We start from the raw sequence: 71,799 nt of genomic DNA, 5'->3' as shown, positions 1-71,799 counted from the left end.
GCTTTAGGGGCAAATTGGGCTATTGAGGAAGCATTAGAGTGAATGGCATTAATGCCAACAGCTTCACAGGCATTTATAGTAGAAGCCTTAAAGGAATTAGGATTAGGGTTGCAAAAGCATAGTCTACTCAAAATCAGGTGTTAGCTGCTCTTGCTCCTCTCCGAAGCGGCTCACTGGTGGTCACGTAAGGAGGCTCGAGGCCATTCATCAAGTGTTACCGATGCGGCAATGAGGGACAGACACAAGTTGCCACCGTGTCATCGGAGACACCAGCTGCTGCCGTAACATCACTGCTACCTCCTGTCTGCAACCCGCAACAACAGGGAGCCTCGGCTTGGACTTATCAGCAGCAGTAGACGTCACACTAATGACGAACCGGCCTGAGAGGATACCCACTGGAGTAAAGGGCCCTCTTATATTAAATGGACAAACATGTGGAGCATTATTGCTGGGACGTTCTTCTACAACTATGTTGGGATTATTTGTTTTGCCTGGTGTTATCGATGCAGACTTTACTGGGGAAATACAAATCATGGCTTACACCCTTTATCCTCCGATTAAAATTACAAAAGGACAACGCATTGCACAATTGGTACCACTGTCACAAATGACATCAGGAATACAATCATTTACTGGACAAACACGGGATGAAAAAGGTTTTGGCTCTACTGGTGTTACACTTTTAACTGTGGATTTACAAAATAGACCAAAGCAAAAGGTTGGAATTACTTACGGGCATCAAAGCATTACCCTTTATGGATTATTGGATACAGGAGCAGATACTAGCATCATTTCTCCAGAAGCATGGCCACAACACTGGCCTCTATTTCCCTCATCAAACATGCTCACAGGAGTGGGAGGATTTACACTGGCGAGCAGGTCGCCGTCTTTGTCTGTGTGTATTGAGAATCAACAAATATCTGCTGTGTTTTCAATTGTTCAATTGCCTCCTACAGTTTCTTGTTTAATTGGAAGGGACATTTTAACACAATTGGGAGTGGTGTTAACTAATCAGCACCCTTTGGGGTAATTGCCATTGCTTGGACTTTCCCCATTCCACTCACCTGGAAAACAGATACACCGGTGGTGGTTAAGCAATGGCCATTAAAAGGGGAGAGTCTTATGCATGCCCATGAATTGGTACAGGAACAATATACAAAAGGGCACCTACGACTATCTACAAGCCCTTGGAGTACACCTATTTTTGTAATCAAAAAGAAATCAGGGAAATATCGTTTGATACACGATTTGAGGGCTGTGAATGACCAAATGGAACCATTGGGAGCTTTACAGCCTGGTCTTCCAAATCCAGCTATGATTCCAGAACACTGGCCACTTTTAATTATTGACCTAAAGGATTGTTTTTTCACTATTGGCCTACATCCTGATGACATGAAGAGATTTGCTTTCACTTTACCAGCAATAAATCGTGGAGAACCGGATAAAAGATTTGAATGGACGTCTCTTCCGCAGGGCATGCGCAACTCTCCCACTTTAAGTCAGCTTTATGTTGATGCTGCTTTACAGCCACTACGTCGCAAATGGCCAGCAACTATAATATATCATTACATGGACGATATTTTGTTTGCACAGCAACAGCCACTCTCCTCTTTACAGATTGAAACCATTAAAAATACTCTTGCTGCATATTCACTTGTTATTGCTACAGAGAAAATTCAGGCTACAAAGCCCTGGAAATATTTGGGATGGACTCTGATGGATCAAATAGTAATACCACAAAAATTGGAATTACAATTGGACATTAAAACTCTACATGATGCACAGAAGTTGCTGGGAGACTTACAGTGGCTGAAGCCTATTGTGGGAATACCAAATCATTTACTAGAAGCCCTACGGCCTTTGTTGAGAGGCGTGGACCCTACTACTCCTGTACACCTGACAAAGGAGCATCATCTTGCCTTGCAGCAAATTAGTAACTGTGTACAGCTAGGGTATGTGTCTCGTCGACAACTCGACCACCCCATTGACCTTACTATCTGGAATAGCCCTTGCCATTTGCCTGGTGCTCTCTCTCAGTTGCAAAAGAAAACGGGGGAGATACGGGTGTTGGAATGGTTATCACCACCACTACAGTATAAGAAAACAATATCTTCAAAAATTGAACAATTGGCTGCATTAATCAAAAAGGGGCATCTCAGAATTCTTGAAGTGGATGGTAGAGAACCTGCTACTATTAGATTGCCTATGGAAAAAGAAACCTTGGACTGGTACTTGATTAATTCAAAGAATTTACAAGAAGCATTATTGATGTCACCTGCTAAAGTAGAGACTAGTAAATTAGTGCCTAGAGTTTTGCAATGGATGACAGAATGGAACTGGATTACTCGACCTTTGAGAGAAGAACGCCCCATAGAAGGAGCTATTACAGCTTTTACAGATGCAGGAAAGAAATCAAGGCGTGCTGCTGTTACCTGGCAAGAAAAGGGACAATGGAAGCATCAACTCCTCACAGCAGACCCTGCAGATAGCTTACAAACTTTGGAATTGTTAGCAGTAGTATGGGCGGTATCCAACTTACAGGAGCCTTTAAATGTGGTCACAGACTCTATGTATGTTGCAGGAGTAGCCAAACGAATAGAGGAAGCAGCAATTAAGGAAGTGAATAATAAACGATTGTATGAGTTACTGATACAGTTAAGGAAGGCTTTACGAGAAAGAAATGCAGCATATTCTGTGATTCATATTAGGAGTCATAAGTGGTCTGAAGGTTTAGGAGAAGGGAATGAACGTGCAGATAAATTGGTTACCCTACCCATTGATAATTCTTGTCCTATTGACAAGCACACATTGGCCAGAGAAGCACATAGTAGATATCATCAAAATGCAAGAGGTTTAGCAAAACACTTTGAGCTGAGTTTGTCAGAAGCCAAGGCCATTGTCAGAGCATGTCCAACATGTAGTTATCATAATGGTGGGATAGGTCTAGGCATCGGGGTAAATCCTCGAGGTTTAGAAATAAATGAGAAATGGCAAATGGATGTTACACACATAGCCAGATTTGGTAAAGTCAAGCATGTGCACGTCACCATAGATACATATAGTCATTACATATGGGCTACGGCTCAGGCAGGAGAGAAAGCTACACATGTTATCAGACACCTGTTAAGTTGTTTCGCTGTTATAGGAGTTCCAAAGAGTATCAAAACCGATAATGGTCCAGCTTATGTAAGTGCTAGGGTTCGGAAATTTTTGAATCAGTGGTCTGTTAAGCACGTGACAGGTATTCCACACTCTCCTACTGGACAGGCAATAGTGGAAAGAGCAAACGGTACCCTTAAGCAGTATATTGAAAAACATCAAGATTTGGCAGATCCACAAGCATGTTTGGCTAAGGTTTTGTATGTGATTAACCATTTATGCGTTTTTGGGGAAGACGATACCCCCCCTGCAATGAAACATCATCCGAGGTCAGGTCAGGAAACTACTAAGGAAACAGAGGTCTGGGTTAAGTATAAGAACCCGAGTACAGGATTATGGGAAAAACCTGCAAAAGTATTATATTGGGGTCGGGGGTATCTTTGTGTTTCCTCACCTACAGGGCCTTTGTGGGTGCCTGCTAAGTGGACTAAACCTGTTTTTGATGCAGCCTCTGGTGGATCGCCTTACGGAGGAGGACAGGGAGCGACTGGGGAAGAAACTGCTTCTAGTCCTACAACCACTACTGTTACAATTGAAGGGGTACTCGGAAGCGTTGGGCAGAGCACTGACACGTCACTATCGGACAGCCCAGGAGCTGATTGGTTTTATTGACTCATTATCAACTTTTCATTTAACGAATCCAGCGAAACTACATTGTCTTGACTGTTACAATCCACATTGTGCTGCCTGGATAGCTCTACGTTGTGGGGGTTGTGAAAGAACTTTTTGGATAGAACAATCACTATTGTGGGATTTGTGGTGTCATACTTGTGAACAAGAGCACACGTGGGGTAAAAGCTGGCAAGATGAATTAAGGAGACAAACAGGGCAAAATGCATATATAGCTTTAAATCTTTATGAGTCTCCTGAACAGAAAATTCTTGCTTATTATCGATGGGAACTACAATGTATTGTAAATAGAATTAAGGTTCAAAGTAAATCACGTATAGTTTCTATAAGGTGTAGGAAATTAGTGCCTTTAGCACAGCATTCAATTGTAGGACCCTTCAAAGGGGATCCTGATAGAGCATTAGATTGCTGCATTGACAAATTGCAAAAATTGAGTTTGCAAGTGGCAGGACCAGTGAAATCAGGAGCAGCAAGATTAAAGACAGATAAGAAAAAGAAGGCAAAAGGGGAAGGGTCTCATTTGAATAAGGGTATCAGTGATTGCTAATTAATTTTCTATGATTAGAACACTTTTACAGTTGTGGGACCCTCGGAAAGATATAGTTGTTGAGGAGGATAACGAACAAGAACTACGATTACGAAATAAGATACACCGTGTGTTAAAGAGAGACCTTGAGCTGTTAGCCTCATACAGTAAAAAGGCAGAAGAGGCTTTGCGATCACCACCATTGAATTGGTTGCTTTGGATTGAAGAACCACAATTTCATACTGGTCCTTACTTATATTCACTTCCTTGTTATGTTTGCAAAAGGGATAATGATAAATGCTATGCATGGGTAGCTTTGCATTGTGCAGATTGTAATCAGGTTTATTGGTATTCACAGAGGTCAGTAGATTATTTATGGTGTAAACCTTGTTCTGGAAAGTGGATTCGAAATTATTTCTGGGTTAGAGCTCTTGAACAAAGTACTGGCCTGCCAGGACGGACAGGATTACAGCTTTTTGAGAGTGCAGAACAAGTGATTATAGCATATCTTAGGTGGAAGTTGCAGGAAAACCTTAGAGTATTTGAAATTACTAAAGCTTCACGCATCATAGCAGCTCGCTGTAAAGCTGATTTGCCTTCAAACTTATCTCATGCTATACTTGTGAGCAAGGATGCTGATTTAGAATTAGATCAGTACATTCAAAAATTAACTCAGCCCTACAATAGACAATCTAACAAACCAGGGAAAAGACAGCGAAGAAAGGAAAAACAACGCAAGCAGAAGGAAGAAAGGGAGAAGCAAAGCAAGCAGAAAGAAAAATGAGGTTTGTTCTTGTTATACTGCTCAATGCTGTAGCAAGTGAAGCAGTAGGAATAACACACTTTAGTCAACCAAGGGAAAATTTATGGGTGACACTTGCTAATCAAACTAACCAATCATCGCTTTGTCTTAGTCTTGGAGGAGTCATTAACCCATTTCGAACATGCCTGGTGGGACTTCCGCTGTGGTCTCCTGGAGAATTTTGCAGTTTGATAAACAACCAAACCTTATGTATGTCTAACATGTCAAACATCACATTGCCAGTACAACAAGGGTATACTGCAGGTCAGAGTGATGGCTATCGTCAATGCTTACTAATCCAATCACTTAACACCTCTTTGCATTCTCCTCCTGAGGAATTGGATCTTTTTGGAAGTACAAATGCCAGCGTATCTAACACTACAGCTGGTAGATGGTTTAGCTTCAGACTTTTGGGTGCTCAGAATTTAAACCAACCTAAAGAAACATGGGCTACCCTAGATTCATCCCTGAATGTGAGTGAATTCTCTCCACAGCATTACAATCAGTGTAACGGCACAAATATCACAGCACCAATGAAATTACCCACAGGAATATTTTTGATTTGTGGAGACAGGGCGTGGAATGGCATACCAGCTAAACCACAGGGTGGACCCTGTTATTTGGGAAAATTGTCACTGTTTCACCCTAATGTGTCCTTGCTAATGCAGCTGAGTCAAAATTCAAACAGGAAAAAACATAGCATACATGACTTAGACTGCAGCAAGATAGGAGATCCACGGTTTTGGGGCACATTCAAACAGGTGGTGGTTTCAACTATCTTGCCAGGAGGATCTGCCAATAAAGCCATGAATTTAGCAAAACAATTGGATGCTGGGCAAGGGATGAGTTGAACAAGACATCACAAATTCTAGACATGTTAACTGCAGATGTGCAAAGTGTTAACCATGCTGTTTTGCAGAATAGAGCTGCTGTAGATTTTTTGCTCTTAGCACAAGGGCATGGATGTGAAGAGTTTGAGGGAATGTGTTGCATGAATCTGTCTGATCATTCGGTGTCCATTCACACTAAGATAAAAGAATTGCAACAGGGACTTCACAAACTTAAGGAAGAAGACGGTTTAGGAATTGACGAATGGCTTAAAGGCCTAGGACTTGGACCGTGGCTGAGGAACATTGTGATCTATGCTATAGGCCTGCTGGGTGTAATCTTACTGTTTTTGCTTATTTTGCCTTGTATCTTTAACTGTATTCAAAACATGGTCAGCCGTACAATAGCAAAAACATGGCAAACTAATCTCCTTGCGCAAGAAGAAAACGGGGGAAATGTGGAGAGATTTATTAATAATTGGTTAGCTGAGAAAGGCCATGCTGAAATAATGCCGCTGGTTAAGCTGAAGGAGAAAAGTCAGCAGTCAGCAAGCTAAAAGGAAAGGTCAGCAGTGACCTTGCTGCAACATGAGGATAGGGAGTTGAGATTAGTTCTGAAATATCCTAAGAATATGTAGAAAGTATCAAAAGTAGAACCATAGGAATGTAGAAGTAGGCGTAGATGCTGATATGTAAGCTGACCAATCCTGAGCTCAACTTTTGCAATATGTATGAAGCTCATTATTAACTGTATTTAACCCGCCGTACTAATCAATAAAATTGGGCCTATGATGATCAACGGATGTCTGGGTCTCCTTCCGTCGACACATACCTAAACAAAGAAACCTGAAACATTGGAGTCATCCTCCTCCTAACCCTCATAGCAACTGCTTTTGTAGGATATGTCCTACCGTGAGGCCAAATATCATTCTTAGGAGCTGCAGTAATCACAAACCTATTCTCTGCCATCCCTTACATCGGGCAAACACTAGTCAAGTGAGCCTGAGGCGGGTTCTCTGTTGACAACCCCGCACTGACCCGATTCTTTCTCTCCACTTCCTCCTTGCCTTCATCATCGTAGCCCTTACTCTTGTCCATCTCACCTTCCTCCACAAAACAGGCTCAAACAACCTGCTAGGCATTCCCTCAGACTGTGACAAGATCCCCTTCCACCCATACTACACCATCAAAGACATCCTAGGATTCGTCCTAATGCTCTCCCTACTTGTCTCACTAGCCCTATTCTCCCTCAGCCTCCTAGGTGACCCAGAAAACTTCACCCCAGCCAACCCACTAGTCACCCCTCCTCACATCAAACCCGAGTGATCTTTCCTATTTGCTTACGCCATCCTCCGATCCATCCCAAACAAACTAGGAGGCGTAGTAGCTCTAGCTGCCTCAATCCTCATCCTGTTCCTCACCCCACTACTACATACATCAAAACTATGATCAATACCCTTCCGTCCCCTATCACAAACCCTATTCTGAACCCTAGTCGCCAATGTCCTCATCCTAACCTGAGTAGGCAGCCAGCCAGTAGAACACCCCTTCATCATCAATGGCCAACTAGCATCATTCACATACTTCACAATCATTCTAGTTCTGTTCCCCCTTGCGGCCGCCCTAGAAAACAAGCTACTTAAACTTTAATTAACTCTAATAGTTTATAAAAACATTGGTCTTGTAAGCCAAAGATTGAAGACTAAACCCCTTCTTTAGAGTTACCCCACCACCCACCTCAGGAAGAAAGGACTCAAACCCTCTGCTCCAATTCCCAAACCTGGCATTTTTAACTAAACTACTTCCTGACCCTACTGCTAAAGAGCTCGAATCGCCCCCCGAGACAACCCCTGCACAAGCTCCAACATCCTAAACAAAGTCAACAACAACCTTCACCCCCCAATCAAAAGCAATCCCACCCCCTCTGAATACAACACAGCTACCCCACTGAAATCCAACCGGACCGACAACAAATCCCCACTATTCACCATCCCCTTGTCCATCAACAACCCCAACACACCCCCTATAACAAGCTCCACCATGACAACCAACCCCATCCCAAAACCATAATCAACAACACCCCAGCTACCCCAAGCCTCCGGATAAGGATCCGCTGCCAGCGACACTGAATACACAAACACTACCAACATTCCCCCTAAATAAACCATAACAAGTACCAAAGAAACAAAAGGGACCCCCAAACTCACTAGTCAGCTGCACCCTGCAACCGCTGCTACGACCAGCCCCAACACCCCATAGTAAGGAGACAGGTTAGATGCAACCGCCAACCCCCCTAGAACAAAACTCAGCCCAAAAAACAAAACAGATTCTATCATAAATTCCCACTTGGCCTCTCTCTGAGATTTACGGCCTGAAAAGCAGTCGTTACAAAATTTAACTATAAGAACACCTAAATACGTCCTTCATTCCCTCCCCCATCCCCTTACCCCCCCCCCCCTTCCCCCCCTACCCAGCACGTTTTCTTTTTGCTTTCAGGGTATGTATAATAATGCATCGCACTCTCTGCCCCATCAGACAGCTCATGAAATGTAGGATAATCCACATTACACGTCAAGCTCTTCCACCAAAAACCCAAACGGATGGTATTCGTCCAGCCTACCTACCAGGCACATTCTTGCTTCAGGTACCATACAACCCAAGTATTTCTACCCAAGTCCAAGCCGCAAGTGTCACCCAAAGACCCAGGATCTTACCTAATGTACGCAACACCCAACCTAGAGAACGAGGAATGTCCCAGTACACCTTTGAATTCCCCTAGTCTACAGGATTCGCCCACCTCCTAGGTAATATTCTCAGCCAAAAGCCTTCAAGCACTCCCAAGCCAGACATGGTTATGTTTTGATCGCGTTTCTCACGAGAACTGAGCTATCAACATCATATGTGCTTTAGTTTATTGCCGTCAAGCACATACCTCTCCTATACTTGCTCTTTTGCGCTATTGGTTGTAACTTCAGGATCATAACTTGCTTCATTCCTTCCTCCTTGCCCTTCACAGATATAAGTGGTCGGTTGAATACTCCTCCCTAACTTCATTACCTCGGCATCCGACCTCTTGCACTTGTTTTCTTTTAGCGTCTCTTCAATAAGCCCCTCAAGTGCAGAGCAGGTGTTATCTTCCTCTTGACATGTCCATCACATGACCGCCGAGCATATGAATCCCCTAACACCCAGAATGTCATGATCTAACGGATAAGGTTGTCGCAAACTTGGCACTGATGCACTTTGACCCCATTCATGGAGGGCGCGCTACCTACCTCTAGACAACAGATAGTGTAATGGTTGCCAGACATAGTAATTATTTTATCATTCACTAGGAATTAACATTTAAATTCCGTTTTATGCATCTGTTTTTTTATCTAGACTTTTTTTTTTCAAATAACTAAGCCACATATCCCTACATTGTCCAAACTACTTACCATCAATACACTTTCAATTAACTTTCCTCTATATTCCCTACTGTCAAAAATAATAACCAGCCACCATCAACACTCCCCTAACCACCCCCAAACAAACATAATATTAATCCCAAAGCTAGCCCCTCTCCAAAAACCAAAACAAACCACAAGCCATGATGACAAACCATCAACCAACTATCCACCAAATTTCACGTCCTTGTAGCTTATAGAAAGCATGACACTGAAGATGTCAAGATGGCTGCCGCACGCACCCAAGGACAAAAGACTTAGTCCTAACCTTACTGTTAGTTTTTGCTAGGTATATACATGCAAGTATCCGCGCTCCAGTGTAGATGCCCTGAACACCTCAATCAGGGAGATAGGAGCGGGCATCAGGCTCACCACAACCGTAGCCCAAGATACCTTGCAATTGCCTCACCCCCACGGGTAATCAGCAGTAGTTAATATTATGCAATGAGTGTAAACTTGACTTAGCCATAGCATATCCAGGGTTGGTAAATCCTGTGCCAGCCACCGCAGTCATACAGGAGACCCAAATTAACTTTATAACGGCATAAAGAGTGGTCACATGCTATCCAAGTAGCAAAGGTTAAAAAGCAACTGAGTTGTCACAAGCCCAAGATGCCAAAAAGGCCTCCCCATCAAAGAAGATCTTAGAACAACGATTAATTGAACTCCACGAAAGCCAGGGCCCAAACTGGGATTAGATACCCCACTATGCCTGGCCCTAAATCTTGATGCTTACACCTACTAAAGCATCCTCCTGATGCTTTAAGCACCAACGCGTAAAACTCTAAGGACTTGGCGGTGCCCCAAAGCCACCTAGAGGAGCCTGTTCTGTAATCAATGATCCACGATATGTCTGACCATTCCTTGCCAAAACAGCCTACATACTGCTGTCACCAGCCCACCTCCCCTGAAAGCTCAACAGTGAGTTCAATAGCCCCACCACGCTAACAAGACAGGTCAAGGTATAGCCTATGGAAAGGTAGCAATGTGTTACATTTTCTAAGTTAGAACATAGCGGCAAAGGGGTATGAAATAACCCCTGGAAGGTGGATTTAGCAGTAGAGTGGGACAATGGAGCCCTCTTTAAGCTGGCCCTGGGGCACCTACATACCGCCCATCACCCTCCTCGCAGGCGCCCCCCCCCCCCCCCCCCAATGAACTAATAAGCTACTTAGCCAAAGATGATGTAAGTTGTAACAAGGTCAGTGTACCAGAAGGTGCACTTAGGCTACCAAGACGTAGCTTCAGCAAAAGCATTGAACTTACACATGAAAAATGTCTGCTAACACCAGATTGTCTTGATGCCAAACTCTAGCCCAATCGACATGATCTGGAATAACAAAGCTACTCCCCCGCACCCAACTAAAGCATTCACTATTCCCAGTATAAGTGATAGAAAAGACACCATTGGCGCGATAGAGACCACGTACCGTAAGGGAAAGATGAAATAATAATAAAAACTAAGCTATAAACAGCAAAGATCAACCCTTGTACCTTTTGCATCATGGTCTAGCAAGAAAAATAATGCAAAATGAATTTAAGTTTGCGACCCCGAAACCCAAGCGAGCTACTTACGAGCAGCTATTATTGAGCGAACCCGTCTCTGTGGCAAAAGAGTGGGATGACTTGTCAGTGGAGGTGAAAAGCCAATTGAGCTGGGTGATAGCTAGTTGCCTGTGAAACGAATCTAAGTTCACTCTTAATTCTTCTCCAAGGAAAACCTACAAACCCTAATGAAGCGAATTAAGGGCCATTTAAAGGAGGTACAGCTCCTTTAAAAAAGAATACAATCTCTCTGAGCAGATAAATACTGGGTTTTCCAACTGCATTGTGGGCCCTCAAGCAGCCATCAACAAAGAGTGCGTTAAAGCTCTACATTACAAAAATATAAGAACCTTATGACTCCCTCCCCATTAACAGGCTAACCTATATTCAAATAGGAGAAATAATGCTAGAATGAGTAACCAGGGTCCTCCCTCTATGACGCAAGCTTACATCTGTACATTATGAACAAACCACCAATATACGTCAAATCAAACAAGCACAGTATTAAGTATCTTGTTAACCTGACAGAGGAGCGTCCATTAAGAAAGATTAAAACCTGTAAAAGGAACTAGGCAAACCCGTCAAGGCCCAACTGTTTACCAAAAGCATAGCCTTCAGCAAATGCAAAACAAGTTTTGAAGGTGATGCCTGCCCGGTGACTCACGTTCAACGGCCGCGGTATCCTTACCGTGCAAAGGTAGTGGAATCAATTGTCCCACAAATCGAGACTAGTATGAATGGCTAAACGAGGTCTTAACTGTCTCTTACCAGCAATCAGTGAAATTGATCTCCCTGTACAAAAGCAGGGATAAACCTGTAAGACAAGAAGACCCTGTGGAACTTCAAAACCAGCAACCACCTTAAAACACATACTCACCTACTGGCTTCTGGTCTGCGTTTTTCGGTTGGGGCGACCTTGGAGCAAAACAAAACCTCCAAAAATTAGACCACACCTCTAGACTAAGAGCAACCCCTCAACATGCTAATAGCATCCAGACCCAATACAATTGATCGATGGACCAAGCTACCCCGGGGATAACAGCACAATGTCCTCCGAGAGTCTGTATCTACGAGGAGGTTTACGACCTCGATCAGGACATCGTAGTGGTGCAGCTGCTACTAAGGGTTTGTTTGTTCAACGATTAACAGTCCTACGTGATCTGAGTTCTGGCGCAATCCAGGTCGGTTTCTATCTATGATGAACTCTTCCCAGTACGAAAGGATAGGAAAAGTGAGGCCAATACCACAAGCAAGCCTTCGCCTTAAGTAATGAAAACAAATTACAAAAGGCTATTACACCCCACCACGTCCAAGAAAAGGACCAGCTAGCGTGGCAGAGCTCGGAAAATGCAAAAGACTTCAGTCCTTTAACTCAGAGGTTCCGATCCTCTTCCTAGCTTAACCCAAACCACCCTCATTATTAACCTCATCATAGCTCGCTCCTATGCCCTCCCAAACTTAATCGCAGTAGCCTTCCTTACACTAGCAGAGCGCAAAATCCTAAGCTACATTACAACAGTAGTCCTAGTCCAACTATTCAGCCTTTCCTGAAGGTCTGCCAGTCTGCATTTTCAAAGATGTCTTGCTTGTCCCAGCAAACTGAGGAAATGACAGACTCTGCTGCCACAGACTCTCCCATGGAGCCATCGGAAGCCCTGCAGGTTCCCCTGCAAATGCTGCCCCTGTGGCTGCAGACACCCATTTTTAAGATGAACGCCTTGACAGGAGCTTTACCAAAACAGTGGTATCCTAATGCTCTTTCTGTTTCAAAACCAGAAACTCAGTCACTAAGAAAGAGAAGGAAGACATACAAAAGCCAGGTTAGGATACACCCTAACCTAAGCAGAGGGGAAACATCTACTTACGTGTGAAATATGCTACAAAATAGGCACCATAGGTAATTCCATAGGCAGTGAAAAGCAAAGGAGCAATTCCCTCAATCATTTTAACACTGTCCTGCAAGTTTGCAGGCTGTGCTCACACACTGGAAAAAGCAAGGCTCCTGTCGGTGTGCAACAGCCCACTGACAATTTCCTCAATCAGGAGGATTATCCTGAACTGAGCAAGTGCTAGGACTGCTCTGACACTCAGGCCTTCCATGCACCAGGGTAACCTTCTGATGTCACTACAACAAGGTGGCAAACATGCCCTGACATCACAAAGCAAACGCTCCATGTTGGTCTGTAAATTTATGCCAAGCAATAACCAACCTTCCCTACAGGAAACACAAAATAGCCTGGGAACTTCTTCTCTGTCACAAAGCAGGGTTTGCGGGCCAAACCCTGTCTTTCAAGGGATCCAACAGGAACTCCAGGAGTGCACAAAGCACCTACAGCCTGTACCCCAACTGGGCACTCAGATGGCACCCAAGCAAAGGAAACGAGACCAAGAAAATGGCCCAAAGCATTGCCCATCTGAGAAATTACCCTCCTTTTAACTTTTTAAAGGTTTATTAAACCTTAAGAAAAGGCTGTATAAGGAAAGATTGGAGCACTGGAAAGTCTCCATGATTAGCAGCCACATGCTCATCTACAAAAGGGATGCTCTGCTTTTCATACCCTTAACCCCTCCCAATGTTTTTTCAGTCAACTCTTTCTCTGCCGTTTAGTGGTGGAGATTACTTTCTTGCATCTTGATTGGAGGTCAGGTGTTGTTACACCCCGCCTGCTGGTCACAAACCAGCCCTCCCCAACTGCCCTGACTACCAAGGCTATTACAAGGGGGAAAAGAAAGAGGACTATGAGAGGACATATTACAATAGCAGCACTTTACATTTGAACAGAATATTTATCCACATAATATCTATCTCTTAATTGTGAGAGCCAACTATTACATTACTCACCTATAATGCACAGAAGCAAGAAAGAAGGCACTGGGTTGGCATAACAGCTGAAATCATTGCTAACAAATCTCCCCACATATTTGCACCTTTATTGGACATGGCCAGGACTCCTGTGGATGTACATCTCTGCCTTTCTTGCCCTTTGGAAGCAGTCAACCTGGCAACTTGTGGGGAAACCAAGGGCTTTGTGGGGGCTGCATTGCTCTGCACACACCCAGGCCCCCCGTGGCACAGAGCTTTGGTGCCTAAAAAGATCAACCAGAGGAAAACAGCTGGAGAAGGTTTCATTTGGACCTTTCTTCCCTGCTAACAGAAGTTGTCAAAATGAAAGTGACCAAGCAGGGCCTGATCCCTGCTGCCAGCTCAGGGTTAGAAAGGAGGCATTACTTGATTTCATTGCTGGGTGCACAGGGAGTAACTTCCCTAAGTCAAGCACACCCAGCAATCTCACCTAGTAGTTTGTATCCATGGAACTAAGACATATTCAATACTTTGCTGAAACTCACAGGTTAAACATTACATCCAATTTATCGACATATTTCAGTCACTTCTCAGAATTTATTGACATCAGAGTAGGAGTGCCCTGTAGATCCCTGCTGGTCATTGTCACTGGTTCAGGTGACCCATGCACAAAATAACCCAGGACAAAACTGGGCTTGCAAAGCAAATTCATTCCATTACTTGCAATAGCATATAATACATACTGACCTCTGGATTCCCAAAAATCAACTGGAGAAGGAGTTGGAGCTTGGTGCTCAGCAGCAGGGGCAGGTAGGCAGTGCACTTGCAGGACATCCCCTTGATCAAAACGCTATGCATCTCGTCCTTCTCAAATCTCCAGCCCAGAACTAGGTCTTGTATCTCCTGCTCAGGAGCGGAATTTCCCCAGTTACAGCATCAGCTCACACATGCCTGGCGTGTGAGATGATGGCTCAGGATGACTCCATGACTCCCTGCCACCAAGGGCTCTATTGTGCATTGCTCTCCTTTCAAAGCTTGACTGCCGCCCATTGACCAATCCATTGTTTCTCTTTCAAGGCTCAAGGTCCCAGCTCTTAAACAAGACACTTTTCTTCATTGTCTTGTCAACCTGCTCAAACATGGATCAAATATGGCAGGGCCTGGGACACAACTCCAGTTCCTGACACAGTCCTTTGGGAAATATTCCCATTCCTCAAATTCTCCTTTGGTGGTCAAGAGCCTCCTAAAAACACTTTCTTCCCCCTGAATGCATTCCAGCTACCTTCTTAGCAGGACCACTCTCCTTATTCTCAAGGCCAAGATAGCCACTTGCACACAGTAAGCACTGCAGTGGGGGAATACGTGGTTCAGCACTCCTGTTAAAGCTAAAGGAATTGAAAAGACTATGCCCTGTTTGTTGGACTTAATGCCTCTCCATCCTATTCTGGGAATCAAACACAAGTGTTTCATCAATACACCCTGCAAGTGCTCTTGCTGAGTGAAGCCACATTGCTGTGTCAATAAAGCAGCCAGGACTCAGTTTCTTCATGCAGGGAAAGCCAATTCTTTAGTCAAATAACTCATTTTTATACTGTTTTCACAGACCTCGTGTTCAACTCCAACTGGCTGGTAGTTTCCTTGCCACACAATTTATTGCTTAGAAGGTGTATTAGTGTGTACATGCTAAGACTCACACTTTCTAAGACTCACTCTTACTCAGGTGATTACATTTTTTTTCGTGCACGCTCATGGACAGGTTTCTTGTTTATTACAGATGCAAACAGTTTTCTCAGCACAATAGCTTGTTGTGCTAACTGCACTCATGACTATTCCCATGGGAAGTTAGCTGGCTGCATGTAGAAGATGCAACAGGACAGTTGGGAATTTACCATAGTGTGGTAAATAGGTATGATTCATGCTGATAAAAATTGAAACAAGAATCAATATTGATACAGTAATTAATATTTAGAAATATTAAAACAGTAAAAAGTTGTAATGCCAAAGAAAAAGGGAGAGGCGGGGCTCTACCTTCCCCTCCCTCCCCGCAGATGTTCAGGAACAGGAGGAAAGCAAGAGATAATGGTTGCTAAAAACTAACAAAGAAGGGACACTCTGGTTGTGTCCCAGGAAAATGCTAATTATAAGGGATTTATTGCCTTGATGCCTAAATGCAGTAATTTTGTTAGTTTTGGCTTACATTGTATTGGCTTGGTGGGCATGTGTAACGCAAAGCTGAATTAAAGGACAAAGAGGAAGACTACAAAATCTTCCTCAGATGACCCCCAAAGACTTGTGCGACCACCAAACTGAGTGGTGGCACATGCGTGGTAAAGATGATAATGAGGGCGGAGGTAGAAGTGTGCTGAATCGAAAATGGGAGGAGATGGCATTGACAGATGGCATATAAGGAAGAATCTTCACTTGGCAAGCTCGTACGTGATTTGGCAAGGGTCCCAGAGCCCTGCACTCCACACCCCGTGGTTATCTTTTGCTTATGTGCTATTATTGGAACCAAATTCTCCCTTATTTTAATCAAATATAATATAACCAATTTTTAATTTTTTTTATTTTAAATAATAAATTAAAATTGCTACTACTTTTAATATTGTTTGGGGGTTTTTTTATGATGGGACAACTGAGCAAACATAGCAATAGGAAGGCCTGATTTTATAAGGTCTTTCTTTTTTAATAACCCTACCTGTGTGCAGCACATTATGACTTTCTTTCAGAAATTAATGAAGAAAACACAAATTGCCTACTGAAACCCTTCTGCCCCCTGCCAAATCAGTTCACTCCTCAAGCACAAGCCTCAGGCAAATCCCTGATGTGCCTCTCTCCCAGGAGCTCAGAGCTGCATTGCACAGCCCTTGCTGTGCGCCAGAGAGCACAAAGCAGGCTGGCCTGGTGGGCCTGCATATTTCTGCCAAACACTCTGCATGTCACACCTTTGCTCTGGCTCAGTGCAGAACTGCAGGGTTGCAGGCGCTTCCTCCCAGAGCTGCGTGAGGCGCTGGCTCCTGCAGATGGGCCCTGCCAAGCTGTCCCTGCCTCACGCTGGTCTCGCTTCCCCTGGCACAAGTGCCGGGCCTGAAGGAGGCTGCCCTGTGCTCCAGCCTGCCGAGCAGCCCGGCTCCCTGCCCTGGTGCCCAGAGTGCTGCACACACTGCTGGCCTTTGCCAGGAGTTGCAGGGCAGCCAGCAGAAGAGGAGGAATCCTCCGCCAGCCCAGCGGCCCTCGGCTGCCCTCGACCTTTCTCTGCTCCTGGGCACACTGCAGATGGCCAATGCCTCCAGGCTGGGCTGTGCCCAGCACGGCTGCGCTTCCCCTTGGCAGCAGCCAGCTGCCACCTGGGCTCTGAGGGCAGAGGATTCGCCTGCTCCCAGGAAGAGGCACCCAGGGCCCGGCTGCTGCCTCTTGCAGCTCCAAGGGCCTCTTTCCACCCTGTCTCGGCCGCGGCTCAGCTGGGGCTCCAGCCCGGGCAAGGCCGGGCCCGCTCTCACCTCACAGGCGCTGACAGCTCTGCACCACAGGAGACCTTCCCGAGCACCCTCTCTGATCTTTCTGCTTTCTCACTTGATCAAGGCTTTCCTCCAGCCAAAGAGATTATTGCATTTAGGGATCCAAGTCCAAGTGGCAGGAGCTCCAATGCTCTCCAGTCACAGCTGAAGGCCTGCATCTGCATAAGATGTTTGGGCTGCCCCATTCTTCCTTTGCTTTTGCCTGCAAATGCCATTGTCCTTTCTGCCTCAAATAGAAGTACCAAAGATGGCCAAAAACTGACCAGTGGGCCATATTCCAAAGGCAGTCTGGTCTGGAGAGGATGACTGAAGAAGATCCTTCCCCACTTTGACACCATACCAAAGACACCGTTTCACTTTCCTCCTTTAAGAAACAACAGACAGTTCAGATGGAATTCTGGAGTTCATTCGCAGAGTGAGAAGGAAGGGGATCTTCAAGGTGAGTTGTGGTTTCAGAAACTTTATTGATTTTCAATTCTATTCTGCAGTCCTATTAGACAATCCTACTCTAACCCTAACCCTTACCTTAACCCTAATCCTTATCCTTATCCTTATCCTTATCCTTATCCTTATCCTTATCCTTATCCTTATCCTTATCCTTATCCTTATCCTTGTCTTTGTCCTTGTCCTTGTCCTTATCCTTATCCTTATCCTTATCCTTATCCTTATCCTTATCTTTATCCTTATCCTTATCCTTGTCCTTATCCTTATCCTTATCCATATGTTTATCCTTATCCTTATCTATATGTTTATCCATATGTTTATCCTTATGTTTATCCTTATGCCTATGCTTATCCTTATCCTTATGCCTATGCTTATCCTTATCCTTATCCTTATCCATATGTTTATCCTTATGTTTATCCTTATGCCTATGCTTATCCTTATCCTTATGCTTATCCTTATCCTTATCCTTATCCTTATCCTTATCCTTATCCTTATCCTTATCCTTATCCTTATCCTTATCCTTATCCTTATCCTTATTCTTATCCTAATCCTTAATCTAATCCTAATCCTAGTCCTAACCTACAATCCTACTCTAAACCTGTTAAGGAATAAATAAATGGTCCTGATGTGATTGTCACATTTTTGTCTCCTTCCTCTTCACTGCAACAATCAGTGGCACCAGGCTGGACGCAGGCTCAGCATATCTTACAAATGGATGCTGCCCAAAGGGAAAAAAACCAAATCAACAAAATACAATGAACCATGACTTTCCGAGCTCAGTGCTTCACAGGATTGCTCCTGCCCCTAGAAGGATGCAGGAAGAGGAACAATGGGACCGTCTACACCTCCATCTTGATGTGCAGGATTTTGCCATCACAGGCAAACCTGGCCCAGAATCTCACTCACCCATTTATACAGGTGTCTTCATCTTGCTGAGATTTTAGCCCTGCCAGTGCTCTAGAAATGGTGCTTTCTGTCCTTGGAGTTTCTTCTTTTCAGGAAACTCCAAAGCCTCTCATTGGTCCCTCTCTTTGTAAGACAGGCACTGTGCTGATTTCCGCAGGGAGACAGAGCAGTGTCTACCTTTCCATGCCCTGCCCCTTGTGTGCTGGTCGGCACCTTCCTTCCCAGCAGGGCCAGCCCAGGGGCACTGGGCCCTGCAGTTCCCACTCTGCCACACAACCTGGCAGCAACCCTGGCACAGTTCCCGTCTGCTTGAGGGTGCCAGGCAGCAGATGGGGCTGGGACAAGTCCCTCCTGGCTGTCTCTGTTTGTGGCAGAAACCTCTAAGGGTGGGCTGGGGGGCACAAACCAGGGCCCCTCAGAGGCTCAGAGTGAACCCCCACAGCCCCTCCTGCCCACAGCCAAATCTCTGACTGCTCAGCTGGGACTGGCTTCCTTGGGTTCCTGCACCTCCATTTCATGTCTCTGTACCCTGCATTGCTCTACTTCAATTCTTTTGACATTAGGTAAAACTGAACACAGCACCAAATTAAAAAACTAAGAGCGTGACAGAAACAGAAAACAGAGCACCTCTCCTCTCAGGAAATGTAGAGAGAGGTGGAGTTATTCAGCTTTGTGAAGAACAGGCCCCAGGGAGACTTTATTGCCACTTTCCAAGACTTCAGAGTGGCTTTGAAGAACGTGGGGGACATCTTTTTTAACTAGGCCAATTACAATAGGATGTGGGTGAATATTTTTAAACAAAATGGGGATCAAGTCAGAGTAGGTCTAAGGAAGAACTTGTTTACTCGGAGCATGGTGCCACCCTGGCACAGGTTGCCCCAAGAGCTTGTAGGTGCCCCGTCCCTGCAACCATTTCAAGTCAGGTGGGAAAGGGCTCTGAGCTACCTGCTCTCTTTCAAGATGTCCCTGCTCATTGCAGGACACTTGCACCAGAGGACCTTTAGAGGGCCCTGCCAGCCCAGCCCAGTCTAGGATTCCTCACCATTTTCATTTGAAGAGCCCCAAGAGTGGAAGTGAGGAAGAAGAGGGCTCATCTGATGTCTTGGACTTGAGTGGAGGAGGAGCCCATCCCTCAGAGCCTGTTTCACCTGCAGCCCCTTCACATTTTACCTGCAGGAGCTCCTTGGCAGACCAGCGCTGCTCCTCATCTCTCTGCAGGCAGCAGCTCAGGAAGTCACGCAGCAAAGCTGAGAGGAGCTTGGGATGCTGCAGTTTTGGGGTCCCTACTTTGGCTATCAGGCGTCGAGCCTGGAGAAAAAAACCCATGAGGCTCCACCTGCTGCTTTCACATCTCTAAGGCTCTCCCAGATCCCTTTGTTTAGCCTCTGTTCCTCAGTGGCAGTTACTGCCCTGACAGAGACCCAGAGATGACTTTTCTTTCCCAACCAAAAATCCAAACCCTGATGCGGCCACAGCTTTTCCACCATCCCACAGATCTTGCCTTGGCAGCTGATTTCATTGACTGACCTAGTTAGTGGGAACTACATCAGCAAAAGCATGTTTACTTCTCTGAGGATTCATACCAGTTTTAGAGGCTTTATGGAAGAGGGACTGTGCTATACTAACTAATTTCAAGGGTTAGTTCATGAAAGGCATCTCTGCACTGCTTGTTGGTCCTTTAAGCACACGTGCCTTAGAACAAAACTCATCAAGCTTTTTGTGCTGTTCTTGAAAACAATGGGAATTGGAAGAAAAGAAAGAAAATCCATCAGGTAATCCCCAGGTAAGGAAATAAAGATTTACAAACTCATCTTCAACACAGCCACATTAAGATGCCTGCTGCGGTGTATTGGGATGGAAATGCTTGCTTGGGCACACAGGTGCCACCTGCAGCTCTGTCTCTCAGCAGTCTGAAAATTGCAGCTTCCCATTTTGCAGCAAAAGACAAAATTGTCATGGTCAGAAGAAGGAGAGGTGCCATCCCTATGGTCACCCTCTGCTCATTTGGCTACTCAAGTCAATGCATTAGTGGTAGGCCCATCTCAGAAAGTGCCAGGAAACAAACGGGAGGTTTTGGCAGGCTCTCCACATCACCAGGCTCTGGCTTGGTGACACAGAGAACGTGCCTTGGGCTGTGAAAAAACATGGTCACTAAATGCAGTACAGCAGCACTGCACAAGAAGCAGAAGAGACTCAGTGGCCTTTACACACTCATGCCCAGGTTGCAGGCATGTTTCCCAGTGAGAAGAAACTGCACACTGGGTTAGGTTCCCCTCTAAAGACTACAGTTTTAGAAACTTTGTTGGGTTTGGGTTTCCTTCCTTCATTTATGGAAAGATAACAGAAGTTCTAAGATGCTTGTTTCCTTTTTCTGGGGCCATCTCCACAGACAAAAGAACTGGAACCACTTATAACCCAAAGGAAAGTGTTTCCTGAGAATGGAGTTTGTTTGCATGTGGTAAGGCTTGAGTTCGATGTATCCAAATCTACAGCAGATGCTGATGTGTTGCAGGGACATTTTTAGAGGGGACCTTGGTGGAAGTAGTTCCAGCAGATGGCAATGGGATTTTGTCCAATGGCATGCAGGGAATGGGAGAGGTGAGAAAGACAGTGGGATCGGTGAGTATTTGCTGCTTACCGAGGCATGACTTTGGTCCCAGTAAGGAGGTTCTTTTTCTAACATTTCAATCCCCACAATTCCAAAAGACCATATGTCCACTTTGGGGCCATATGGTTGACCTGTCGCCACTTCAGGCGCCATCCACCAAGGAGTCCCGGCTACCAAGCACGGTCTGCTCTGCTCAGAGTTGAGCTGAGTAGAGAGGCCAAAATCAGCTGAGGAGAAAGAAAAATACTGGTTTTATTTTAATTCTGTGCAATTAGGAAAAGCAAGCAAAAGAATTCCCCAGTAGAGGTTTGAAAATGTGCTGTTGAATCTCCTGGCAATGGCAACTTAAAAAATCCCCCGATTTTGTACACTGCCTCCAGCAGTGGCTTTTGTTCTTTGGAAACTTTAGACTTGTAGCTCCTCCCTCTTCCTGGACACACACAGGATAACACTACTCTTGACTTCTTGTTCCTTGTCCTATCTCTGTGCACATGGCAACTGCGCCCTCAGCTCACAGTGGGTGTCCCTGCGCTGCCACCAGCACCATTTTTGGGGAGCTGGCTGTCACTCCAAGCAGCCCCACACCCACATCCCTGGAACGCTGCACCTGACCAAGAATCTACTGACTCAGCTTGACAGAGCCATCGGTTCTGAGAAGGATGTTGTCACTCTTCACATCTCGATGGATCACATTGTTTGAATGAAGAAAATCCAGTCCTTGCAGGCACTGCGAGAGGAAAGAGAAAGAGGAGGGCAAAAATGAGTGATGTGATTTCATCACACGAGAAAGAAACAAAGAATCTAAAAGATTCCCGCTCCAGGGGAATGGGGAGTAATGGCAGAACACAGTGCCACTGAGAGGAAGAGCTTGCTGCTCCAACACTTGCCGAGCAGGACCTTTCTGAGGAAAGGCATGTCAGCTTTGGAAAGAGCAACAGCACCTGCTCTTTTAGACTTTCCCCTGCAAACCAGCCAGGATGACTCCTGCTGCAGTGGATGTGCTCAGAAGCAAAGAGCATTTTGGCTGCACTTCTATCCTTCTTAGCTAAGGACTGAGAGAATCGAGTCTAACTTTTTTCTTTGCTGTTTGTTTCAAATCCTGCCACCAGCACCTTTGCTTTAACAGGCAAGGAATGCAGTGAGGACAGAAAAAAGTTTAGCGAGGCAAGATGGGGAACAGCAAATACAAGAGGCGGAGCGAGAGTACAACAGTAGGAGATAAGAGTACTGGCACTGAGTACAGTGAGTGCAGGGCCACTGGCAGGCCTTTCACTTGAGATGCTTTTACTTGCCCATAGCATACCAGCCACACAGAAACAAAGCTTGGCACATGAAATCACTCCTGTTCTGAGCCCCTGTTCCCAGACAATCCTGCCCAAGGCCTCAGAAGCACAGATGGGATTGCTGACCTCCCGACTGATGGCTGCAATGTGGTCTTCAGACAGGAAGGTCTTGCGGATGACATCACTCAGGGTGCCTCCATCCATGTACTCCATTACCAGCCAGAGTTCCTCACCCAGAAGGTAGCTGAAAGAAGGAAACAAGGCCGGGGAAATAAACATGCATGGCTACCTTGATGTTTTGCTTCCGAGTTTCTTGTTTCCAGGTGCCTTTGTGACTAGGACAGAATCAAAGGAATAGACAATCTGCAGTCTGTGCAGTCTGGAGGAGAAAGGCACAGCAGTGAAAAAGGAGATGTCTTAGAGATGTCTTAGATGGCCAGCAGGTGAAAAATGCAGTTTAGTAACAGCCCAGGTAAAAACCTGTCAGGCATGGTGGTTCTGGAAATAAGCACCAAGTCTTCCTGGCATGCCCAGCAATGACAAAGAGGGGCAACGATCTAAGAGAAATCCACTTTAGGATGGTTCATCAGCATTTAAGAAACTTTAAAAAATCAATCCCGAAAAAATGTGGAGGCAATGTACTCTGAGGGTGTTGACTTAGTAAGATACAGCTGACCCAGGTTTCAATAATTTTGGAATAATTTTCAAACGACAAGTGGCAGGGAAAACTCATGCAGACAAGATGCACTCTCCTCACATCCATTGGAGATGAGTAAAGAAATATGAATAAATAAAAATTAACAGGTCTACTTTCTGCCACTGACCAAAGTGGATTTTTAACCTCTCATGTTTGCTGTATGTAAATGCCCCTTGATGGGATAAGACCATGACCTCTCACCTGTCTAAATAATTCACAACACTGGGACTCCTACACTTCTTCATGATCATGATTTCATTAACAGTTAGTTCCTTCGTTCTCAGTCCTTGAAGATGTATTTTCTTTATGGCCACCTAAAATGACATTAAAAATCAGTAACTCGAGAAGTTGGTGGCACGAGACAACAACGCACATGGAGCAAGTGATTTTGCAATGACACAGCTGAGCTGTGCCAAACTGCCTTGTGATTAGGCACTGCAGTAATTAGGAACTGACATTCCAACAGCCCATTTCTCTGCTCCCTTGGGGGACAGTTACAGGACATGTGGGGCCACTGACGTTTTGCCTTGTCCACTTGGTAACAGTGGTGTCTCAGCTATCACCCACAAACCTCTGACCACACTCTCTGCTGCTTTGTTTGGGATTCAGAAGAAGTAATCCATGCCCTAATACTCTGTGCATACATCTTGGGCTATGGGCATGGCTTAGGGCTTTTAGGGACACCTTGCAGATCTCTCCCTACGTGCAGTTCCCAAGTGAAGCACTGCAGGTGGCTAAGGAACTACCAGTAGCTTTCAGATGGATTTGCTGACAGTCAGAAATAAGAATTCAGGACTCTGAAGCTGTAGCCCCAAAGAGCAGTGAGGTGCTCTAAGGCACCACCTTTGTTTTAGCAATGGAGAGTGAGTGAGCACGTCCTTCTGTGAAAGGAACTGCTGCCTCCGTGCCTTCCTTCTGGCAGCTGAGGAGGACAAAGTCCCAAATGTATTGTGCAGGCTGGCACCAGTCTGTGCTTCTTGAGCCTTTTCAGCACAGCTCTGCCCAGGGCTCCAGCCACAGCTCACACCAGAGGGGAAAGCCCTCATGTGCAGCAGAGTCTGTGGGGCTTGTTGACATTTACCTCTCCTCCTGTGGCATTGTTGAGTGCTCTGACCACTTGTCCAAAACCCCTAGAAACAAAACAGAAGCAGAGAACGGAGAAGCTGTTTAGCTCCTAGAGTGAAAGCCAGCCCACACAGGAGATGTCTGCTGGAAGTGTCAAAAACCTGCGGGAGGCAGGAGGGCTCTGTCATAGGCAGATGATGCATTTTCCTCTCAAGTGCATGGGCACTGGGCCTGTTTCTGAAGCACTGGGATTCAACTTCTAAAGGGAGTTTAGTCATTCCTCTTGGGTTTCACTTTCTAAACTGTGTGGTTCCTATCCTGACCACAGAGTATTTCCTTCTGCAAAGCAGGGGAAAGAAATGTTCTTGGGAACTGTTATCTCACACAGCTTTGATAGAGGCTAGGTTGCTCTTTCAGGCAAGCAAGTTTCTTCTTTTCTCATTAATGGGGCAGTATGATTTGGAGACATACAAAAATGCTAAGGAAATTAACACAGAGCTGTCCCACACTTGAGACACAAGGAGATCTTCCACGTCCTGTTCCTTGATGCAGGCAAGACCTTGGCAGCACGGAGATGTCACTGACAATGCCTTCTGAGCACACTCACAAATTCTGAGCAGCACTGAGAGATGGGGTCATCTTATCCCCAGTGTGTGAACATGTTTGCAGCTGGCCTGACTTCACACTGGATAGACATTCCACCAGAAAAACACCTGGGCCATGGCTGTGCAGGAGTAACTGTGGTTGGACTCACCCGCTGCCAATGTGTTCCATTTCGGTGTATATCCTAAAGGGATTTTCCTGGTTCACCATTCTCTCTGAGGGAAACAAAATGCGGGATGGTGACTTTAAAGCAGAGATCCCAGCTTCCAGGAGATACAAAAGGCAGCCCCACTGTCTGGGGCTCTGAGCCCTTTGTGGTCAGCTGGGTAACAACAACCACAACCACAACAGCAACAGGACAGGCAGCCCTGCAGTGCAGATGGCTGGCACAGAGACTGATTTTGTACAGTCCTTTGAAGAGTTCTCTTGACAGGAAACAAAGCATGGGGAGATGCATTCCCAGGAGAGAAGGATATCTTCCCCACCCTTTCAGCAGTTGGCCAAAGGAATTTATTTCCATTTGTAAACCAGAGCAGCTCATGCTGTAACTGATCCCAAAGGGGCTTTCAGCATCAGGAGCCTGACCTGTTTATGAGCAGGCTGAGCTCAAAGATGCCCCTCTCCCAGCTAAGGAAGGCTGCAGCCTCTGCAGTCCCTCCAGCCCTCAGGGGCAGGGCAGCTAGCACATCAAGGCTGGCAAAGCCCAAGCATGAGCACTGGCAAGCAGTGGGAAGAAGCCACAGCAAGCCTGAGCCTCTTACAAGCTGTTGCCCCCATTGAGGACACGACAGGATGGGCTTTGAGATCAGCCACACCGAGGGGTGGAACAGTGCCCTTTTTGTCCCAACAGGTGATGGCAGACACAGAATCCACTGGGCTCTGGTCTCAGCCCCACCAGGTCTTATCTGAGAGCACAGCACTGGCAGCTGTTACAGGCAAGAAGCAGATTCATTGGGTTGTGCTGCAGAATCACAAAGGACTTGATGTGTTTTCCTGGAGACTGATCTGAGCAGGGCTTGGGCCAATGGGTAGGATTCTAACAGTCATGGGAAAGAGTGGGAATCGGGTATGGAAAAGTGCCATGGATCTGAGGAATATACCATGGCTGGGCTGGAGGCTCTCTCCTGAGAAATGCCTGTAGTACAGTTTTATCTGATCATGCCACTTGGATGCGTCTCTTGGACTCATCTTGATAAGCATAAAACTAGAAGATTAAATAAAGGTTGCTACAAAAGTATCGCTTTTTTCTTTGGGGGCACATGGAAAACATCTCTTGCTCTCTATTTGTCCTGTAACCTGTTGTCCTTCCAAAATAGTTCTTATTGACAAAAAGATAGCATTCTTGTCAAAATAAACTGCAGATGTAGTAGTGGTAACAGTAGCAGTCATAAAAATGCCATCAGTAAGACATGGGGCAGAAGGGTGCTTTCAGGATGGAGAAAAACCAACTCCACTAAAAAAGCCCCACAAACCATAAACCGAAAAAACCCAAAACACAAAAAAAACCCGCCACAGAAAAAAAAAAAAGGCCTCCACAAAAAATAAACAACACAAAAACATGGCCCCACTCCCAAAAAAAAAAGTCCCCAACCAAAAAGACAAAACTCCAAAACCAGTCCATTTCTGTGAAGTTTTTTGCTCTGATTACTGGTTCGAAGTCAGGAGTCTAAGGAGAATTTAGGAAAGTAAAAATTCTGTTCAGTTTGGCACTAGCACACAAGACTTGTCTAGATCATTTGCAAGGTCACAGCCTTCTGTTGATCCCAGAACATCCCCTGCTTCAACCTTTAGCAGAGAGAGAAGCTCAGGCAAACCCAAGCCAGTCCAAGGTGCCCTCAGAGGCAGCAGGAACACCCAGAGCTCTCTCTCGCTACCTCGGAGCACAGCACTTCCTCTGGGGAGTCCTAAATGGCCCTGTGACACCAAACTCAGGAGGAGCATTTGGTAAAGCTCTGCTGACACCTGCCCACAACACACTGTCCCTCAGACAAGAAACACCCCAGACGTACCCAGCATCTCCAGGTGCTTCTTCTCAGTCTCCTCTTTCAGGGAGATGAAGTAACTGCCCGAGCTTGAGCTCCGAGCTTCGACAGAAAGGCTTCCTTGGGATGATGCTGCTGCGGCAGCAGGATCAGAGCCCATGATGTGCTGGACCTGGAGCACTTCTGGTGGGCACTGTTCCTGTGCCTCACTCCAAACTTGGGGCCCTTCATTGCCAGACATTGGCTGGAATTCTTTGCAGGCTGCCCGGTGAGATGTCAACACTTGCACCTCAAGTCAAACAGAACAAAGCAGTCAGACACTACAGCTTGTCCCTGTCAGCCAGGAGTCGTTGACTGTGAGGAAAGGCAAAGAAGAGATTGACAAGGGATACAGACAGCTTGTTTCAGTCCTCCATCTGGGTCACCACGTTCCACTGTACAAACACTTGAAGGAATAAGGACAGCAGGAATAGGCCAGAAGAACAGAGCAGCAGTGGAGATTGAGCACACCAGGAAATGTCCTTCAGAGTGACTGTGATACACACTAGAGCAGGATCGCACTCAGAGGCATGGCCCCACTCCCTGCTGCTCTGAGTGGAAAGGCAAGAAGGGCAGAAACCACCAGTTTGGTGACTGCAGTGACTGCATCCCACTTTCACTCATTCTAGAGCCTGAGGGAGGCGATTAAGTTTCTCTCTGACAATTTTCATTTCTTCCTCCAGCCTCTTCTCCCTTGCCCTGTTGCTAGCCTCAGAGTCCTGCAGCTCTGCCTGCACATGTCCTTTGATAGACTGTAAAGGAGAAGGGAAAGGACACTTCATGAGTGGAGTGGCTGCCACTCTTTCACTCACCTGGTTTTGTTGATGGCTCCTGTGCTGATGGAGATTCTCCTCTTGAATTCTTCCCATGTCTTCCCTGTTCTTTCTCTTCACATCCATGATGGCACTCTGAGCTTCGGGCAGCTCTGCTTGTGGCTCTGCCTTGATCTTCTGTGCACACAAATGCAGAGCAAGTGACTGGGAGCTGCCATCAAGCTCAGCTTTTTCCTCTTGCAGCCTCAAAATCACATTTATTCAGCCACTTCTTTCTGCTTCCCTCCCCACATCTGCTTCCATTGCAAACCTCCTGTCCCAGGGCTGATCTCTGCAAATTCCAAGGCCCTGTGCTTTCAGTGCCTGTGGGACTTCCTGGCCTCCCCAGTCCCAAGAGCTCTGGTTTATGCCCCTCTTCCTGCCCTTCCCTCTGTCTCCTGGCCAGTCAGGCTCACCTGGCCATTCTCCTGTGGCTCTTCCACCTGCTGCCTGATCTGCTCTTCCTGCTCTCGGGCTGGGAACAGCTCTCCCTGAGTCTGGCATGGCATCTCTGATGAAGCACTCTGCTCCTGCTCTTTCTCTAGAAGCACCTGCACAGAAAGCAAGAGAAGATGGGTTTCAACTTCCCACATGACCTTTGTGGGTCAAGACTCAAAGACTGCTGGGCTCACACGTTCCAAAAGCACTGTGCTGCTGCTCTGCTGGGTCATTCTCTGCCCGAGAGGAGGCACAGATTCCAAAGTGACCCTGGCCTTATAATCAGGGGCCATCTGGGATTGAAGCTTAAACAGCCTCTCAGGCAGCTGACAGGGAAGGTGAGGCATTTCTCAAGGGTCTGGTGAGGGCCTCCCTCTGCTTCTGCCATGTCCTGTTTGTCTTTCAGTAGTGACTGACACCCCACCATGTCCCACAGCTCCATCCTGGCTCTGCAGGTGGCATCCTGGGTGAGCTCAGCCCTTGTGAGAGACACTCCTGGAGTTCATGTTCTCTTCAGGCCTGCACCAGCATTTCTGCCTTTCTGACATCCACTCTCTTGCTAGAAAACCTGGTCATTCAGGAGATGAGGATGCATGCAAAGATCTCTGATGGAGGTCACAGAGCCTCTATGGCCACCTGAGTACATGGAGGAAGACCAAAGTGTTTCTTCTCCCTCTTTTGTCAACTGAGAATTCTGACCAGCAGAAAAAGACACTCTCCTAAGGTCCCATGAACGAATGCACTTACAGCCCTGAGGAAGCCAGTGAAGGAAACCATGTGTCATGTAATGCATGGCATGTATGACCAGAGTCACCAAACACCACCTAAACATGGAATTGTTGCACCTCTCTAGGACAGGCAGAAATTGAAAGAATTAATAGGAGACATCAGGACACAAAAAGCCTAAGGAGGAAAACAATTCTGAATGGAAAAACCATCATATCTGGAGGGGGAAACATCTCTGCCTGCTCAGAATTGGTCGAGGGAACATGTCTCTAATCCTCTCCAGAAGGGATGCTTTTGGTGATCTTTGCATCCCCAACTGCCTTGGGCCAGAGCCAGGAAGATTCAGTTATGTAAATGTTACATAGATAGATAGGTAGGAAGATAGACAGATAGATCTCACTACTATAATCTCCAGTTACTGCCCTCTCTGTTGCTGCACACATCAAACCTGGTAGCCAGTGTGCCGATCAGCAGCAATCCTGAAATTGTTCTCCTGTTCCTCACAAAAGCACATTCTTGGGGAATGTGGAGATTGTAGGTCCTTATGGAAAGGAGTCAGACCCAGAGCATTGCAGTGGGAACTGCACTCTTTGTGCATCTGTGCTCGGGCAAGTTCTCTTGGACTCAACCACACTGACAGTGCTAAAGTGGCTGGAATAGAAATGCAGATCAGCCCCTTCCAGTTTCTGTGATCTCTAAGGAGCAGATGGAATGCAAGGATATTGACCTCCTGCTAAATTTCCAAACACGTCACACAGTGATTCTCAGGGCTGTTGAAAAACAGAGACAGTGTTAAACCCAAAGTGATCTTTAAGGCCATGCATGAAGGCTTGGAAACACAAATGCTCCATCTGCATCAAGGTAAAAAAAGGGTGCGAAATGCCTTCCAGAGCCTGATAAGGGCAGAAAAGAGGGCGCAGCAGCATCCTTGCTTGCTGGAAAAAGAGAAAATGAACAGGGCTTTTCCTCCTAGGAAACCCACAAACCACAAGATGGAAGTGTCAACCACTCCATATCTTAAGCCCTTGGATGCAGGGATGGCAAGTTTGGCACTGAAACAGCCCTTGTGCTGAGCACTGTCCTGCAGGGATTGATGGAAGTCTGCCTGGAGGTGCCTCAAGAGCCTCCCATTGTCCAGGCTGAAGCTTCCTCAGCACCTCCTCACTGGCCTTGTGCTCCACCCCCTTGCCCAGCTCCCCTGTCCTTCTGTGCACACGCTGCAGCCCCTCAATGACTCTCTGCTTCCCAGGGGCCCACAACTGCACACAGCACTCCAGCTGTGGCCGCGGCGCTGCCCAGCACAGGGCCACGCTCACTGCCCTGCTCCTGCTGCCCCACTGCTGCTGACACAGGCCACCATGCCCTTGGCCTTCTTGGCCCCCTGGCCACACGCTGACTCATCTGCAGCTACTCAAGGCCGGCAGCAACCCCGCGTCCTTTAGGCCCATGCAGCTCCGCAGCCACAAAGGTGCCCATTTCACCTCAGATACAGCAGGAACAACTGCAGGTTGGCCTTCCTGTTCTGAGCAACACAAGACAGCAGTCAAGGACTTGCAGCATCACCCCCACTCTTGGCTCCAATGCACTTGCCAAAGCTTCATTCTTCACCACTAAACAGATCAGCCGAAAGTTTCCCCATCTGGTGTTTGAACCTTCCCAAAAGCCAAAACACAGCTGGGCCAACAGTGTCTCTACAAGTGAAGAATGACTCAAGAAAACTGCAGAACACTCCCACAAGCCAAAGACACCTTTCCAAAAAGGGAAAAGAAGCAAACAAAGCCTTTTGACCTCCAGCACTACCATGTGTGCCCTTGGCCATGACATCGCAGAAGCCCAGAGATGGAGCTTCCCTGAACCAAGCAGACAGAAGCTCAGCTGAAGCCCCCAACTCTGCACTGCCCCAACAGGACAGGTCAAAGGCCAATTTCTCGCTGTCACTCCCTGCAGGAAATGGCTACGTCCTGCAGGATTCCGGTACTCAGCATTCTCGGCCAGACACAGCAAGTGCTGGCTGCTCAGAAACTTGCATCTCTGCCTTGCACTAAAGACAGCGCCCCCCACAACGGGCACTTACTCTCTTGAAATGATGAGCAGGCCGTGGTCTGACCATGGCTGGACAAAGGCAGTGGTCGTCTTTCTCATTATCCTTCTCTCTGGCTTCTTCTTCAATAGCAGAGAGAGCCAGGGGGAAGACGGCTCTTGCTTTCCTCACCTGTGGCAAGAGAGAATCATAAGGACACGACGTTACCTGATGCCTATAACCTTGTTTCTCCTCATACCCACCGCCACCTCTTCTAAGGAGAAATCATCAACTTTGTTAGCAATGGCATTCTAAGTCACTCCAACCAGATTAAAATGGGCACATTCAAAAAAACAGCACATGGCTATGACTTCGATATTCCTCCCTGGCTATTTGCAGGAAAATTTATCTCTGCAAAAGGCAGCTTTTGGTTCTTGAAAGCTCTGAAATGGAAAAGTAGGAAAGAGCCAGCAAGGTCTTTGCAACTGCTTAGCAGATATGGAAAAGTAAAAAGGGCTCAGAATCCCTTCCAGTGCCTATAAGGACAGGAAAGTTTTTGCGGAAGCATCCCTACTTGCTGGAAAAAGAGAAAATGAATAGGGCTTCTCCTCCTAGGAAACTCACAAACCACAAGATGGAAGTGGCACCCACTCCAGTGTCTAAAGCCCTTGGATGCCGTGATGGCATGTTTGGCACTGAAACAGCCCTTGTGCTGAGCACTGTCATGCAGGGATTGATGGAAGTCTGCCTGGAGGTGCCTCAAGAGCCTCCCATTGTCCAGGCTGAAGCTCCCTCAGCACCTCCTCACTGGCCTTGTGCTCCACCCCCTTGCCCAGCTCCCCTGTCCTTCTGTGCACACGCTGCAGCCCCTCCATGACTCTCTGCTTCCCAGGGGCCCACAGTGCACACAGCACTCCAGCTGTGGCCGCGGCGCTGCCCAGCACAGGGCCACGCTCACTGGCCTGCTCCTGCTGCCCCACTGCTGCTGACACAGGCCACCATGCCCTTGGCCTTCTTGGCCACCTGGCCACACGCTGCCTCATCTTCAGCTACTCAAGGCCACCAGCCCTGCGTCCTTTTGGGCCACGCAGCTCCCCAGACACAATGGTGCCCATTTCACTTCAGATACAGCAGGCACCATTGCAAGATGGTCTACCTCTTCCGAGAAACACAAGACAGCAGGCAAGGACTTGCAGCTTAACCCGCACTCATGGCTCCAAGGCACTTGCCGAAGCTGCGGACTACACCAAAATATGCCCCAACAGAAACTGGCCGCTTCTGCTTTTGGCCTGACAAGGCGGCGTCGCAACTCCGCACTTTGTTCCTTTTCCACATGGGACAAGAATGGGCCCCCACAGCTGCATGGACAACACAATCCTCCCTTTGCAGCTTATCAAAAGCCAAAAGACAGTGTGCCCAAATTAGACTTTACCAGTGAAGAACTGCTCAAGGAAAGTGCAGACCACTTTCACAAGCCAAACACACCTTGCCATAAAGGGAAAACAAACAAACCAAGCCCTGGCACCTCCAGCACCTCCTCCTTTGCTCTTGGCCATAGCACTGCAGAAGCCAAGCGATAGAGCTTCCCTGAGCCAAGCAGCCAGATGCTCTCCCAGAGGCACCAGCCCTTTGCGGCCTCAACATGACAGGTCAAAGGCCAAGTTGTGCGGTGGCTGCCTGGTGGAAATCCCTAGCTCCTGGCAGGACTCCAGCACCCAGCATCCTCAGCCTGCAACAGCAAAGTGCTGGCTGCTCCAAAACTTGCAGCTCTGCCTTGCACTAAAGACAGCACCACACACAACTGGCACTTACAGGTCGGGAATAGGGCGGTGAGAACAACGTTGGAGGGTTGTTGTCATCCACCTCATTTTGCTCCTCTTTGGCTTCTTCTCCAGGAGCAGCGGGAGCCAGGGGAGAGACGGCTCTTGCTTCTGTCATCTGTGGCAAGAGAGAAGCATGAGGGACAGCCCGGTACCTATCATGTAGAACCTCATTTCTTTTAACAGCTACCACCACATCTTCTAAGGAAAAAGTCGTAACATTTCATGGCGACAGAGGGGTTCTAAGTCACAGCCACCAAATTAAAAAGAGACAATTCAACAGCACTCTAGATGGATATGAAGTTGATTCTCCTGCCTGGCTGCTATCAGCAAGCAAGGTTATCTCAGAAAAACAGAGCTTTTAGTTCTTGAAAGCACTGAAATGGTAAACAAGGAAAGCAACAGCAATGCCTTTGCTACTGCTGCTGCAGATGTGGAAACCTAAAACTGGATCAGAATCCCATCCAGGGCAGGAAAAAGCAGAAAACGCTGTGCAGAAGCATCTTGGCTTGCTGGATAAACAGGAAAATGAACAGCCTATCTCGTGCTTGCAAACCAAGGAGCCAACAAACCACAAGATGGAAGTGTCACCCACTCCAGTGTCTAAAGCCCTTGGATACAGTCATGGCATGTTTGGCACTGAAACAGCCCTTGTGCTGAGCACTGTCATGCAGGGATTGATGGAAGTCTGCCTGGAGGTGCCTCAAGAGCCTCCCATTGTCCAGGCTGAAGCTCCCTCAGCACCTCCTCACGGGCCTTGTGCTCCACCCCCTTGCCCAGCTCCCCTGTCCTTCTGTGCACACGCTGCAGCCCCTCCATGACTCTCTGCTTCCCAGGGGCCCACAGTGCACACAGCACTCCAGCTGTGGCCGCGGCGCTGCCCAGCACAGGGCCACGCTCACTGTCCTGCTCCTGCTGCCCCACTGCTGCTGACACAGGCCACCATGCCCTTCGCCTTCTTGGCCACCTGGCCACACTCTGCCTCATCTTCAGCTACTCAAGGCCACCAGCCCTGCGTCCTTTTGGGCCACGCAGCTCCCCAGACACAATGGTGCCCATTTCACTTCAGATACAGCAGGCACCATTGCAAGATGGTCTACCTCTTCCGAGAAACACAAGACAGCAGGCAAGGACTTGCAGCTTAACCCGCACTCATGGCTCCAAGGCACTTGCTAAAGCTGCGGACTACACCAAAATATGCCCCAACAGAAACTGGCCGCTTCTGCTTTTGGCCTGACAAGGCGGCGTCGCAACTCCGCACTTTGTTCCTTTTCCACATGGGACAAGAATGGCCCCCCACAGCTGCATGGACAACACAATCCTCCCTTTGCAGCTTATCAAAAGCCAAAAGACAGTGTGCCCAAATTAGACTCTACCAGTGAAAAACTGCTCAAGGAAAGTGCAGACCACTTTCACAAGCCAAACACACCTTGCCATAAAGGGAAAACAAACAAACCAAGCCCTGGCACCTCCAGCACCTCCTCCTTTGCTCTTGGCCATAGCACTGCAGAAGCCAAGCGATAGAGCTTCCCTGAGCCAAGCAGCCAGATGCTCTCCCAGAGGCACCAGCCCTTTGCGGCCTCAACATGACAGGTCAAAGGCCAAGTTGTGCGGTGGCTGCCTGGTGGAAATCCCTAGCTCCTGGCAGGACTCCAGCACCCAGCATCCTCAGCCTGCAACAGCAAAGTGCTGGCTGCTCCAAAACTTGCAGCTCTGCCTTGCACTAAAGACAGCACCACACACAACTGGCACTTACAGGTCGGGAATAGGGCGGTGAGAACAACGTTGGAGGGTTGTTGTCATCCACCTCATTTTGCTCCTCTTTGGCTTCTTCTCCAGGAGCAGCGGGAGCCAGGGGAGAGACGGCTCTTGCTTCTGTCATCTGTGGCAAGAGAGAAGCATGAGGGACAGCCCGGTACCTATCATGTAGAACCTCATTTCTTTTAACAGCTACCACCACATCTTCTAAGGAAAAAGTCGTAACATTTCATGGCGACAGAGGGGTTCTAAGTCACAGCCACCAAATTAAAAAGAGACAATTCAACAGCACTCTAGATGGATATGAAGTTGATTCTCCTGCCTGGCTGCTATCAGCAAGCAAGGTTATCTCAGAAAAACAGAGCTTTTAGTTCTTGAAAGCACTGAAATGGTAAACAAGGAAAGCAACAGCAATGCCTTTGCTACTGCTGCTGCAGATGTGGAAACCTAAAACTGGATCAGAATCCCATCCAGGGCAGGAAAAAGCAGAAAACGCTGTGCAGAAGCATCTTGGCTTGCTGGATGAACAGGAAAATGAACAGCCTATCTCGTGCTTGCAAACCTAGGAGCCAACAAACCACCAGATGGAAGTGTCGCCCACTCCAGTGTCTAAAGCCCTTGGATGCAGTGATGGCATGTTTGGCACTGAAACAGCCCTTGTGCTGAGCACTGTCATGCAGGGATTGATGGAAGTCTGCCTGGAGGTGCCTCAAGAGCCTCCCATTGTCCAGGCTGAAGCTCCCTCAGCACCTCCTCACGGGCCTTGTGCTCCACCCCCTTGCCCAGCTCCCCTGTCCCTCTGTGCACACGCTGCAGCCCCTCAATGACTCTCTGTTTTCCAGGGGCCCACAGTGCACACAGCACTCCAGCTGTGGCCGCGGCACTGCCCAGCACAGGGCCACGCTCACTGCCCTGCTCCTGCTGCCCCACTGCTGCTGACACAGGCCACCATGCCCTTGGCCTTCTTGGCCACCTGGCCACACGCTGCCTCATCTTCAGCTACTCAAGACCACCAGCCCTGCGTCCTTTTGGGCCACGCAGGTCCCCAGACACAATGGTGCCCATTTCACTTCAGATACAGCAGGCACCATTGCAAGATGTCCTTCCTTTTCTACAACGACATCTTCTAAGTAGATATCATAAAGTTTGATAAGAATAGAATTTTAAGGCACTCTGACTAATTCAAAATGGTCTAATTCAACTGTACAGGAATTTGCTCTTAAGTAAATATTCCACCCTATCTGCCGTCAGCAAGCAAGGTTCTCTCTGCAAAACTGGATTTGTAGTTCTTCCAAGCTCTGAGATGGAAATTTTAAAATATCCACTCATGCCTTTGTTATTTTTGTTGTAGGCATTAATATGTATTTTCTTTCAGCCTTCCTAGCTGGCCCTCTACACTCTACTGCTACTGGCCAAGCTCACATCTTCCTCTACAATTCTTAATCACCAGGAACATGAAATGCTCCTTTCTCACTCACCTCCGGATCTTCAGCACTGCTGAATACACGCTTCAGGTGTCCTGTATTTGGAAGGGAAAATGAACCAGATGCTCTCATAAAACTGCTGGGCTGCTGAATCCCACAGAGCAAGTCAACCCAAACAGAGATGATTTCCCGTTTCACAACATCCCTCCAGGAGACACATTTCATTCACACAGCCAGCAAGAGATCAGGACAATCTTCTTGCTTGTGCCTACACTGCAGCCAGTTTAGCCAGTAAATGAATATAACTTTGATCTAGAAAATGCAAATTGATCTTTAACACTCAATGCTCCTGTTCTACCAAACACATGACAGCTTCTGAAATCCTCTCTTTCAGGTACTCCTTCTTTTTTCAATCAGTGTCATGCACTAATTCTGATTAACTTTCAGGAAACAGTGTCCCAGAAAAGGTTCCCCAAAATCCCCCTGAGCTATGTCAGTTCTATTGTGGAAGAGCACAGCAGCACCTCTGAGGTTCAGGAGCAGACACTCACTGCTTTAGAGTTTGCACTTGCTTTCCAAGGGAACAACTATTTTAGCACTCAGTAAAAGGTCAAGTTAGTCAAATCCTTTCATGACAAAATTTAAAAAGAAAGAAGCTTTCTCTGAATTCTGGGAACAACTGCAGAGATTTTAAAAGGCATTCCAAGAAGGTCTGCCAGTCTACATTTTCCAAGGTGTCTTGCTTGTCCCAGCAAACTGAGGAAATGACAGACTCTGCTGCCACAGACTCTCCTGTGGAGGGAATGGAAGCCCTGCAGGTTCCCTTGCAAATGCTGCCCCTGTGGCTACAGACACTCCCTTTTTAGATGAATGCCTTGACAGGAGCTTTACCAAAGCAGTGGCACCCTAATGCTCTTTCTGTTTCAAAATCAGACACTCAGTCACTAAGTAAGAGAAGGAAGACATAGAAAACCCAGGTTAGGTTACACCATAACCTAAACGGAAGGGAAACCTCTACTTACGTGCGAAATTCGTAAAATAATAAATGGAATAAGCAATGCCATATGCAGCAAAAGCTGCAGTGGCGAGATGGTTCATTATTGGCATTTCTGCAACTTCTCTAAAAGCTAAATAAACAAGCCTCTTGTCAGTAGGCAGCTGCCTACTGACACATGCTTTGACCAGGAAGGTTCTCCTGATCTGAGCAGGCCTAGGGCTGCTCTGACACTCAGGCCTTCTGTGCACCAAGGCAACCTTCTGATGTCACTATGACGACGTGGCAACCATGCCCTGACATCACAAAGGAACAGCTCTGTGTTGGTCTGTGAGTTTATGCAAAGCAATACCCAACCTTCCCTACAGCAAACACAAAAGAGCCTGGGAAGTTCTCCTCTGTCACAAAGCAGCACAAATTCCCCTCATGGGCCAAACCCTGTCTTTCAAGGGATCCAAGAGGAACTCCAGGAGTGCCCCAAGCACGTACAGTCTGTACCCCAACTGAGCACTCAGATGGCACCCAAGCAAAGGAAATCAGACCAAGACAATGGCCCACAGCATTGCAAGTGCGAGAAATGACTCTCACTTTTAACATTTTAAAGGTATATTAAACATTAACAAAGGAATGAATAAGGAATGATTGCAGCATTGAGAGCCTCCATGACTAGCAGACATGTGCTCATCTACAAAGAGGATGCTCTGCCTTTTATACCCTTAGCCCCTCCAAAAGTTTTGTCAGTCAACTTTTTCTCTGCTGTCCATTGGTGGAGATTACTTTCTTGCACCTTGACTGCAGGACAGATGTTGTTTCCCCCTGCCTGCTGGTCACAAGCCAGCCCTCCCCAAATGCCCTGACTACCAAGGCTATTACAAAGGGGAGGAGAAAGAGGACTATGGGAGGATATATAACAATATCATCACTACACATTTGAACATCCACATAACATCTGCTTCTTAATTGTCAGAGCCAACCATTGCATTACTTGTCTAGAACACACAGAACCAGGAGAGAAGGCACTGTTGGCATCACAACTGAAATCCTTCCTAACAAATCTCTCCAAATATTTGCACCTTTCTTGGACATGCCCAGAGCTCTGGTGCATGTACATCTCTGCCTTTCTTGCCCTTTGGCAGCAGTCGAACCGGCAGCATCTGCCCGCCAGCAGCAGCTGCTCCAAGCTGGGAACGCTGCTGGCGGTGCTGATTTCCAGAGGCTTCTGTGTGCCAGGGGAAGCCAAGGCAGGAGCGGGTTGAACGGTGCTGGCGCTGCTGCTGCTCTGTGCCAGAGAGCCCCGGCTGGGCAGGGCACGGTGCCCACTGCGCTGCGGGCTCCTTCTCCTGCCACAGCTGGGCACACCTGGCAGCAAGGCATGACAACTGGTGGGCAAGCCAAGGGGTTTCTGGGGCTGCTCTGCTCTGCACACACCCAGGACACCTGCAGCACAGAATTTTAACCCTCAAACAGGTGAACCAAAGGGAAACAGCTGGAAAAGATTTAATTTGGACCATTCTTACCTGCTCAACAGAAGTCTTCAAAATGAATGTTACCAAGCAGGGCCTGATCCCTGCTGCCAGCTCAGGGTTAGAAGAGAGGCAATACTTGATCTCAGCACTGGGTGTGTGGGGAATCACTTCCCTGATACGTGCACATCCAGCAATCTCACTTACTTCTTTGTACCCATGGATCTAAGACATTTTCAATACTTTGCTAAAACTCACAGGCTAAATATTCCGCCAAATTATTTGATTTACTGATTGATACCTTTTGACTTATTGATACTTAAAGCACTTCTCAGAATTTCCTGACATGAGTATAGGAGTGTCCTGTAGGTCCCTGCTGGCCTTTGTCACAGGTTCAGGAGGAGCCCCATGCACAAAAGAGCCCAGGACAAAACAGGGCTTGCAAAGCAAATTCATTCTATTAGTTGCAATAGCAAATAATACACAGCAACCCCTGGATTCCTAAAAATCTGTGGAGCAGGAGAAGGAGGTGGAGCATGGTGCTCGGCTGCAGGGGAAGGTAGGCAGTGCACTTTCAGGACATCCCCTGGATGAAAATGGTGTGCATCTCATCCTTCTCACCCTTCCAGCTCAGAACCGGGCCCTATATCTCCTGCTCAGGAGTGGAATTTCCCAGTTACGTCATTGGCTCACACATGGCTGGCGAGATGAGGCCAATGAATCAAGGATTTAAAAGAACTGGAAGAGTTAAAATTTCAGCAAGATTTAGTTAGGGGGAAGGAGTATAGCAAGAAGAGTAGAAATAATAAGGGATAGTTAATGTTTTGCAGGTAAGGTAGTTAAGGCTAGGGTAATATATCCCTTGCCTGTCTTTACTATGTTTAAAGAAGCAGGATGGGATGCGGATTTCTTTGTGACAAAGAAGAGGACCAGAGCCTGCACCTGGGCCCCGAAACTTCAGCTATAGCCAAGAAGTGCAAAAGCCTGCCAACAGGTCATAAGGAAAGAGGTCAAATTGAGGAAGACGTCTTGGCCTTCATCAGAAGGACACCATTCCCCACTTTAAAACCCACCAACCCATTTGAAGTGAAAGACTGCAGAAATGTGAAGGAACTTTGGACTCAATTATAATACATTTTAATACAAAGGAGGGTAGGCAGTGTTACCTAATGAATATGTGTTGGGTTTTTTGGGAATTATATGAATGTGTAAGATATTTTAGATAAGTAGAGAGCCAGTGATTCTTCACACATGTCTTTAGGAGACAACTCCTCCTGTGCCTGGTGCTGTAATAAACACACCACCTTCTAACTTCAGCTGTGGTGAGTTCTATTCCACACCTCATTTGGTGACCGCGCCAGGAACGCTTCTCTGCTCCAGCGAGAACAGCCGCGCTGTGGACGTCTCTGGGCACTGCCAGGACATTCCTTTCCTGGAGGCACCTCCGCTCTTGGCTGTCCCTCATGGAGGACAGACAAGACTGCTGGGACTGTGGAGAAAGGGAATGTTTAACTCTGTATAAAGTAACCCGTACGGCGAACGCAGAGGAAGGGCTGTTCCTAAGTCACACAGAGATGTCCTGCGCACAACGTACGCCTGTACAGTTTGGGTTTGGGTCTGGCCGCCAGCAGAAAGGATTTGCTGTGTCAATAAGGACCTGCTAGCAATTCTGGGGGTGAATTGAGCAAATCCTGTTTTATTGCTGCAATTTTTCCTGTGTGTTGTAATTGTGGTTGTGTTTTCAGTGTGTGAATGTTTGAGGAAGATGATGTGGGTGGATGCTGTTGTGATTTATGGTGTGTGTTGTGTTGAGAAAAGCGAGCACTCTGTCCCCTCATAAAGAGATACTCCTTTCCCGGTGAGCTTGTGTGTATGGACTTTGTAGTTGCAGGGGTTGGTACTCCCTGTGACACCGGGTGCCTGGGTATACAGGGGGGTTGAGTGGTTTTTCTCCCTCATTGTGAGCATTTGGGACTGAATGGTTGTATTTGGGGAGATTTTAGGATTTTGTTTGCAACAAGTGCAGCAATTTATGCAGAAAACTACAGTGTGGTGATTTACGTATGTTGACCTATGGTAGTTCCTTTCTACCACCCCCCCTCCTCCAGGGTTAAAAATCTCCTGCCACCAGGTGGACGCTCTCTTTCCTCTCCTGGACATCCTCTTTCCTCTCCTAGATGCTCCCTTTCTCCCCTTTCTCTCCTGGAGTTGTTCTCCATTAAAGCAGTGGGACTTTGGTCCCGAGAAGAAAGACCGCCTCTCGTCTTTTGCTTTTGTCCTTGTCAGTGTCACTGGAGTCCAGAGCTCGCCAAACTGATCCCCCACGAGGCAAAAACTGACAAATGGCCCCACATGCAGAGCTCAAAAATTGGCAACATTTCTGATGGACTGGAGTGTTTGCCACACTTTTGGAATTCCCTATTCCCACACAGGTCAGGCAATTGTTGAAAGGACGCACCACACTGTAAAACCCATTCTAGGTCAACAAAAGGGGGATCCAAGCAACACCTCTGATAAGGTGTTGAGCATAGCTTTAGATGTCTTTATGCTTTGAATAGCTCATTTGCAGGACATAATCCTCCAATTTTTAGGCACTTTTCAAACAGCACACAGGCAAAATTGTAAGAAAATTTTGATCAGAAACCTTGAGTTAGGACAAATTGAAGGACCATTTGCACTAATCACTTGGGGCAAAGGGTATGCTTGTATTTATTTGCACAGGTGCCAGACCTAAGTGGGTCCCTGCGAAGGACATGAAACCGTCTCATACACAAGAGCGCACCGACAATTCCACCAGCAGGGAACTGAGCACGCAGACGTGAGCCGCACCGAGAAACTATAGTTCATGCCAGACCTTCCCTGTTCAACCTGTGAAAGCTACAAATCTTGAGTCTGATTGTTGATTCTTGGACTGTGAAAATTGTTTGTATCATAGAGCTCTTTCAGCAAAAGCATGGTGCCCATTTTGTTCAAAAGAATTCTAAGATATCCACATTTGTAAAAATTGGAGTTCAGAGGGACAGTTTAGTGCCCTATAGTTGGCCAGTCCCTGAACAAGTGCTAAAAGATTTGCTTGAGAACTGAAAGAGATGGGGAAGCTTTTGCCAAAAAGCAGCTGCACAGGAACATGGAGCTTGATCAAATGATATACTGGCATTTGTTGGTTTTGCTTGCTTGCTTTTGCAGTGCATATATGCCTGTAGATCAACCAAAAATGAACGTTTACCTTGCTTTAGCCAAGTCACCAGGCTCAGACACCATATGTTTGACCAATTTGAGGCCAGACAAACCCTTTGTGACCTGTTTGGTCGGTGTGCCAGTGCCAGCCAAGGAATGGCCAATACCCAATCGTGACAAATATTGGTGTGAGGCTGCCAACGAGACCAATCCCATAAGCAGCTGGCATCATTGAGCCCCTGATCTTCTTAGAGCACCTTCTGAACCTCAAGAATTGGAATTCTTGGTTCATTTCTAATGGAATTCTGTGCTGCCTTTCAGTACCAGGGAGATCCACAGTTAAATGTTACTCCCCATCATCCTGTGGACAGATACTCAAGTTTGTGGTGCAATTGTACTACCCCAGTGTCCCCTAAGGGTGAAACTGCTGACAAGCAGATGACCTAGATGAGTCCCCACAACAATTAGTAACAGAATATTGGCTCATTTGTGGAGGTAGAGCCTGAATTCCTCAAAAATTAAAGGTGGCCCATGTAGCATCAGACAACTCACTGTGAAAGCACCTATCGTTAAAAAAGCCATCAAGAGAAAACACAGAGAAAAAAGATTTGTCCATCATTACAAAGAAAAGTGTTATAGCAATTTCAGACCCTAGGGCCCTGCAAAATGAGTTACATCAAATTTATTTCTGCATCCACTTGCCTCGGGTGAGGCACTGAAACCATTATAGCGATTGGGGTGTTGGCTGAAGAAAGAAGACAGTGCTACTTGCATTGCAATTAGTGACATGATGAATGATGTTAGTGTTGTCAGACATGCAACCTTACGGAACAGAGCAGCACTTGATTTTCTTTTACTGGCACAAGGACATGGTTGTGAGGAATTTGAAGGACTGCGTTGCATGAACCTGTCTGATCACTCTGAATCCATCCTCAAAAGCATACAAAAGCTGAAAGATTTGACAGCTCCAATTAAAGAAGATGGTGGGTCATGGTTAGATGATTTGTTCCAAGGATGGAGCTTTGCATCTTGGCTAAGGGGACCTTGTAGCATAGGTCTCTATGGATTGGGTGTTTTGGTAGTGGTACTAGTAGTAATACCTTGCATACATTGGTGTGTGTGACAAATGATGGGCAAAACTATCAAAGAAGTTTCTCTCACACAAGAGAGAGAGGTAGGAAATGGTTTCACAGGGAGTTCTTGAAATCTCACACAGATGGTGAAGGAAGGTATAGACATGGAGGAAGGTTTTGAATAAGACCTTGGAACAGACGAGACTTTTTTGGAACAATGACTTGTAATTGTTATCAGACATGACTTTTGCCCTTTGAACTGACTGGACTTTCACAGCATTAAAATTGCTGTGTTGGAATATAGCAAGGCTTAATGCGAGCAAAAAGGATGCTTGAAGCAAGTAATAAGCAGGTATACTATAGTAAAGCTATGAAATGCAAGGTAGTTAATAAACTACACGGATACAAAGGTTTCTTTTTAGTTGTACCGTGAGGGGGAATTGTGGGAATCCTTCAAATCAGAGAGTTTTGGGAAAGCTGCAAAAGGCAGACCTCAGAAACAGCAGACCTGCAATTAGAGCTAAGCAGCAGCCATAAGATTTGTCAGCAGAAAAGTTATAGAAGAAGTAGAAAAGTAAGGACAAAAAGAACAATGGTCTGTGTATTAATGCTTGGTTAGGACAACTCCCTAACCTTCAAAAAAGTATCTCTAGCAAGATATTAGGAACTTCTCAGCTTAATACTGGAGCTCAGTGCATTGTGTTTTAAGGCTTACAAGCAGGTATTTTATTCAAAAGAAGCAAGCACTGTTTTAACAAAAGGTACGTGTGCGTATAGTGGTTGGATAGAACTACTGTCAATATGCTTCTGCTTTGTGTGATTGGTCAAAAAACTTTTCAAGGAAGCTGTACCATTAAGTTCTTTGCCTGCTGCCACAGATGTGAGCTGCTGGTATCTTCCCATAGTCATACCCAAGTCATGAGACTGATGCTGGAAAACAAACAGCTCAAGGCGCGCTCCTCAGCAGTCCCGTCCCGTTCGTGATTCGTACAGAGACCCCCAGCCGGCAATAGTATATAGATGTTAAATTACATCTATGAGAAATTAATAGGTATTATTTCATTCATTTTGATATTTTTTCATTTCATATAGATTTATATATTTTCATTTCATATAGATTTGGTTTCTTCCTCCAGCTTGGGAGAGTGAAGAATTACAACAGTGCAAAACCTTCTGCCCGCACAGCAATCAGCCCCTGGGCATGTGCATGCACACCCACCCACTGTGCTTGCTCTTCTCAGCATCTCGGGGCTGCTGTTTGCACAGAATTGGGATGAATTTAACTCAACAGAGGCACGACTGGGGTGTCCAGCTTGTCATGAACACTCATGGGGCAACAAACAACACAGAGCTCTCAAATCACATGATCACAGGTAATTTCATTCCTGCTGGGAACTGAGGAAATCTCAAAAGAACCAAAGACACAGACAACGGGGTGGAAAACATTGGCATCATGGTACTGCTGGTATCCTCATGGAGGAAAATCTCTTGGATTTCTTAAGGTGGGAGCTTTCCAAAATCTAGGAAAATTGCCCAGCACTGGCTGCCCAATTGTGAATGGTTTTCTTGACTTGGCAAAGCTGGGGTGTTAACAATGGGCTCCGTCCTTGGTTCAAATCTCCTGCCCTCACCTGCAGGCAAAAGCACCACCAGCAGCAGCAGAAGCTACTTCAGTCAATTTTCTCAAAAAGCTCTAGTAAAGTTGGGAGAGGAAAAGAAAACACATCAGACACTGTGGATTATTGACAAGACTCTGAGGAACAGTTCCAAAGCAAAGGGCAGCAGCTTCTCTCTGGGCCACTCCTTGTGCTCCAAGGCAGCCGGGCTGCCCTGGCTGCCCAGGACCCTGCGCCCCACGGGCTCTGCAGAGCTGCACAGCGGGGAGGCAGCTTCGGGCACCTCAGGCCCTGGGCAGGAGTGGCTGCTTGCTCTGCAGGGCTGCCTCTGGGCAAAAGCAGGGTGCTGGTCTTCTGCTCTTGGCCCTAGCCTGGCCTTGAAGGGCTAATCCTGTTCCCTGTCTCAAATGTGCTAAAGACAGACTTGTTTGTTTCCAGCTCTGCACAGCTTTGATTTGCACCACAAAATACCAAAGGACTAAGGCCTGAACAACAGACCCTGACTGAAGCCTCAACAACAGGACCTGAGCCAAAGCTGCCCTCTAGATGATCTTTCCAACCCAATGTTCTATGTATCTGCTCCTTAACCAAGTATTACTGTCAAAAATATTGTTGCAGCCATTCACTGGTGAAATACGTCTGCATCTTTCTGCATGAGGAAAACGGACATGGCCACACCTGGCCTTGGTTGCTTCTCGAGCCCTGGGCAGGCTCGAGGAGCAAGAGGAGAATGAAACCAGCTGTGCCCCCAGCAGAAGCTCTGGCACATTGCTCGTCCAGCACTATCAGAGCCGGGCTACTCTCACAGTGCACTTGGGAGCCTCATGGCCAGCAAAGGTGGAGGCACCACAGGATTTCCCGGTTCCCGGCCGTGGCTCTGCAGGGCTTGGCTGGGACAGCTTCCCCCAGCTGATGTGCAGCACTGGATGAAGGGAAAAGCATTGGGGTACCTGGCGATGTATCTTCCTTAATAACCAGAGACACCCTTTTGTAATAATGCTGAGGTTCATTGCTTAGCTTATCCTTTTCTGAATCTTTTTTGCACTTTTGCATTACAGTAAATTACACCGTTCCTTCAGCTGGTGTCTATGTCTGCATCTCTGACCCTCCCCACCATCAAAACAAACACACAGCCAGTTTAGCAGGAGACCTGCCTCTCTGCCAGCCCATCTCTTGGTAAACACCCCTGGTGGCCATCTCCACAAATGAAATTCCCACTTTGCAACTTCCTTTTCTGCAGGCAGGTGAGAAAAGGAGCCACTCCTAATTCTGGACACCTCTAAAAACCAGCTGCTTTCAGCAGGCACAACCCTGAAATATCAACCTCCTTCCTTAAGCTGCCACAGGGAGCTCCCACCAAGAGGCCTTTTGTCCAACGATACCCACAGAAGAGCTCGAGAAGGGAGCAGTTCGAAACACAACTGCTTCAGAGTTTAAACCTGCCTTTATCAAATGAGCACACACCAACCTGTCCCAAAGGGAAAGCAGGCAGGAACGAGAAGCTCCTCTCCCACAACAGCAAACTCTGTGCTTTCTTTCTGTTCCGGCTGGAGAGTGGAGGCCACGGGCTACACCTCACTTTGGGAAGGAGCCCTGGGAATTGGGCTTATCTGGGAGGGCAGAAAAAGGAATTCTCCAAAAAGTAGAAAGAGATTCTCTGGAAGGAATAGATGATGACAATATTTCTGCAGAAAAGTGAAAAAAAGGATAATTGAAGCATTTCAAGAAGTGCCCAGACTGAAATTGGTTTGCCAATATGACAACCCCAAAGTCTCTGTGGTGTGTCAAGAAACTCTGGAATGAACTGCAAGGCTTGGATAAACATCATTGGTGTCCGTCCCCCAGAGCACAAGCAGCTCCCCAACACGACTTCAAGACTAACGGACAAAGTTTCCCCCTTCAGCTCTCCACAGCAGCTCTAGGGAGTCTCTCTCCATTGCAAGATCTCCTTTGTCAGTCTACAGTGACAGGAGTTGGCTGCAGGAGGCATTTGCATTGGAGATCTCCCCAGATGGGGGGAAGAAAAGGAAAAGGTGATTCCTGAGGAAAGAAAATAGCAACGCTGTTTGGGAAGACACCAGTGTGAGTTCACTACAACTCTAGGCCAGAAATGCTTTGAGGAAAGCAACATCCATCCACAGGGCAGCACTTTGACTTTGATATCCATGCTGACAAAATTGCTGCCCCTTCCTGCTGCTCTAGCTGACTCCAAATCACGAGAAATGCGCCAACTCTGCCAGGAGGACATGCTGAGATAAAACCAGCTAGTCCGCTAAAAAGGAGTCCACATTAATGTTTTCCAAGTCCCGCTTTTCATCCTTTCCTAGCCAAGCCAGAGCAATGTCCTTCCTCTCTGTCCCCGATGGTTACCCAGGCATGGGATGCAGCATGGGGACAGAGCCTGTCACTGCTCCCAGTGCCCTGCCCTGCCCTTCCCTGCTGGCCTTGCCCTTCCCTGTCCTGCTGGAACCTGCTGTGCTGTGCCGTGCCGAGCCGAGCCCGGCCAGCGGTCACACATTTCAGGAATGACCCTCCCCTGTGCCAGCCGTCAGCGTAATGAACATACCACTTTCTAACTTTGACTAGTTAGAGAGTCTTTGTCCGTGATTTTCAGTTTTAACAATTCAGGGAGCTTTTGTTTTCCCTGACAGAAGTACAGTTGCCGCCAAGGGAAGCACACCCAAAGACCAATAGTGACCCAGCCTTCCCTTTGCTTCCCTTTTCCTTCCCTCACTGCTACACAGCTCTCATACCAGGACCTCAGTGCTGCCTCACCTGAGCATTTAGAGCTGCCTCCACGCCATTCCAGGCTAAGTGCAGGTGCTCAGGATTCGGAGGTTTTCCTAGCTTCTTGGGAGAAGGTGTTTGCTTCATCTGGACTTCTTGGCGTTTCACCAGAGGAGCCAAGAACAGGCAAATTTCATCTCCACTGTGAGCTCTTCATTCTGCTTGTTCCCATGGAGCTTAAATGCCAACCTGAGCTCATCGTTCCTCGGGTACCCATAGACCATCACAACCCTTCCATGGCCTTGAGAGAGAGGAGCAGCTGCACATCCTCAGAGCAGCAGTTGCCAGCCCGCAGCCCATTAGGGAGGGAAAGAGCTTCTACCCTTGCTTTCCAAGCAGCTCCTGGTTAATGACCCTTTTCAAGAGTTTTCCTGCAGTGCTCTATCATGGGTAGATCTAAAGTGAGAAGCAGGTAGAAAGTGTCAAGTCATCTAGGAAGGGGGACCTTGAAAACAGAAAGATTCTCTGCCTCATTTTCCTGTCCTCGCTGCAGATTTGGAGGGTGTTCTGGGCATTTTGTAGACTGACTCTCTGTAAGGGTACAAGGGCACTGTGAAAGATATTGCCTAACAAGTGGCCAGTGTTAGGTGCACTCTCCTCTTTCTTTGAATGAAGCCAAACTGGGACTCTGACAGGACATTGCAGATGTTTAAGACTGCCTGCCCTGCAAATCAAGCCATGCCATTGAAATGAGCTCCGTGTGCCCCACAACAGCTGCAGCTGAAGAATATGGCCTCACCCTCAAGGCTGTTTCTAGGATAAACTCAAAGTACAAGTTTAGCATGCATGTCTACAGATCTGGGCTCTTCCTGGGTGAATCCATTTTCTGTGGTCTTTTGTGACGAGAAACCAAATGTAGCCAAATCCCAAAGCTGCTGGGAAGATGCAAAAAACTGTGATTATAGGGTCTTTGTGTGTGTCTGTGTCTCTGTGTGTGTCTATATCAGATTTCCAGTCCATGCTTTAATCTATGTACATGTCAATTTGGATAAATATTTTTAAGAGGAAGAACTCACTCCTTCAATCCCCTTGGAAGTCTGAACACATTTCTGGAACGGAGGTTGCTGTGAGCTTCCTGTGATGTTTGATCCAAGGCAGCACTAGAGCTCTGTGTCCCAAAGACACATTGTGGAGCCTGACCAATGTGTTTGGATTCTTGCAGCCAGGCCAGACACTTCAGCCCCCAGCACTCCAGCTGCCAGTGCAGGTTCTGCAGCATGGACAGCCACAGCTGGCTGTGGAATACTCCTGGGAAAGAGGAATTGCCACCGCCGGATCTGGACATGGTGCTTGAGACACTGGAGATGTTTTCTCCCTCTGCTTGGGCAACTGCATTGGACTGGGAAGAAAGGGGCTGGACTGAGAACTTGTGAATGCTGTTGCATGGCTGAGAAGGAAAGGCTTCTGGAGTTCAGCTGTGAATGGACGAGGCAGGTTTTGCCTGGTAAAGCATGACTTCCTAAAGAAGAGGGAATGAAAATGTCATCCTGGACTAAGGATGAAAAGGTGTGAGCTTGTGTTGGCCAGGTTTGGGTGCTCCTTTTCATGGGAAGAACCCCTGATGCAGGAGCATTTGTGGTGAGGAATTGGAAGCTTTGTAGGTTCTAAGAGGCTTTGTTTGATGGGAAAGAAGAGAAGAGTGTTTGGAGAAGTGGCACTGAAGGCCAAGTGTCCCATGCGGGGAGGGGCATGCCAGAGGTGCCTCTGTTGCAGCTGCAGCAGATGTGGGCTGTGCCTCTTTTGGGTGGGAAGGCCAAGGCAAAGCAAGGGCTGGGCTGCAGCTGCTGCTGCTGTGTGAGCCCTGTCGTGTGTGTAGGCGCTCCCAGAGCCGTGGCTGGGGCTGGGCTGCAGCTGCAGCTTTCTTGTCCTCTCAGTAAGCTACTGCCTGCAGTCCAGTTTCCATCTGGGAAATCCTCAGCTGGGCAAACTGGCCAGTTTTGCTGTCCATGTTGCAGAGCTCATTCCTGTTGCTCTTGGGCATCTCTGTGGGAAGAGATGTGTGTTCCCATGCTGTCCCTCCCAAGCTGCAGCCTGGACGAGACTGCTGTGCTCAGGGCTGTGGAGGAAGGAGCACATCCCTGTGCCAGGAGCTGGCAGGACTCCTTCTTAGCAGCCATTCCACGTGTTCAGTGTCAGCCCCATGTTCAACTGTCAGCTCTGACAGCTTTTGGACTGTGTTTGAGAAGTCAATTTTTCTGACTGTTGAATGGCTTTGGGGCCCCGAGTTGTTGTTAGGAAGAAGGGATTAAGTGTCTGAGCCATGGAGTTGGTGGACCAGGTGTTTTTTGTAGGTGGTGAGAAGGGTTTCTTCATTTCTGTTTCTCTTTCAAGGGGAGTATTAATGTTGCCCCTGAGTCTTTAGGAGGGGAGCCTGTGGACAGAGCTGCAGCAGAGGGAGCTTTGCCTAGCACGGAGAGCTGCAGCAACAATTCCCAGGAGCCCAAGGAGCTTGGTAAGGACAGAGGCCCCACTGGTTTAGAGAGGGGTGAGATGGCTGCTCTGAGCCTGCCTCTGGCAGGAAGGGAGATGAGAAGGGTTGAGTTCCTGTCTGCAGGCTTGGTGCTTCCTGCTGCCTTGAGTTCAAATCCTGCACGGGCACAACCTGCCTGAGCCCTGCCCTCCACGCTTCTCCAGAGGCTCTGACACTGAGTCCTGTGCTGGGGCAAGAGAGCAGGGAGTAAACCTGACCTTGTGGCAGTTGTGTCACCAAGCCAGGTGTCCCAGTTTTGTGCTTATGTCCGTGGATAAGTTTGCTGCAGGATGTCAGTGCTCTGGAGGCAACGCTGAGTGACTCTTGAAGCAAGAGAGGAAAAGCCCAGAAAAAGGTCAGTGTAGAAATCTGAGCTTTTTGTCTCCAAGCATTAAATCAATGTAATGCCACTCTGCTGTTAGCTGTAGTGAGATACATTAAAAATACAAGCAGGAGAAGCTCTGAGGCCAAGGAAATCATTAGTCACAAATCCAGGAGCTCAAGGAAAAACTGAAATTACCCCTTTAAATTAGTGAGAACTAAAGTAGAGAGAGAGCACTTTGGGTCTGCATCCTTGAGCAAAGCTGGTGCTGCCTGCAGTCCTGTTAGGGAGCTCTTTCCTTCGCAGCTGTGAAAAACAGAACTCACTTCTTAGAATTGTTAAAAGTTTAATACTAATAGGATAAGAAAAGACAATATTTGCAGCACTGTGGTGCTCGGGGCTAACACCCAAACAACACCTGGTGTGTAGCCACAGTGTTATTTTTATGGTGTTACGTTGCTGAGATGCAAGCATATTCATGTGTTTCATGAATTATTCAAGCATTCTTGGGAATTTTCCGATGTTTTGGCAACTCCTTTGTTTGACTTCTGCACACTCAGGTTTACTGCATGACATCCTGTTTGTCAGGTCAACATATTTTACTTCTTCTTGATTCTCTTTCCTGCTGTTTCACATCCTCTGATAAGGCATTAGTATGTTCTCCCTAAATTTCACATGGTATTCTCTAATTGTCCTCTGGTGCTCTGGTTTGTGTCAGGGTTATTTTATCACTTGGACAGGTTGGTCAGTGGACAGCCTTACACTGTTTTTAGTTACACACAAGCCTTTTTTCCCCTTATGTTTTGCTACGCTCTGTAACACAATCCATTCATCACACAATTGTTTCCATAAGTGATCCATAGATGATATATTCATTACACTAATGTTTCTATGAGCAACACTGTGCAAGCTTAAGCTGATGGATTCTGTTCTATTACAAGCAGCTAAAAGAGTTCTAACTGATGTTATTTCTAAATACTTATAATCACTAACAACGTCCATAAGCTAATACCTAAATTCCAAATCAATATTACCTGGTCATTTGTCACAGAGCTGTTCATCCCAGAGCTAGTGGTTGTTTTGGAGGAGCTGTGGCTCACTGCAGAGGGCAGGTTGCAGATGGCAGGGAACGGTGCTAGTTCATAACTCAGCTCCCAGCACCTTCAGCTTCAGCCATTTCAGGGATGACTGAGATCTCTCTGTCAGCACAGAGAAAGAACCAGGCTGGGCTTCTTTGTGGCAGCTGGCACTGTCTGTGTTTCAAGCTCTCATGGGGGCCCTCTGCACTGCGAGGGCTTTCAGTGTATTGGGATACTTCAAAACTTCAGAAGTTATAAACTCTTGGAAGGAGTCTGGCTCTTTGAAAAGCAGGCTTCAAATTGCCAAGTGAGATTTTGCCTTTCGGCCCATCTTTTACAGACTTTGATAGAAGGACAGTTACTTCCAAAAGGACAAATGATGCACAAAGGCCAATATTGACCCAGTGTTCCCTTTGCTTCCCAGACTTCCAGCTGATCTGCCTTGCCAGGAGGGCTGCCCTGCATGGGAAGAAGGATCAGAGGGAGAGCCCTGTGAGCATGAGACAACTGGAATCCCTTCGTGTACACATAGATTTATAGATTTCCACAATTCTAATTCTATATCCATATAGTTGTATTTATAGATTTACAGAGGTGTGTTTATATGTGCATATATATACATCTATATAGTAAAACTGATCTATGTTGTTATAGATGGGATAGAATTAGTTACATTTCTAGATTTTGAGATTTACATTTATACATTAATGGAGTTACATTTAGAGGTCTACATTTAGATGCCTACATTTAGATACCTAAATTTAGATGCTTAGATATAGATCTAGAAATATGCATAGTTATTTAGTTAGAGGTATGTGGAAGTTTAGATGCATAGATCGAGCTGTGTAAGCCTAGGCTGCATTTTTACCTCTTTCCCCCCTCGGCTGCCATTTCACCTCTTGCTTTTCCCCCGGTGCCCCCTGTGTCCCCTGTCCCTGTGCTGGGTCTGAGCTGGTGGCCGGGCCGGGTGGAGCAGCACTTCCAGCCCCGGCTGTCCCTGGAGCGGTGGGAGCTGCAGCTGGCCACAGGCACTGTCCCCTGAGGAACTGCTGAAGGACGGTGAGACTGAGGGGGCTGAGGGGGCGGTGGCGTCGAAGGGACGGTGACCCTGAGCTGCTGCTGGGGCTGAGGGCTGTGGGGCAGCCGAGGGCCATGGTGGCACTGAGGTTACACGGAAGTGGCACAGGCTGATGGGGTGGCGGGTCTCAGGTGACGGGATGGCTCAGAAGGGACTGAGGGGGGTGAGAGGACTGTGAGGGGCTGAAGAAACTGAAAGGGGCTGGGGCTTCACCCAGAGCACGGCGGGGCTGAGCGGGTGGACGGGGCCAGCAGGGAGCGCAGAGGGCTCTGGGACTGCAGCTCTGCCAAGCCTTGGAAGCAATTCCAGAGCCTCCACTTTTGCCACAGCTGCAGAGGACAGCCAGAGACTGACGGGAGGCAGCAGGGAGGAGCTGAAGGCCAGCAGCAAGAGCAGTGAACGGGGAGCTGCTGCTGCCAGCCTGCAGAGAGCCCGGCTGAGGCCACAGGCCCGGGGAGGCAGGCTGGGACTGAGGCTGCCGTGGGCTGTGGCCGTGGGCACTGCCCGGCGGGGCAGCAGCGGGCCCTGCCCGTTCTGGGACTCCTCAGCGCAACTGCCCCGGCTGGCACACGGGCTGTCCTTGGGCAAGGCAGCTGTGCCAGCAGGGATCGGGAGCTGTGCCGGCTCTGCCGGGCTGCCGGGGCGGCGGGACAGTCCCGCCGCGGCTGCGCTCACCACAGTCTGGGCCGCTCGTCTGCTTTCTCTTTCCGACCCTCTTGGGGAGGCTCTGACATTTCCTCTTCCCTGATGGAAGTGCAGCTGCTGCCAAGAGAAACGTCCCCTTACTCACTCAGTGTTCCCTTTGCTTGCCGGATGCCCCATCTGCTGTCGCTGTCCAGGAGAGCTGCTCTGTACGGGAGGAGGAGCCCGAGGGAGAGGCTTTGAAGATGGGGCAGCTGGGATCCCTCTGCTTGGAGCTCTGTTTAAAGATACACGGACTTGCATGTGAACAGGCATAATTATATGGACTTGTGCATATGTAGCCTGCTATTTGTACAAGCCTATTTCCATACATATTATATTATAATATAGTTATTAATATATATTATATTTATGAATGTTATATGTATATATATGGACGCATATACATACATAGAGGTTTGCAGTTACATATTTGTGTGTATATGTATCTAGTTCTTTATGTATGTTTTAATATCTGTGTTTAGATTTCCATAAGTATACAGTTGTATAAGTATCTATTTGTATTGATGTAGTTTTTGGTATATCTCTTTTTAAATAGGTATACTGGTATTTGTATCGGCATATATGTCTGGTTTTGTAGTTTTAGCTGTATATTGATCTATTTCTATATCTGCTATATTTACATATATATCCAGATGTATAGCTGTATATTTCTATTGATGCAGTTGTACAGGTTTTTAGATTGGTAGTTGTTGATGGAAGGAGACCCAGACACCAATTGGTTCATCACAGGTCCGATTTATTGATCGATACAGCGGGTTAAATACAGTTCATAATAAGCTTCATACATATTGCAAAAGCTGAGCTCAGGATTGGTTAGTTACATATCATCAACTATGCCTACTTCTGCATCTTTGTGGTTATTCTTTTGATACTTTCTGCATATTTTCAGCAAGAATCTCTCTTCCCTATCCTCATGTTGCGGCAAGGGCATCATGTCCTTGCCTGTCAATGGTCACTGACTGCTGACTTCCCTTTCAAGCTTAACCAGCGACATTATGTCAGCATGGCCTTTCTCAGCTAACCAACTGTTAACAAAACTCTCCACATTTCCCCCGTTTTCTTCTTGAGCAAGAAGACTAGTGTGCCAGGTTTTTGCTATCATACGGCTGACCATGTTTTGAATACAACTAAAGACACAAGGCAAAATAAGCAAAAACATTAAAATTACACCCAGTAGTCCTATAGCATATGTCACAAGGTTCCTCAGCCATGGTCCAAGTCCTAAGCTTTTAAGCCATTCGTCAATTCCTAAACCTTCTTCTTCCTTGAGATTGTGAAGTCCCTGTTGCAGTTCTTTTATCTTAGTGGGAATGGACACCGAATGATCAGACAAATTCATGCAACACATTCCCTCAAACTCTTCACATCCATGCCCTTGTGCTAAGAGCAAAAAATCTACAGCAACTTTATTCTGCAAAACAGCATGGTTAACACTCTGCACATCTGCGGTTAGCATGTCTAGAATTTGTGATGTCTTGTCCTTTGCCCAGCACCCTAATTGCTTTGCTAAATTCATAGCTTTATTGGCAGATCCTCCTGGCAAGATAGTTGAAACTAACCCTTGTTTGAATGTACCCCAAAACTGTGGATCTCCTATCTGGCTGCAGTCTAAGTCATGTATGCTACGTCTCTTCCTGTTTGAATTTTGACTCAGCTGCATTAGCAAGGACACGTTAGGGTGAAACAATGACAATTTTCCCAAATAACAGGGTCCACCCTGTGGTTTAGCTGGTATACCATTCCACGCCCTGTCTCCACAAATCAAAAATATTCCTGTGGGTAATTTCATTGGTGCCGTGATATTTGTGTCGTTACATTGACTGTAATGCTGTGGAGAGAATTTACTCAAATTCAGGGATGAATCTAGGGTGGCCCATGTTTCTTTAGGTTGATTTAAATTCTAGGCACCCAAGGGTTTGCAGCTAAACCATCCGCCAGCTGTAGTGTTAGACATACTGGCGTTTGTACTTCCAAAAAGATCCAATTCCTCAGGAGGAGAATGCAAAGAAGTGTTAAGTGATTGGATTAGTAAGCATTCACGATAGCCATCACTCTGACTTGCAGTATACCCTTGTTGTGCTGGCAATTTAATGTTTGACATGTTATGCATGCATAAGGTTCAATTATTTATTAAACTGCAAAATTCTCCAGGAGACCACACCGGAAGTCCCACCAGGCATGTTCGAAATGGGTTATTAACCCCTCCAAGACTAAGACAAAGCGATGATTGGTTAATTTGATTAGCAAGTGTTACCCATAGATTTTCTCTTGGCTGACTAAAATGTGTTATTCCTACTGCTTCACATGTTACCGCATTGAGCAGAATAATATAAACAAACCTCATTTTTCTCTCTTCTTTCCCTGTTTTTCCTTTCTTCGCTGTCTTTTCCCTGGTTTGCTAGAACGGCTAATGGGGTCCTGAGTCAGTCTTTGAATACACTGATCTAATTCCAAATCAGCATCCTTGCTCACAGGTATAGCGTCAGGTAGGTTTAAAGGCAAATTAGCTTTACAGCAAGCTGCTATGATGCGTGAGGCTGTAGTAATTTCAAATTCTCTAAGTACTTGCTGCAACTTCCACCTAATATATGCTATAGCTACTTGTTCTGCACTCTCATAAAGTTGTAATCCTGACCTTCCTGGTAGGCCAGTACTTTGCTCAAGAGCTCTATACCAGGAGGAGTCTCGAATCCACTTCCCAAAACAAGGTCTACACCATAAATATCCTATTGCCCTTTGTGAGTACCAATAAACCTTATTGCAATCTGCACAATGCAAAGCTACCCATGCATAGCACTTGTCATTATCCTTTTTACAAACATAGCAAGGAAGTGAACATAAGAAAAGATCAGTATTAAATCTCATCTCTATAACCCAATCCAACCAGTTCAATGGTGGTGATTGCAAAGCCTCTTCACCTTTCTTACTATATTAGGCTAACAATTCAAGCTCTTTCTTTAACACAAGGCGTATCTTATTTTGTAATCGCTGTTCTTTGTCTTCTTCAACAACTACACCCTCCCACCAGGCAGGGTCCCATATATGTGCAATTGCCCTAATCATAGAAAACTAATTAGCAATCACTAATAGCCTTACTCAGATGAGGTCGTTCCCTTTCTTGCCTTCTTTTTCTTATCTGTCTTCAGTTTTGCTGCTCCTAATTTCACTGGTCCTGTCACTTGCAAACTCAATTTTTGCAACTTTTCAATGCAGCAGTCTAATGCTCTTTTGGGATCCCCCCTGATGGGTCCTATAATTGAACGCTGCGTTACATACTAATTTTCTACACCTTGCAGAGACTAAGCGTGATTTACTTTGAACCTTGATTCTATTCACAATACATTGTAAGTCCCATCGGTAATAAGTAAGAATTTTCTGTTCAGGAGACTCATAAAGATTTAAAGCTGCATATGCATTTTGCCCCGTTTGTCTCCTTAATTCATCCTGCCAGTTTTCACCCCACGTGTACTCGTGCCAGCAAGTATTACACCACAAACCCAATAATAACGATTGTTCTATCCAAAAAGTTCTACCACAACCCCCACAACGTAGGGCTATCCAAGCAGCACAATGTGGATTGTGACAGTCAAAGCAATTTTCATTTGCTGGACCTGTTAAACGAAAGGTTGATAATGAGTCAATAAAACCAATCAGCTCCTGAGCTGTCCGGTAGTGATGCGTCAGTGCTCTGTCCACCGCTTTCGAGTATCCCTTCAGCTGTAGCAGTAGCGGTCGTAGGACTAGAGGCAGTTTTTTCCCCAGTCGCTCCTTGTCCTCCTCTGTGAGGTTGATCACCAGATGCTGCATCAAAAACAGGTTTAGTCCACTTAGCAGGCACCCACAAAGGCCCTGTAGGTGAGGAAACACAAAGATACCCCCGACCCCAGTATAACACTTTTGCAGGTTTTTCCCATAATCCTGTACTCGGGTTCTTATACTTAACCCAGACCTCCGTTTCCTTAGTAGTTTCCTGACTTGACCTCCGGTGATGTTTAATTGCAGGGGGGATATCGTCTTCCCCAAAAATACATAAATGGTTGATCACATACAGAACCTTAGCCAAACATGCTTGTGGGTCTCTTAAATCTTGATGCTTTTCAATATACTGCTTAAGGGTGCCGTTTGCTCTTTCCATTATTGCCTGTTCAGTAGGGGAGTATGGAATACCTGTCACATGCTTAACAGACCACTGATTCAAAAATTCTGGACCCTAGCACTTACATAAGCTGGACCATTAACCGTTTTGATACTCTTTGGGACTCCCATGACAGCAAAACAACTTAACAGGTGCCTGATAACATGTATAGCTTTCTCTCCTGCCTGAGCCGTAGCCCATATGTAATGACGATATGTATCTATAGTGACATGCACATACTTGTCTCTACCAAATATAGCTACATGCGTAACATCCATTTGCCATTTCTCATTTATTTCTAAACCTTGAGGATTAACTCCGACGCCTAAGCCTATTCCACCATTATGAAAACTACATGTTGGACATGCTCTAACAATGGCCTTGGCTTCTGACAAACTCAGCTCAAAGTGCCTTGCTAATTAATCCTTTTGCATTTTGATGATATCTACTATGTGCTTCTCTTGCCAATGTATGCTTATCAACAGGACAAGAGTTATCAATGGGTAAGGTAACCAATTTGTCTGCACGTTCATTCCCTTCTCCTAAACCTTCAGACCATTTATGGGTCCTAATATGAATCACAGAATACGCTGCTTTTCTCTCCCGTAAAGCTTTTCTTAATTGTACCAGTAACTCATACAATCGTTTATTATTCACTTCCTTAATTGATGCTTCCTCTATTTGTCTGACTACTCCTGTGACATACATAGAGTCTGTGACCACATTTAAAGGCTCCTGTAAGTTGGATACTGCCCATACTACTGCTAACAATTCCAAGGTTTGTGAGCTATCTGCAGGGTCTGCTGTGAGGAGCTGATGCTTCCATTGTCCTTTTTCTTGCCAGGTGACAGCAGCACGCCTTGATATCTTTCCTGCATCTGTAAAAGCTGTAATAGCTCCTTCTATGGGGTGTTCTTCTCTCAATGGTCGGGTAATCCAGTTCCATTCTGTCATCCATTGCAAAACTCTGGGCACTAATTTGCTGGTCTCTGCTTTAGCAGATGATGTCAATAATGCTTCCTGTAGATCCTTTGAATTAATCAAGTACCAGTCCAGGGTTTCTTTTTCCATAGGCAATCTAATGGTAGCGGGTTCTCGACCATCCACTTCAGTAATTCTGAGACGCCCCTTTTTGATTAACGCAGCCAATTGTTCGATTTTTGAAAATATTGTTTTCTTATGCTGTAGTGGTGGTGACAACCATTCCAACACCCGTATCTCCCCCGTTTTCTTTTGTTGTTGAGAGAGAGCACCAAGCAAATGGCAAGGGCTATTCCAGATGGTAAGGTCAATGGGGTGATCGAGTTGTCGACGAGACACATACCCTTGTTGTACACAGTTACTAATTTGCTGCAAGGCAAGATTGTGCTCCTTTGTCAGGTATACAGGAGTAGTGGGGTCAACGCCCTTTAACAAAGGCCGTAAGGATTCTAACAAATGATTTGGTATTCCCACAATGGGCTTCAACCACTGTAAGTCTCCCAGCAACTTCTGTGCATCATGCAGAGTCTTAATATCTAATTGTAATTCCAGTTTTTGAGGTATTACTATTTGATCAGTTAAAGTCCATCCCAAATATTTCCATGGCTTTGTGGTCTGAATTTTCTCTGTAGCAATAACAAGCAAATATGCTGCAAGAGTATCTCTAATGCTGTCAATCTGCAAAGAGGAAAATGGTTGTTGCTGTGCAAACAAAATATCATCCATATAATGATATATTATAGTTGCAGGCCATTTGCGACGTAGTGGCTGTAATGCAGCATCAACATAAAGCTGACAAACGTGGGCAAATTGCGCATGCCCTGTGGTAATGCCATCCATTCAAATCTTTTGTCTGGTTCTCCATGATATATTGCCAGTAAAGTAAAAGCAAATCTCTTCATGTCATCAGGATGCAGCCCAGTAGTGAAAAAACAATCCTTTAGGTCAATAATTAAAAGTGGCCAATGTTCTGGAATCATAGCTGGATTTGGAAGACCAAGCTGTAAGGCCCCCATTAGTTCCATCTGGTCATTTACAGCTTGTAAATCATGTAACAAACGGTATTTCCCTGATTTCTTTTTGATTACAAAAATAGGTGTATTCCAAGGGCTCGTAGAGAGTCGTAGGTGTCCCTGTGTGTATTTTTCCTTTACCAATTCATGGGCGTGCATAAGACTCTCCCCTTTTAATGGCCATTGCTTAACCACCACCGGTGTATCCGTTTTCCAGGTGAGTGGAATGGGGAAAGTCCAAGCAATGGCAATTACCCCAAAGGGTGCTGATTAGTTAACACCACTCCCAATTGTGTTAAAATGTCCCTTCCAATTAAACAGGAAACTGTAGGAGGCAATTGAACAATTGAAAACACAGCAGATACTTGTTGATTATCAATGTACACCGACAAAGGCGGCGATCTGCTGGCTAACGTAAATCCTCCTACTCCTGTGAGCATGTTTGATGATGGGAATAGGGGCCAATGTTGTGGCCACGCTTCTGGAGAAATGATGCTGGTATCTGCTCCTGTATCCAAAAATCCATAAAGGGTTATGCTTTGATGTCCATGGGTAATCTCAACTTTTTGCTTTGGTCTATTTTGTAAATCCACAGTCAAAAGTGTAACACCAGTAGAGCCAAAACCCTTCTCATTCCGTGTTTGCCCAGTAAATGATGGTATACCTGATGTCATTTGTGATAGCGGTACCAATTGTGCAATGCGTTGTCCTTTTGTAATTTTAATCGGGGGATAAAGGGTGTAAACCATGATTTGTATTTCCCCTGTATAGTCCGCATCAATAACACTAGTCATTACAAATAATCCCAGCATGGTTGTTGAGGAACGTCCTAGTAACAATGCTCCACATCTTTGTCCATTTAATATAAGAGGACCCTTTACTCCAGTGGGTATCCTCTCAGGCCGGTTCGTCATTAGTGTGACGTCTACTGCTGCTGTTAAGTCCAAACCGAGGCTCCCTGTTGTTGCTAGTTGCAGACAGGAGGTGGCAGTGATGTTATGGCAGCAGCTGGTGTCTCCGATGTCACGGCAGCAACTTGTGTCTGGGCGCCGCCCCCTTTGCGCTCCTCCAATCGTTTCCCGACCAGTGCTTACAAGCCGTAGAATTGTGGGAGCTGGACTGGCAGTTTTGACACCATATGCCAGTTGCTCGACATCCTCGGCGCGTATGTCCCTCATTGCTGCATCGGTAACACTTGATGAATGGTCTTGAGCCTCCTTGCGTGACTGCCAGTGAGCCGCTTCGGAGAGGAGCAAGAGCAGCTAACACCTGATTCTGAGTAGACTCTGCTTGCTTTTGCAACCCTAATCCTAATTCCTTTAAAGCTTCTGCTATAAATGCCTGTGAAGCTGTTGGCATTAATGCCATTCGCTCTAATGCCTCCTCAATGGTCCAATTTGCCCCTAAAGTAGCTAACACTCTTTGTGTTGCTGGATTGCTATTTTGCAAGGCCCACTGCTTTAATAGCGCCCCTTTCACGTAGTCCGCAACACCAGCCCGATCTATGGCAGCAGCTGCCCTATTGATAAAACTTCCAAATGATTCTTCTCTACCCTGTTTAATACCCATATAAGCCGGTAACCCTCCTGGCTCTTTAACCATGTCTATTGCATCACGCACTAATCGCATAGACTCTCTAAGTTTATCTGCTCCTGATATCATCTGTGCCTCTGTACGCAAATATGCCCCTAAGCCCATAAGCTCCTCTACTGTTACTCCATGTAATGGATCTCCCTGAACTCATTGTACAGCAACCGACTCATTAACCAGAGCTTGCCAATGTGCATTAAACAATAACTGCTGGTGCTGAGTGAATATTAAATGCATTATTCCTCTTAAATCATTAGGGCATAAAACCTGAGTATTAAAAAGGTTATCTAGCATTTGCCTAACAGGTTCACTTTTTACTCCAAACTGACTAACCGTAGAATGTAACTGAGCTAACAACTTCCAATCTAAGGGAGCATATTCCGCTATATTATGCGTAAGATTCTCCTGTGCATCATACTGTGGTGTGTATGTGACCGGACATGCAAGACTAGAAGCTACGCTTCCCTCCTCTGTTTAGCCATCTCCCCCCATAGGTCACTGTGTGCCCCTGGGACAGGGTCTGACTTTTTAAGGGTGCTATGCTGCTGGTGCTTCGGTACAGACACCAAGCTTTCCGGGGGGGGGGGGGGAAGTGGAACTGGAGCCGGCTCGCGCAGGGGAAGCGGCCCCCCCGCCGGAGCTGGCTCGCTCGGGGGAAGCGGTGGAGGCAAAGCTGGCGGCGGAGGCAAAGCTGGCGGCGGAGGCAAAGCTGGCTTGCTCCCACCCCCACCATCCAACCCGCCTGAAGCTGGCGGCAGAGGCAAAGCTGGCTTGCTCTTACCTCCATCATCCAACTCGCCCTCCCCCCCTAACAGGAAGGGTACAGACAGTTCCACTGTGTCTATAGGAAAATCTTCCACACCACTTTGCTGGGGACTCTTAGTCATAAGTATCTTAGTTAAAGAAGGTGCCAGGGGATCATCCTCAGGACCATACCCTATATTCCTCTTATGAGCTTCTGTCACCCTTTCTGCTGCCTTTCTCTCAGATACCTGCTGAAGCAACGTGTTATACACCACCCACCATAGCTTGCCTAATTTCTTTGCTGGCTTATCATCGTCTAACACTATCCCACAGGATATCCCCAAACTTTTTCCACTCTGCTAGCTCATGAACTGTATGTGGGTTAGCGAAAATTCCTTTAGCATGGCCGTAAGCCAGTAACCCTGGTAATTCCTTTTTTGAATCTATCCCCTTTACTCCTCGCCGTTCTAAATAAGATCATATGCTGTTCGCCTATCCATACTATTCATCAGCGCGCCCTGTTGCAGCTCTCCAGGCTTCCAGCAGCACGTATTGGCTCGATTCACCGTTGTGAACCTCGAGGGTGCTTCCAATTCCGGCACCGTCCTGGCTGCAAAGACCCAAACCCAACTTCCTCGACCGTGGCGCGTTCCCCGCTTTTTCTTTTAATCCGAGATGAGAGGGCAAACGTTCGGGGTCACCATTTGTCGATGGAAGGAGACCTGGACACCAATTGGTTCATCACAGGTCCAATTTTATTGATCGATACAGCGGGTTAAATACAGTTCATAATAAGCTTCATACATATTGCAAAAGCTGAGCTCAGGATTGGTTAGTTACATATCATCAACTACGCCTACTTCTGCATCTTTGTAGTTATTCTTTTGGTACTTTCTGCATATTTTCAGCAAGAATTTCTCTTCCCTATCCTCATGTTGCGGCAAGGGCATCATGTCCTTGCCTGTCATTGGTCACCGACTGCTGACTTCCCTTTCAAGCTTAACCAGCGGCATTATGTTGGCATGGCCTTGCTCAGCTAAGCAACTGTTAACAAAACTCTCCACAGGTAGTGCTGTGTGTCTCTTTATAAATAGGGTTTTTTTTGTATCTGAATCTTGAATGTAATATGTAACATTTAATCAATATTCACATGTGTATATTGTGGTGGTTATATATGTATATAGTTCTATTTAAATTTGTTTGGGGTTGTATAGTGGAGGAATTCTATTTATCGAGTTCTTGGTATTACGTGGAGATACTGATAGTTTTGTATCTCTATATGGGCTGTACACTTGTAATATGCAATAAATTCAGTTGATAATTTCCATTGATCTTTTTGTGTGTAGTAGAGGTTTGCAGAGTAGTTTTTATTAAAAGAAGTTTATATTTGTATATTTCTAAATAGTATGGTGAAACAATCAAAAAAATTACTTTTTTAAAATTTAACAAAGATCTCTATAGTTATATGCTGTCAGTGCTGGTGTAGCAATTTATAACAAATGCCATTTGTCAAGTGAGATGAATGTGTTGTAATTTGTGCTAGTCAAAGCCATGGGCAGATGTAAATGCAGGAGGATTTTGGCCATGCAAATCTCCAGCCATGCCCAGCACATGCCCCACTTGCACACAGGCTGGGCAAAGGAAGTGCAGATTTGGGCTGGCAGCATAGCCCTACGTTAGCTCAGTACTTGCTGGTAAGGCCTGCTGGCGGAGAAAAAGATCATACGTAACTGCAAACCTCTACGTGCCCCTGTGGACGTGCCCGCAGACAGGATGGAAGAGGGGCTGGGGCTGCCCCCGCTGGCAAAGCTCTGTCCCCTGGGCACCTGGGGGCTGTCCCTGCCTGGGCCGTGCAGGGCTGGGCCGTGTTCTCCGGCCTCTCCCGCAGCCCCTCAGCTCTGGCTGCACTCGCTCTTTGCCAGATGCGGGCAAGGATGGGACACAAGAGCAGGACCCCACTCGCGGCCGCTTCCACAGAGCAGCGCAGGTACCTGCAGACATCCCCACCTGGGCTGGGCCTGCTGGCACTGCTCGGCCCAGCGCCACGCTTGAAGCAGGCCACAGAATGTCCCTCTCTTCCCGCCCTTCCTTCTGTTGCAGATACTGCGGAGGTTCCTGGGCCTTGGGCGCAGAAACACCAGCGCCGCAACAACCGAGGGTACGGCTGAGCTGTGGGCAGAGGCTGATGTCACCTCAGCCTCCCCTGAGCATGCAGCAGACTCTGTCAGGGCAGTGGCTGAGGGAAGACTGGAGGCTGTCACGGCCCTGCAGGGTGTGCACTTGACCAAGCAAAGTAGCAGTGCCCTGTTGGTTGTGTTCAGGCACCTGCCAAGTGAGTGCAGGGACAGGCTGCACCCGGAGCTCAGAGGCCTCATGGTGCTCAGCAAGGAGCACTCGCTGGTGAGAAGGGGCAGTGGCTGAAGACACGCTGACAGCGTGGGGCTGGCCAACACAGACCTTTGGCCTTGGCTGGCCTTTGGCAGCAGAGGCAGCTGCTCCCAGCTCTCCTGCCTCCCCCTTCAGCTGCCCGAGTGCCCCAAACAGCTGTTGGTGCTGCGGCTGTCCTCAGCCTCACAGCATGGCCTGCCCTTGCACACAGGGTGGAGGAATACGCGGCCTCTGTCAACACCTGCTGGAGCAGCTGGCACATGCAGATGTAGCAACGGTCGCCATCATCCTCCCTGTGCTCACACACATGCTCCACATGGAAGACCTCAAGATACCCAGCGCCACCGCCCTGAAGCTGGCTGAGCACCTCCTGCCATATCTGGAGAATGTAAGGCTCTGTACCCCCAGCCATGGGCACTGGACGCTGCCCAGAAATGTTGTGCCTGTGCACATTTGGGCCTCTGCCCCGATGGGCCTGGAGTAGTTGGTGCTGAGGTCTTTTCCTTTCCTCCAGGAGGACAGCCAGGTGCAGCTGCTCTCCATTCGGCTCTTCTGCAAAGTGATGGAGCTGGCAGAGGAAGAGGGGGAAAAGCCTCACATGAGAATTGTGAGCCAGAGCCTGCTCCCTCTCTCCTTGCTCTGGCACGATGACATCCGGGGTGTGGCAAAGGTCAGGTTTTGTGTGACGCTGCTGCATCCCTGGCAAGGAGCTGGGCTGCCTCCTGCCCTGGCAGCTTGCAGGCTCCGGCCTTCCCTGGCCTTGGCACAGGCATGCGGGTCCTGTGCCCTGGGCTGTGGTGCCACCTGCGGCTCTCTGCTGCTCTCCAGGCCTCTTTCCAAGCCCTGCTTTGTGCAGCCCGCTTCCAGAGGAAGAGGGACCTGGAGGAGCTGCTGACAAAGCAGCAGCGGATGAAGTTCGCCAAGCGCCTAGTAAGAACAGCCCAGGAGGCCCAGACAAAGGCTGGAGAAGCCCCCTGCCCCCCGTGCTGGGGCTGGCAGCTGTGCCCCCGCCTGGCGCCGCAGCCGGGCCCGCCAGCCTGCGCCCCACACGTCGCTACCTGCCCTGGCCCATGCGGGCCTGCTCGGCCGCGGCTGGGCGAAGAGAGCGCCTGGCCGAGGGGCAGAGCCCGCGCCAAGCCTTCCCTGTCGGTGCTCCCCGCAGCTGCTGGAGGACAAGAGCCGAGCGGCCGAGCACCTGCGCTGGGCCCTGCTCTTCCTGCAGAGCCCACAGAGGCGCCTGCGACAGGCGGCCGTCAGGTTGATCGATGAGCCATCAGCCCCACGCCCCTCCTTGCCCCCAGCCCAGCTGCTGCCCCGGCAGCGGGAGCCGCGCCCGGGCCGCTGCAGCCCCGCCCGCCCTCGGCACTGCCACCGCCCTCCTGCAGCCATGCCCTGGGGCGACAGCGGGAGGCAGGGACCCGGCAGGAGCCCTGCAGGGGCAGGAGGGCGTGCGGCCGCAGGGCTGGCATTGCCCGTGTCGGGCAGCTGTGCCACCCGGGGCCGCCACGGGCTCTGTCTTGCCAGGGGTCACCGGAGTGCTCATGATGGGGCAGAAGGAATAGCTCCAGATCCTCAGTCAGGGTGAATGAGGGCAGCCACACGGGTGCCAGTGCGGGCCGCCGGGGGCAGCTGCAAATCCCGGCTCCGGAGCTACAATCCCTGCCCAGGCTGCCGAGGGCTCTGCTCCCTGTGCAGACAAGGGGCAGCGGGGGCAGAGCCCGGAGAGCTTTCAGGCACATGTGAGGGAGCCGAGGCCAGCACCTTTTGGCCCAAGCCCTTGTCTCTGCCTCCCTTCTGGCCATAGCAGGAGATGGTTGGAATGGCCCTGGCAGGAGTGTTTCCCTGGATTCCTGCAATCCGGCCTCTAACCGTGGCTCTGTGCTTCTTTTCTCTAGCTCTTCAAGCCCTGAGGGAATACGAGTGCCCCTCCTTGATCACCCAATTTATCCAGGTGAACTTCGAGGCAAGAGCTGCCAAACTTGGTCTGCAGGACCAGAAGAACCCGTGTCCTTCGGTAACCCCCAGTTCCCAATGACGATGAGACCACCTGCAGAGCACAGGGTTCCAACTGGAACTCCAGGCACAGCTCTTGTTGGTCACAGCTGTGGGAAGCTCCAGTAGCTCCTGTCATCTCCCTCCCTGTTGGCAGCTCCCTCCCTCCCTCTCTCCAACCCCCAGGCCCTGCCCATCCCCTTTTTTGCCTCCCAGTTCACCCCTTTGCTTTGCCTTCCCTTAACAAACAGTTTGGCTTTGTCACTTTTTACACACCTGTGCTGAAGTGGCACAAATCCTGAGCCCGGGGACATGCAGGGCCCTGCTGCCGTTCTCTTCCACGCTGTGTTATGTGCACAGGCAGAGAGCAACAAGGGCTGCTCAGGCTGCAAAGGTCCCTCTCCTGTTGCTTCAGTTGCACAGCACCATGGAGTTCAAAGTCATGCTGAGCATGCTGAAGGGAACAAGGACCCTGGGTTTTAGAAGAGCCAGCTTGAGGATGCTCTGAAGGCAGCTGTCAGGGATTCCACAGCATGCATCTATGGAGGGCGCAGAGGAGCTTGCAATGCTGAAGTTTTTCCTAGAGAGCTTCCTGAAAGCATAGCAATGCTCCATCCCTACACAGGGACAGGAAGAGGGCAAAAGCAGAGACCGTCGTGGCCTAACAGTGAGCTTTGCGTGTGCCTAAAAGCAGCAGCAGCAGCAGCAGGGAGTGGCTGAGCCTCAGAGGCGCGACCATCCCAGTGGCTGCAGCGCTGTCAGGCAGTGCCTGCAGGCTCAGTGTGGTTCTGGCAGCTCCAGTCTCCCCACAAGTGAGGAATGGCAGCCCCTGCCTCAGGCCCAGTCAGAAATGACGCCAGTCAGGGGTTTATTTACAGACGCGAACAGGACAGGGCTGCTGGGAAAGTGCCTTGAGCTACTTATTTTTTCAGTATCAGTCTCATTACATGATTATGAAAATGGGAAGATGCTAACAGCTCACAATCCAGGCAGCAGGCCAAAAAATGTAAGGTTACAACTTACTTTATAAGCTTCTTGACCAATCACACAAAGCAAAAGCATATTGACAGTAGTTCTATCCAATCACCAGAAGCACACGTAGCTTTGGTTAAAACAATGCTTGCTTATTTTGAATACAGTACCTGTTTGTAAGACACAATGCAAAGAGCTCTATTTTTAAGCTTTAACCTTCCTAATATCTTCCTAGATAAACTTTCTGCATTTTAGAGAGCTATTCAGACAAGCATTAATACACAGGCTTATTGTTCGATTTGCCCTTGTCTTTTCTACAGTTTAAATACTTTTTCTGCTGACCTATCTCATGACTGTTGCTTTAGCACTGTTCACAAATCTGATGTATCTGAGGTGCCTGCCTTCTGCAGCTTTTCTGAAACCCTCTAATTTTAAGGATTCCCAAAGTTCCCCCTCTCTGTTCACTTAAAAAATATTACACAATCGTGTAATTTATTACTTGCCTTTTGTAGCCTTACTCTAATATTTTTCCTTATTCTCTGCTTAAAGCATGTTTTTGTTGGCACTAAGCATTGCTGTATTACAACACAGCAATTTAATGCTGTGAAGGTCCAGTCAGTGGAAAGGGCATAAATTATGCCTGACAATAGTTACAAGTCATTGTTCAAAAATCTCTTGTCGATTCCAGGGTCTTAACTCAAAACCTTCTTCAATTTCTATTCCTTCATCCACCATCTTTGTGAGATTTTGAGCACTTTCTGTGAATCTACTTCCTACTTCTCTCTCTTGTATGATAAAAACTTATTGGAAAGTTTTGTTCATCTCTCGTCGCACACACTGAAGTGTTCAAGGTATTACTATTAATATCACTACCAAAACACCCAAAACATGAGACTTATCTTGAAAAGTTCCCTTAGCCGAGGTGCAAAGCTCTATTCTTGGAACAAATCATCTAACCAGGACCCACTATCTTCTTTAATTTGGGCTGTCAAATCATTCAGTTTTTGTATGCTTTTGTGGGTGGATTCAGAGTGATCAGACAGGTTCATACAACACAATCCTTCAAATTCTTCACAACCATGTCCTTGTGCCAGTCAAAGAAAATCAATTGCTGCTCTATTTGGAAGGGTAGCATGTCTAACACTATTAACATCGGTCAACATGTCACTGATTGCAGTGGATGTGGCATTAGTTTGTTTACTCAGCCAACATCCAACCTGATCTAATTGTTTCAATGCCATTGCTGAAGTCAGTTGGGGTAAAAACAAACCTGCTGATACCCTTTTTGCAGCCTTTTAAGGCCTGAAATAACTTCTACAGTTTTCACGATAATGACGACCAGATCTTGTTCCCCTTTGCTTCTTCTTAATGACCACTTTGGCAGTAGGCGCAACTACAGTGAGCATCCCATTGCTACATGGGCCACCTTCAGGGCATGATGGGATGCCCTGCCAGGGCCTATCTACACAGGTGAACCAACATCCTTTTGGTAATTGTCGTGGATATTGGTCAGCCTTAGAAAGCACATCCCAACATTCTTAATAATTACACCAAAACCTTGAATTTCTATATGCACTATAATGAGGAGTAACATTGTACTTTGGAGGATCACTTTCTCACTAATCATTAGCTGTAAACGTAAGGCAAAAATCCATTGTTAAAGGACCAAGGATTTCCGATTCTTGGGGTTCAGGTACTGCTTTGGGAAGTTCTTTTTCCCAAATGTTACAAGCCTATACAGGGCTGCTCCCATTGTCAATTTCACCAGGCTTACTATTGAATTGCTTTTTAACCAAGGGCATATTCTTTACTGGCACACTGACTAGTCAGGTTGAGAAAGGCTTTTCTGTTCCGAATTAGACAAACACATGGTATCCGAGCCTGCTGTCTTGGCTAAGGTCACCCAGACATTTGGTTTTGGTTGTTCCACAGACAAATCTACACTACAAATCGACCAAAACTCCGCACTATAAGAAGCAATCAAAACTAGCACCATAGTAACATTTGATTTTGCATCATCCTTTTTGTGAGCTAATTGTTGGTTAAAGCTCCTCCCATATTCTTCTCAATTCAAAAACATTACTTTTGACCTTTAATAAAAATTAACCAAACAAAACCTACACTTTCTCCAATAGAGCTCTATGAAACCAACAAGTGACACATTTATAAACCACATAAAATTAGTGTTTGCAGGTTCCACCGATGCACAAGGAACGTCAGGTGTGACCCGTGATCCCTCTGTTTGGCTCACGTCTGCGTACTTGCTTCTACGGTCTTGAACTCGTCAACTTTCCTGGGGTGCGATATGGTTTGACGTTTTTTGCTGGGACCCACTTAATTCCTGCACCTGTAGAGACAGAAGCATACCCTTTGTCCCAAGGGATTAATCAGAAAGGACCTTCAATTGGTCCTGTCCCATGGTTTCTAATTAAAACAGGGGGATTTTCTTTCAGTTTTGCCTGTGTGTTATTGTAAAAATGCCTAGAAATTGGTGGATCAGGTTCTGCAACAGAATTGTTTAAGAAATTAAAACCATGCAAAGCTTTGTTTAACCTCATCTGTGGTGTGACTTTGACTCCCCCCTCTCTTGATCAAGAATGCGTTTTAATGTCTGATGTGTCCTCTCAGCAACTGCTTGGCTTGTGGGAGAATGTGGAATACCAAGGATATGACGAACACCCCAATCTTTAAAAATGTGGCCAATTTTTGAGATATATATGTGGGATCATTGACAGTTTTTTCTTCTTGGGGCACACCCAGTGAAGCAAAAGCTCTGCTAAAAATGTTGACAGGCATGAATACCTGCTTCCCCTCTGTGAAGAGATGCAAAAACTGCACCAGACAACGTGTCCGCTGAAACATGAGTACTGGTAAATTTACCAAAGGAAGGCTATTTAATGATATCTATTTGCCATAACTGCAGGCTTTGCAAACCCCGTGGGTCGAACAACTCTTTCTAGAAACAGGAGGCTGCACAAGCTGACAGTCAGGGCAAGTACTAATGATAGCTTTAGCTTGACTTTTGGAAATTTGAAACATTCGCACAAGTGCTTGTGCGTCTTGGTGAAAAAAGGCATGACTCAGTTTTGCTTGTTCCAAAATGTTTGGCAAAGTGTTTGAAATAACCACTGTCAGTTTGTCTGCTCTGGCGTTTCCTTCTACAAAAAATCCAGGAAGCGAAGAATGAGCCCTGATGTGAGAAACAAACTGTGGATTAGTTCGTTATTGCAAAGTTGTAAAAAGCCATGAAAGCCAATGATATCAAGTGTCGTTACTAGGATTCTTTAGAACTGATCCTTCTAGTCTTTTAACCACATTGGCAACAAATGCAGAATGTGTGAATAAATTAAAAGGTTGTGGGAAGAACTGAGAAGCCTGAACCACAGCAGCAAGCTCAGCAATCAGAGGAGATCCCTCTACTATTTGAATAGATGATTCCCAAGTTTTAGTTGGGAACTTGGTTTGGTTCAACCAAGTAATGACTGATTTGTGACTTCTGCCAGATCCCATCAGTGAAGAGAGTTATTGTGTTTTAAGGTTCTTTACTTAACAAAGGTTTCTCTCTAAAACTCAGTTTTGCCTGCAACAATTTGTGAGCTGGGTAATGAATAGAAGCAATATCTGCAACATTTAATAATTCTCGTTGCAAATCATCAGAATTTGCAGAATTTTGCATTGCCCAATCAAGATAATTTTTTTCAGTGGCAAATAGAGAACTGCAAATTCTTCACCTGCTAAACTTAACAACCTTGTTCGGGCCTTAATCAGAATTTGTGTTATCCTCTCTAAGACTGTAAAAATAGTCTTTGAAACCTTGAGGGAAGAAAACCCCATTCTATTTTCAACAAAGGATCTCTCTCAGAAGGGTCTCATTGAAAAATGACAGAACAAAGTTGCATCTTTCCTCCTAAAATTGCAGAAAAGAATGGCTTTTCTGGAATACAGCGATGAGCTTGTTATCTTTGGAGAGCCTCCATGACCTTGTCACGCGCTGCACAAGCTTCAGGTATTAGAGTTCAGGAGAGTCGATGACGCGGCTTCCTCTCGACAAATTAAAAATTGGACCCAATTCATCGTTGGTGATTCCCAAAGCAGGTCTGACCCAATTGATTTCTTCTAGAAGCTGTTGTAAATCTTGCAGGGTGTTGACACTGGTCTGGAGCTGTATCTTCTGCAGTGTAATTGTTTTTTTCAGTCATCTTCCATCCCAGATAGTTCCAAGGTGGAACTTCTTGAATTTTGGGTATAGAAATTTTAAGTCCAGCATTTTGGATTTCAGTAACAACACTAGGACAAGCTTGCTCCATCTCTGGCTTCATTGGAGCTGCGATGAGCAAATCATTCCTGTAGTGTGAAATCACGGATCTTGGATACTTCTGTTGAACTGGAGACAAAACTTGTGCAACAAAATATTGTCAAATTATAGGCAAATTCTTAATTTCTAGAGGCAATGTTTTCCAGTGCTATCTCTGCATGGGTTCTCTTTGATTGATGACTGGAACTGAAAAGGTAAATCTTGGAGCATCATTGGGATGAAGTGGGATGTGGAAAAAACAATCCTTTAAATCAATGACAATGAGAGGCCAGTGTTTTGGGATCATTGATAAAAAAGGAAGTCCAGGTTGAAGAGGTCGCATGTCTTCAGTCATTACATTGATCTTCATGTCATGAAACAGCCTCCAGGAGTCCAATGTCTTCCTGTGGATGATGAATACTCGTGAATTCCAGGGACTATTTGTGGGAGTGATGTGACCTTGTTGTAATTGCTCCTTTACCAATGATTTAAGGATATTTAAATTTTTCTCTGTTAAAGGCCATTGATCAGTCCATATAGGATGATCAGTTTTCCAGTTCAGCTTTCAAGTGGCAGGTTTTGACGTGGTTTCCATCACAGGCCCACCTCCCGTTCTGCTCCCCATTGGGACAGGATGTCTCTCCCCCAGACGGTGAGAAGCTTCTGAACAAGAAAAGGGTGCACTATTGCTGTCTTTCCTTCAGGACCTGTAATGTTAATCATGGATGCACTTTGCCAACATACAGTAGCACCTCCAATCCCTGTGAGGGAACCTGCAGGAGCTACTAAATCCGAATGGCTGGGACAAAACATGTGAGAGATTACAGTGACATCTGCACCAGTATCCAGCATGCCTGTAATGTAAATTGTTTTACCACAGTGAGTCAGGCAGCAAGTCAATTTTGCTTGGTTGCGGTCCAAAAATTGCACCCAAAAGACCTCAGGACCTGAGCTTCCAAATGGCACAGACAGCACTGAATTCTCTGGAAAGTTGTTTTGCTTGGCTGTACTCATGGGTAGAAGAAATGCAATAGCTATAGGTGTT

The 71,799-nt window shown here is 46.9% G+C and overlaps 1 protein-coding gene and 1 pseudogene across 1 annotated transcript; one reads left to right on the top strand and one right to left on the bottom strand.

The window, feature by feature from the left end:
• The first annotated feature begins 6,746 nt into the window (after positions 1–6,746).
• Positions 6,747–8,240, top strand: LOC132087236 (cytochrome b-like; annotated as a pseudogene).
• Positions 8,241–18,334: 10,094 nt separating this feature from the next.
• On the bottom strand, positions 18,335–47,078 carry LOC132087235 (serine/threonine-protein kinase PAK 3-like). The gene is made up of 14 exons (XM_059493237.1): positions 46,980–47,078; positions 34,456–34,581; positions 32,692–32,817; positions 31,108–31,190; positions 30,660–30,709; positions 26,872–26,979; positions 25,014–25,077; positions 24,276–24,324; positions 23,396–23,508; positions 22,624–22,741; positions 21,842–21,941; positions 21,245–21,441; positions 19,777–19,914; positions 18,335–18,418 (listed from the first exon to the last, which is right to left on the bottom strand). The coding sequence occupies exons 1-14, from the start codon at positions 47,076–47,078 to the stop codon at positions 18,335–18,337; spliced, it is 1,455 nt and encodes a 484-aa protein (XP_059349220.1).
• Positions 47,079–71,799: the final 24,721 nt, after the last annotated feature.

The sequence above is a fragment of the Ammospiza nelsoni genome, unplaced genomic scaffold, assembly GCF_027579445.1.
Source record: "Ammospiza nelsoni isolate bAmmNel1 unplaced genomic scaffold, bAmmNel1.pri scaffold_55, whole genome shotgun sequence".
Lineage (NCBI taxonomy): Eukaryota > Metazoa > Chordata > Aves > Passeriformes > Passerellidae > Ammospiza > Ammospiza nelsoni.
Note: the sequence above shows the minus strand (reverse complement) of the source record. Positions and strands in the feature narration are given on the sequence as shown.

Bases quoted from the DNA above. Each gene is read 5' to 3' on its own strand.
- LOC132087235 (XM_059493237.1), bottom strand. From the start codon at position 47,078: ATGAAGCAAACACCTTCTCCCAAGAAGCTAGGAAAACCTCCGAATCCT. The intron at 32,818-34,455 runs GTAAGTGCCAGT...CTCTTGCCACAG, and splicing joins CACCGCCCTATTCCCGACCT to ATGACAGAAGCAAGAGCCGT. The intron at 21,442-21,841 runs GTCAGTAGATTC...CTTTCTCCTCAG, and splicing joins CGATGGCTCTGTCAAGCTGA to CTGATTTTGGCCTCTCTACT.